Here is a 72,089-nt window from a genome sequence, read left to right on the forward strand (position 1 = left end):
TGGAGAGAAAAATTTCCAGTCCCAACAACTTGGGGACATATGTTTTAAGTCAACTTTGGGAAAACCGACTAATACTTAAGCTCTCTCATGGTGAAACTGAGAACATGCTCATAAAGCCTGACTCTGTATAAAAGACTGTCTTAAGAAAAATTCACCTATAGTATAAACAGTGAAGTTTGTACATCTTGTTTTGAGTTACAGATAGTGAAAACTTTTTCTTTAAGAACTCAAAATCATGGAATTAGACTAGAGATTTTATTGTATACTATTCCATAGTATGAAACTCTAAACAAAAAATAAAATTGACCCTGAGACACCAGGCAGAAAGAAGTAAGCAGAAAACCTGTGGAGGTATACACCTTCAACCCAGGCTTCGCAGGATGTCCACAGAGAAATGTAATGATGAAATCAAAATTCAGAATTGCAAAAACATACAAGGAAACAAATTAACATGGGTGAGAGTCAGTAGGCACTAAACAAAAACATTAAACACCCAATAACTTCAGGTGATATTGATACAGGAGCTAGAAAGAAATTATTTAGGAAGATAGCGAGGGTAAAAGGAGTCCTCCGCAAGGCTTCCCTTTTAATAAAAAGCAGCCCCCAAATCATTTCTAACAAAGAGCAGCCTGAAAAATCAAGCCGCAAAAGTAGAAAAGCAAGCTGGAAGCTTGCATGGGTGAATGCCAGCAGCTGTGCCAATAAAAAAGGGCTACCTGGAAGCCAGGTATGTTGAATATGGAGGCTCCATCTTCCCTTTTGTCACCACCTGTACAATAAGGAACAAGCAACATAGCTCCATCCAGGTAGAGAACCCATCTGCATAATAAAAGTGGGAGTGGCCAGATTTTCACACGCTATGCAAATGGCACACCTGGTCCAACCAATCTTGTGCGTATGTCAGACACCACCTCCTCAAGCTCGTCTATAAAATCTCCTGCATTCTGCCGCAGAACCAGCAACCCATTTTCTCCGGGACCCTTCTCTGTAGCAAGAGAGCTCTTCTCTTTCTTTCACCTATTAAACTTCCACTCTTAACCTCACTCTGGTGTGTCTGCGTCCTTGTTTTCTGAGGCCGTGGGGTAACGAGCCTCGGGTATTACCCCAGACAATGGCACCACTTCAATATAAAAGTTGAACATATATATAGAGAGAGAGAGAGAAAGAGAGATAAGAGGGAGGTTTAAATTAATAAAATCATAAATGGGAATTGGAAATTTTTAAGCAATGAATAAGAAAGCATGGAAAAGGAAAAGAAAAATATCTTTGAAATTACCAAATGGAATTTCTACCAGTGTAAACTATAGTCATTAAAATAAACTCCATGACTGGATTAAATAGTAATTCAGATATAGTTGGAAATATAACTAGTGAACTGGAATACAGAAATAGCTGGAGTTCACAAAGAGAAATAAGGAAGTAAAGAATATTTAAAAAGACTTTAAAAGTAGATAGGGAGAATAGAACCAAATGTTCTAATTTATTTTAATGGTATTTTTCAGGAAGAGAGAATAGAAAAAATTGGAATAAAAAATATTCAAAGAATTAATAACAAAACTTTTCCAGATTTGATAAAACTGCATGATTCCTTAGGAGGAACTGGAACAAGATGGACAAATAGAGCCCTCGTGTGATTGTTTCCTGCAGGAACACCAGATTGAACAACTATTTATGCAAGAAAACACCTTCATAGGAACCAAAACAATTAGAGTGATCACAGTGCCTGATCTGAACATACTATTAAGGAGAGAGGCATTGAAGAGGATAGGAAAGACAGTCTTGCACTGCATGCACCATCCCTTCCTCAAACCTGAGCAGCAGAGCATGGAGAGAAAATCTGTGCTTAAGGGAGAGAGAGCAAAGCAAGAGTGGTACTCGGTACTGTCGTATCACAGTGGAACATAGCAAAGGGCAGAATTCTGCTGGCACCCAGGACAGGAGCCTTCAGACCAGCCCTGGCCCATGGGGAAATTCTGTGCCCCATTGGGAGGAACCCAAGTCACAGCCAGCCTCACCACTGGCTAACAAAAGTGACCTGGGACCCAGAATAAATTTGAGTAGCAGTCATGCCACAGGGACCACAGTCCTAGGGCAAGCCCTGCTGCTTTGCTGATCTCAGAGGCAGTGGACTTTGTGTGCAACTCAGTGCAACACCAGAGCCCAAGAGACTGCCTGCATCACCTCCTCCAATTCAGGCAGTACAGCTCCAGGAGAGACTCCTTCCACTTGAGGCAAAGTGAAGGAAGAGTACAGAGAACGACGTCTTACAACTTGAGTACTAGCTCAGCCACAGTAAAATAAAGCACCAGGTAAATTCTTGAAGCCCAGATTCCAGGTCTTTGCTCTGAGTCAGCATTTCTAAAGCCACCTTGAGCTGGAAGGGAATCTGCTGGCCTGATGGAATAGACCCAGTCCGGGCAGAATTCACCACCTGTTGACTGAAGTGGTCTTGGGCCTTGCAAAAACATGAGCAGCAGTCAGGGAGTGGTGGCTGCAGGCCTTGGGTGAGCCCCAGTACTATGCTGGTCTATAGGCTTCTGGTGTGACCTTGTGCAGTGGCAGCTATAGTGGCCATGGGAGTGCCCATATGACCCCTTCCCTAACTCAGGGCAGCCCACATGGAGAGAGACTCCTTTCAATATGGGGAAAGAGTGGAAAGAGAGTGACTTTGCCTGGTAAACCAGGGAATTCTTCCCTTTCCTACCCAAGTCCACCAAGGCAGTGTATGTAGGGCATCTGCAAGAGTCACATAGTTCCTGGGCTCAGAGAGCCCCCTAATGCTAAAACAGCTGACATGACTTCAGGCTTAGGTCACAACCCTCAATCCCCTTTGAATTCATAGAAAGCCCTCTTAAGAAGGATGAGTACAAACAAGTCCTGTCTGTACAGACTGGAATAAATACATGAATTCTTAGAAAAAGAAAACATCAATATATAAAACATATAAATCTATACTTAGATATATGGACACAAGAACGTAAAATGGTACAGCCAGTCTGGAATATAATTGGGCAATTTCTTAGAAGATTAAACACATACCATACAACCCAGCAACCACACTCCTGGGCATTCATCCCCAGAGAAATGAAAACCTCGATTCACAAAAACATGTACATAAATATATTCATAACAGCCTTACTTTAATAGCCCAAAATTAAAAATAACCAAAATGCCCCTCAATAGTTGAATAGTTTAAGAAATTGCAGCACATCCATACTATGAAATACTACACAGCAAAAAAAAAAAAAAAGTTTCTTATTTTCTTATTCACACAATAATGTGAACGGATCTCAAGAGCATTATGATGGATTAAAAAAATATAATACCTAAAGGTCACATACTGTGTGATGTGTGATTCCATTTATACATTCTCAAAATGACAAAATTATAGAGATGAGAACAGATTAGTAGTTGCCAGCAATTAGATAAGGTGGAGTAGAGTTGGGGGTAGGAGGGCATGAGGATGGTCTTTGTAGTGATAGAATATATCTGTTTTTTGGGGGGTTTTTTTGTTTGTTTGTTTTTGAGATGGAGTTTCACTCTTGTTGCCCAGGCTAGAGGACAGTGGCATGATCTCGGCTCACTGCAACCTCCACTTCCCAGGTTCAAGCGATTCTCCAGCCTCAGCCTCCTGAATAGCTGCAATTACAGGCGCCTGCCACCACGCCTGGCTAATTTTTTGTATTTTTAGTAGAGACGGGGTTTCGCCGTGTTGGGCAGGCTGGTCTCGAACTCCTGACCTCAGGTGATCCGCCCAGCTCAGCCTCCCAAAGTGCTGGGATTACAGGTGTGAGCCACTGTGCCCGGCCTAGAATGTATCTTAATTGGGGTGGTTAATACATGAATTCACACGTGATAAAACAGCATATAAATATATACACCTAGTGCACAAATTTCCTGGTTGGGGTAGGATATAACCATTGGGGGAAATTGGGTAAAGGTCAAAGAAAAATGGAGAGAAAAGATATTGACAAACATGTGAGTAGTCTGGGCACAGTAGCTCACATCTGTAATTGCAGCACTTTGGAAGACTGAGGTGGGCAGATCACTTGCAGGAATTCGAGACCAGCCTAAGAAACATGGCAAAAACCCATCTCTACAAAAATTAGCTGAGTGTGGTAGTGTGCACCTGTAACCCCAGCTACTCAAGAGGCTGAGGTGGGAGGATTGAGGATTGATCACCTGAACCTGGGGAGGTTGAGGGTGCAGTGAGCCCTGATGGTACCACAGGACTCCAGCCTGGACAACAGAGTGACACCCTGGAAAGAAAGGAAAAGAAAGAGAAAAGGAAGGAAGGGAGGGAGGGAGGAAAAGAGAAAGAGAAAGAGAGAAGGAGGGAAGAAGGAAGGAAGAGTAAATATTAACAAACATGATTTTTTTAAAAATAGATTTATTTATTCAGTCCAAAAATATGTATTAAGTACTATGTGTGGTAAAAAAGGATTCAGCAGTGTCACATAAGCACATGTGACCCTTCTGTACTATTTTTGTGACTTTTTGTGAACCTGTAACTATTTCAAAATAAAAAGTTTAAAGTATAAACACTATAAAATTTAAGCTATATACCTTAAATATTTGAAAAAAGTAAGCCATGAAAAAGTAAGATGCAAAAAGAAAAATGAGGAAAAAAGATATTACAAAGCATGTGACTAAATGTCACCAAGCATTAGCAGTAAAAAAAAGAAAAAAATCCCCTAGTATTGTATTGATTCATTAGTCCAAAGATACGTATTAAGTACTATGTGTTAAACATTATAGTAAATGGGATGCAGCAGTGTCATATTTCTGATAGGAGAGAGACGTAATAAGCAAATAATCACTACTCTGTGGATTTAAAAATAAGATTGATCTACAATATTAGGCAAAAATTAAAGGTAAGATATGCAGCAAAGAGATCAGAATTAAAATGGGTTTAAGCTATTTATTCATTTATTTGCTTAGGGGTAGGGAGAGCTTTTTATTAACTTTATATTTTAAGTCAAATATTCTTATTAAAAGAATAGGAAAGAATGAATATCTTCTAAGCTGGTAGAGAGAAAAATGGAAAAAGAAAACCTAATCCAACAGAAAAGGGAAATGAAGTAGAAATGTATTTTTAATGCAATGTAAATAGGAAGTACAAACTGTTAAAGCAAATTCATAGTTATTAGTAGCCATATGTAAATAGACTAAACTCCGTTAAAATACACAGATCACAATGGATTTTTAAAAATCCAGATATATGCTACTTACAGGAACTTACCTAAACTATGATGATGCTGAAGGATTAACAGTTTAAAAAATGGAAAAATATATACCCGGTGAACACTGTGTAAAACAAATCTTCTGTACCTAAAAGAATCTGAGACATCACCAGAAGGCAAGATATTTGACTGCTTGGGAAGACTAGTTCCTCTGGCTCTTAGAGTATGCATTTATTCAGTAGATTCATTAACCACAACTATGAATAGAATACTATGTAAAGGACTATGGGTAATATAAAGGTGATGGGCTGCTGTTTATGATCACCCTGCTCTTATAATTTAGTACTATTTTTATTATGCCACACTAAAAGCTCAGATTTTTTCCCAGACTTTTAATCCTGTCTATAGAAATTCTAGCTGATGTTTACACAAAGAAAAAGAAAGAAAGAAAGAAAGGAAGGAAAGATGAAAAGGAAGGAAGGAAGGAAAGATGAAAAGGAAGGAAGGAAGGAAAAGAAATTTCCCAAAGAGCAAGGGCATTTTAGAGTCACAACAACTGGTCAAATAGTAAGTTCAATAGACTAGTAGATCTATTGAAACTATTTGCATAATGCAATCAGAAACAATTAGAATTGTCTTCTCAGATTCAGCTTCTTTTGTCAGATACATACGAAATTACATATTGGTCAACACAGGAATAGAGTTTACATTACTTTCTGGAGTTGGCTCTTCTACCAAATGCTTCCTTATAAATTTGTGTTTCAACTGACTTTCCTAAAAGGCCAAATAGTTAATAATGTCTTGAATTCTGCTGGTTTAGAAAGAAGCTAAAAACGGAAGCTATCCAGGTTCCTTTGCTGGTCGAGATTACTTTGTGTTTGAAAATGGTACTCAGAATCATAGCATCTCAACGTTGGAATAAACCATTATTAAAACTGAATTCAACTCTCATCTGTAATTGATGCTATAATTTGTATCACAAAATGAAAAATGCTCAGAGGCCAGGAGTTACCTTAAATTAGTTACATCAGCTGGGAGTAATATGAGAGGCATTGGTGGGGAGTGCAGCAAACTGGAGAGTGCCTAGCCCTTAGAAAACAGCTTCTGTTTATTGCTACAACAGAGGAATTTAAGTCTGTCTAGTTTTGACAAAATCTTCCAATTTTTTAGAAGCCAGGAATCTGGATTTCTTTTTAACTTTTATTTTAGGTTCAGGAGTACATGTACAGGTTTTTTACATAGGTACACTTGTGTCATGGGGGTTTGTTTCACAGATTATTTTATCTCCCAGGTATTAAGCCTAGTACCCATTAGTTATTTTTCCTGATCCTCTCCTTCCTCTCACCCTCCATCCTCCAATGGGCCACCGTGTGTGTTGTTCCCCTGTACGTGTCCATGTGTTCTCATCATTTAGCCCCCACTTATAAGTGAGAACATGCAGTACTTGGTTTTCTGTTCCTGTGTTAGTTTGCTAAGGATAAGGGCCTCCAGTTCCATCCATCTCCCTGCAAAGGACATGATCTCATTCTTTTCTTATGGCTGCATAGTATTCCATGGTATATCTGTACCACATTTTCTTTATCCTGTCTATTATTGATGGGCATTTAGGTTGATTCTATGTCTTTGATATTGTGAATAGTGCTGCAACGAATATACATGCGCATGTGTCTTTATAATAGAATAATTTATATTCCTTTGGGTATATACCAGTAATAGGATTGCTGGGTCTAATTGTATTTTTGTCCTTAGGTCTTTGAGGAATCACCACACTATTGGCCACAATAAATGAACTAATTTACACTCCCACCAACAGTGTATAAGTGTTCCTTTTTCTCCACAACTTTGCCGCATCTGTTTTATTTTTTATTTTTTAATAATAGCCATTCTGACTGGTGCGAGATAGTATCTCATTGTGGTTTTGATTTGTATTTCTCTAATGATCTGTGATTCTGAGCTTCTTTTCATATGATTGTTGGCTGCATGTATGTCTTCTTTTGAAAAGTGTCCATTCATGTCCTTTGACCACTTTTTAATAAGATCGTTTTTTTTCCTGTAAATTTGTTTAATTTTCTTATAAATGCTGGACATTAGACCTTTGTTGAATGCATAATTTGCAAAAATTTTCTCCCGTTTTGTAGGTTGTCTGTTTACTCTGTTGATAGTTTATTTTGCTATGTAGAACTCTTTAGCTTAATTAGATCCCTTTTATCAATTTTCACTTTTGTTGCAACTGCTTTTGGTGGCTTCATCACAAAATCTTTTTCCTTGTCTATATCCTGAATGGTATGGCTTAAGTTATCTTTCAGAGTTTTTATACTTTTGGGTTTTAAATTTAAGTCCTTAATCCACCTTGAGTTAATTTTTGTATGTGGTGTAAGGAAGAGGTCCAGTTTCAATCTTCTGCATATAGCTAGCCAGTTATCCCAGCACCATTTATTAAATAAGGAATCCTTCCCCCATTGCTTATTTCTGTCAGGTTTTTGAAGACCAGATAGTTGTAGGTGTGCTGTCTCGTTTCTGGGTTCTCTATTCTGTTCTATTGGTCTATGTGTCTGTTTTTGTACCAGTACCATGCTGTTTTGGTTACTATAGCCCTGTGGTATAGTTTGAAGTCAGGTAGCTTGATGCCTTCAGCTTTATTAGGAATCTAGACTTACTAAGAATTTGCCTGACTTCTAAAAATTAATTCAAAAATTTACTAAATATCTTCCAAATGGCAAGTACTGCTCTAGATTCTGATGATACCGAAATGACTAAAACATGGCATATATCCTAAAGGAGTTCAGACTATTGAAAAATAAGTTGTATAATGGAGAAAGTAAAGCCATTCTATAACGTCATAGCACATCTTTATGCCAACATAGAGGTAGATGCCTTAGAGGGAAAGTATTAGAGGAAATTATGAGAATTTGAGTACATTTTACAAGTTGGAGCAAGAGTAGAAATGGCATCCTGGAGGAGCAACACCCTTTGAATTATGCCTTAAAATATAAAATGATACTTCTTTTTGCATGAGCAAAGTAAGGGAGTTATAAATATCCATAGCTTCAAAAGGATGGTGTAGAAACAATCCGGCTTTACTCTTTTAGCCCCCACCAAAATAAAAAAGAAATACCCAGCACCAAAGCAATCACCAGCATTATCCCAGAACTCAAATCTGAGACTGAGACAATCCCCTGGTGCCACAGACAAGTGAAAAAACTCCAAGCAGACAGTGAATTGCAAAAAGCCTCTAAGCAAACATATTCAAGAAAAAATATAACAAGCCAGACAGCAAAGACTGGAATAAATAACTAATCCATCAGTGCTAAGACATAAACATATGTCCTCAAGAAACAGCAGCAAACAGGGAACCATGGCCTCCTCAAATGGACAGAGCAAGGAGCCATTGACCAACTCTAACAAGATGGCAATATGTGAGCTCTCAGATCAAGAATTCAAAATAGCAGTTTTAAGGAAATAGCAAATTCCAAGATAGTGCAGAAATAAACAATTCAGAAATTTATCAGAGAAATTTAACAAAGAGGTGAAATAATAATAATAAAACCCCCAGAAATCCTGGAACTGGGAAATGTATTTGCTGAACTGAAAAAATATATTAGAGGCTCTTCACAGCAGAATTGATCAAGCAGAGGAAAGAATCAGTGAACTCGAAGGCTGTCTATTTGTTTTTTTTGTTATTTTTTTCTTTTTTTAATTTTATTATTATTATACTTTAAGTTTTAGGGTACATGTGCACAATGTGCAGTTTTGTTACATATGTATACATGTGCTATGTTGGTGTGCTGCACCCATTAACTCATCATTTAGAATTAGGTATATCTCCTAAAGCTATCCCTCCCCCTTCCCCCCACCCCACAACAGTTCCTGGTGTGTGATGATCCCCTTCCTGTGTCCATGTGTTCTCATTGTTGAATTCCCACCTATGAGTGAGAACATGCGGTGTTTGGTTTTTTGTCCTTGCAATAGTTTGCTGAGAATGATGGTTTTCAGCTTCATCCATGTCCCTACAAAGGACATGAACTCATCATTTTTTATGGCTGCATAGTATTCCATGGTATATATGTGCCACATTTTCTTAATCCAGTCTATCATTGTTGGACATTTGGGTTGGTTCCAAGTCTTTGCTATTGTGAATAATGCTGCAATAAACATACGTGTGCATATGTCTTTATAGCAGCATGATTTATAATCCTTTGGGTATATACCCAGTAATGGGATGGCTGGGTCAAATGGTATTTCTAGTTCTAGATCCCTGAGGAGTCGCCACACTGACTTCCACAATGGTTGAACTAGTTTACAGTCCCACCAACAGTGTCAAAGTGTTCCTATTTCTCCACATCCTCTCCAGCACCTGTTGTTTCCTGACTTTTTAATGATCGCCATTCTAACTGAGATGGTATTTCATTGTGGTTTTGATTTGCATTTCTCTGATGGCCAGTGATGATGAGCAATTTTTCATGTGTTTTTTGGCTGCATAAATGGAAGACTGTCTATTTGAAAATACATAGTCAGAGGAAAAAAAGAAAGCAGAATGAAAACCACCTGCAAGATATAGAAGATTACATCATAAGAGTAAATCTAAGAATCATTGGTGTTCAAGAGGTAATTGAGAAAGATCAAGGGGTAGAAAGCGTATTCAAAGAAATAAAAACAAAATTTCCCAAACATATTGAAAGGTATGAATATCTTTCAGGCATAGAAAAGTCAGAGGTCACCAAACAGATTTAACCCAAATAAGAATACTCAAGGCATATAATAATAAAAGTCTCAAAGATCAAGGACAAAGAGAAGATACTAAAAGCAGAAAGAGAAAAGAAACAAATAACATATAAAGGGGCTTCGATTCATCTGATAACAGACTTCTCAGAGGAAACCATATAGGCCAGGAGGGAGTGGGGTGACATTTTGAAAGTGCTTAGACAAATATCCACAGCAGGTACAGCAAAAGATGAAAGGAACAGAGTAGCTGGAAATAAGGTGAAGGTGAAGTAGATAGTAGCCAGTTTGGAGCTGGGTATTTAACTCCAAGTGAAGGAGTTTGTTCTCTATCCTGGAAGGATGAGACGCATACAATGATTGTTACCAAGCTTTTTGTTTTGTATTAAACTTAGTTTTAGTAAAAGTATTACTGTGCTTAAAACAAGTATGATAATGGTAGCTAGGAATACAGTTGAGGGAAATTAAACTGGAGTCAGGGAAACCAATAGAGAAACAAAGAAAATCTGAACTCAAGTAATGGCTGTGGGGACAGAGTGAAGGAGTCGAATTCAAATGATCAGTCGCACATGAGGATGACCAATTGCACCTGAGGAGAGAGCAGTCAAATAAAGTGGGAAACTGGTTGACTGTTGATGCTGTCAACAAGTTAGAAAAAAGACAGAAGAAATTCAAAAGGGAGGAGAGTAGGAAGACAGTGGAGAAGAGATAATCATACTATTTAAAATACCATCTTTAAATTTTACACTAGAATGTTTCCTTATTAATTTTTTTTTTCTTTGAGGTGGACTCTCACTGTCACCAGGCTGGAGTGTAGTGGTGTGATCTCAGCTCACTGCAACCTCTGCCTCCTGGGATCAAGTGATTCTCCTGCCTCAGCCTCCCGAATAGCTGGGACTACAGGCACGCACCACCATGCCGAGCTAATTTTTGTATTTTTAGTAGAAACAGGGTTTCACCATATTGGTCAGGATGGCCTCAATCTTTTGACCTCGTGATCTGCCTGCCTCAGCCTCCCAAAGTGCTGAGATTACAGGCATGAGCCACCACACCTGGCCCCTTATTACTTCTAATCACAATTTTTCCTCTGTAAGTTAGAGTCACTTCTTCTATAAAACAACATCTCTCCATTTTGTCTTGCTTCCTCATCATCCCAACACTCTGCCTTAAGATTCTTGAATATATATGGGCAGAATAGTTAGAAAGCATCAAGGATATTTACAAAATGTATGTTCACTAGCTGTATGTGATGTTTTCTTTTTATTCAGCCTGTGAAAGTAAGCCTGGAGACAGAGCCACTTTCTAGTCAGGTGACTTAGGGCAAGTTTCTAAACTTCTCTTTATCTCTCAATTACTTAATTATAAAGTAAGGATAAGAAGAATAACCCTTATTTCAAAAAATGTGAAATATTAGTAAGTTGCATGTTTAAAAGTTACTATTATATATAGAGGCTGGGCACCATGACTCACACCTGTAATCCCAGACTTAGGGAGGCCAAAGTGGGAGAATCACTTGAGTCCAGGAATTCAAGACCAGCCTGGACAATATAGTGATACTCCGTGTCTACTAAGAAAAATTAAAAACTTAGCAGAGCATGGTGGCATGCACCTGTAGTCCCAGCTACTTGGGAGGCTGAGACAGGAAGATGGCTTGAGCCCAGGAATTCAAGGCCGCAGTGAGCAATGATCATGCCACTGCACTCTAGCCTGAGCAACAGAGAAGGACCCTGTCTCTGAAAAAATTAATTAAGTAAATAATTTTTTTAAAAGAACATGGAAAGCATGCCAGTAGTTCTTGTTGATGTTATTACATTTAATGAATCTAATGTAGATCATAAATTAATATTGACAGCAAGTTAGAATTTTGAAGATACCACATTTTCTTCATTTCTTTCTGAATTCAGGAAGGCTAAAGAGAAGCTCCCAGTGCCAAATAAATAGGCTTATGATCAGACTATTGATATATACTATGCTGAGGGAGCCATGTGCTGATGAACATGTTTATTCACTCATTTATTACCTTGTTCATTTATTCAATCATTTCTCTCTCCATCCACCCATTGATTTGCCCACTCAACAGACAATTATTGCTGGTCAATTATTTGCTGGTCAGTGATCTAGACATTAGAAACCTCCAGAAGACATACTCTTGTTGGAAACATAGGTAAATAAATAAGTAGTTATAATATAATGCGGTGACACATGAAGCCCCTCCCTAAAAAAAATTCACAAGGAGCAGAAAGGATTAGTTGTTTTTCTCGAGTTATTCAAATTGGTCCTCAAAGTAGAAAAAGACAGGCACTGTGGCTCATGCCTGTAATCCTAGCGCTTTGGGAGGCCAACGCAGGAGGATTTCTTGAGGCCAGAATTTCAAGGCCAGACTGGGTAACATAGTGAGACCCCCATCTCTACAAAAAAAAAAAAAAAAAAAATGTTTAAAAGTTAGAGGCCATGCTTGGTGCATGCTTGTAGTCCCAGCTACTTGAGAGGGTGAAGAAGGAGGGTTCCTTGAGCCCAGGAATTTGAGGCTACAGTGAGCCATGATTGTGCCACTGTCACTTCAGGCTGGGTGACAGAACAAGACCCTGTCTCAAAAAAAAGAAAAAAAAAGTGGACAAGTTTGTCAGGCAGAAAAAGGAGTAACAGATGTAAGGCAAGGAGACCTGTCTATGCAGTCAAAATACACCAAACAGGAAAGTGGTTTTGAGGAACAGCTTGTATGAAAATTAGTTGAGAGGAAAGCACAAGGAGGATGGAGGAGCATGTAAGAGATGGAGCTAGAAATCTACCAGCTTTGAGTCCAGTGCTAGGGAGATTGGGGTTTTTCCTGTGGGCAGTGAGAAAACCCTGGAGGTATTTGAGTGACACACTGAAATTTGTATTTTTGGAAGAATCTCCCTAGTAGCGCCGTGGATTGCAGAGAAAACAGAAAGAACACAGCCTAGTGGCAGTTCCTAGGTAATCTCCCTTCAGCTCCCAAAGAAAACTGGAAAGTAATCATTCACAGGGTGTGTTTGTTGAGCCTGTGAAAACTGAAGGCATTTCATAACAATTTCTCCTTACTTTTCCTCCAAATCTTTAAATTCAGTAAGTCTGTATTATCTTAGGTCTTGAGATGTTAATGACTTTGACTAATTGTCAACACTGGCAATTACAATGACTGATACCTTATCATTTCTTACAATGAGCAATGCTAATTAAAATTGATTGTGCTAAAGCTTTAGCAGCAATTGTACCTCTCCCCTCCTTTTTTTTTTTTTTTTTTTTTTTTTAGAAACGTGAGCTTATTGTACTGACTTGGTGAACTATCACAAGGCAGGCTTATTATCCCAGTTTTTATTTTCAATTCTGCTAGCGAAGCACATTAGCAACAATTATAAAGTATCAGGAGAACAGTAAGAGTAACTGAATTTGTGCCATAAGAAAGATTCTAAATTTTGATTGATTGATCAATTCATTTATTCATTCATTCATTCATTCATCTGACAGATCTTCATTAGATGTCTATTATGTGCCAGGAACTGTGCAAGGCATAGGAGAAGCAAATGAACAACTATGACTTGAAAAATGTCTAGCCTAGTGAGAAAGACAGCCTCATTACAAGATAATTGCATATAGTATGTAAGTGCTACAGTTGATTGACATTAGCTCTGCCTATGAGAGTGCAGTTAGATTTCACGGAGAAGGCGACTTTTGGATGGGAGCTTCAAAATGTAAGCAGAAACTTCTTGCATTGCCTATTATTGCTACTTGGCTATACCTGGTAAATTTGTAAGAATTATAAAGTGTCTCAAAAGAAGAGCACATGTAGTATCATAATGATAAATTAGCCGGATAATTAGGAAATCAAGACCAGGAATGGTGCTTTGAAAATTCCAGGATGATATGAAAGGAAAGGCATGTCAGATAGGTGGCATGAAGTATGTAAACACTCAAAGAAGGTAAAAGGAGTCAATCACCTGTTTTAGAAAGGGTAAGATCACGCTTGTGTGGAGTGCGTAGGGGACAGTAGCAGGCAGTTGCTCTGGCTATGCCGTTCAATTAGACAAATACCAACTGAGCTCTGCCCAGAGCCCATGTTTGAAGTATTCATGCTTTCCCAGGTGCTGAGAGTGTTGGCCAGCTATAGGTGGTAGCTGAGTCCCTCTCTAGGCACTGCCACTGGCACAAGGGAGTTGTTTTCCACACTGTCTGAAGAAGCAGCTTGCATTCAATGACTGTCCCAAACCTCTTTCCTGGAAGGATGCAATTTTCAAGGGTTTTCCCAACCCCACAGTTTCTCATACTGTCCACTGAAGATCCTCTCCCAACTGCACCACAGTTCAACTTCCCCCTCTGCCCAGTCCTGCCTCCCACATCTCCCACAGACATAGTTTCAGAGGGCAGTCCTTGACAAAACTCCTGCTTGCAGATTTCCATCTCAGGCCTGTTTCCCAGGGAACAGAGACTAAAACAAGCATTCATTATGGGCTAGATATGGGGGATTCAACAGTGCAAAAGATAAGGTCTCTGACCTCAAGAAATTTACAATTTCCTGGAAGGTTAGGGCTTTTAAAAAGGAATGCAGAGACTGCTAAGCCTATGAAATACGTGAACAGAAGAAGGAGGAAGAGGAGGAAAAAAAGACTTCTGAGTACACAGTCTAAAATTGTGCTCAGCAAACAAATAGTTCTTGGGTGTTAAGGTTCTCTATGAATTCATAATAGCTTCAGAGTTAAATAATTTGGGATTATTGGGACTACAGAAAATAAATTTTCCCTCTAACTGGTCTCCATTTGCCTTTTTTTGTTTTGTTTGAGATGGAATCTCACTCTTGTTGCCCAGGCTGGAGTGCAGTGGCACCATCTCAGCTCACTGCAACCTCCGCCTCCCAGGTTCAACTGATTCCCCTGCCTTAGCCTCCCAAGTAGCTGGGATTACAGGTGCCCGCCATCACATCTGACTAATTTTTGTATTTTCAGTAGAGACAGGGGTTTCACTATGTTGGTCAGGCTGGTCTCAAACTCCTGACCTCAGGTGATCCACCCACCTCTGCATCCCCAAGTGCTGGGATTACAGGTGTGAGCCACCGCTCCTGGCTCTCCATTTACCTATTTAAGGAGACATGGATTCACAACCTCCCAAGGCAACACATTCCAACAGGCAATTTTCCTGATTGGAAAGTCCTTCCTTATATTTTGCTGAAACCTTTCCTCTAGTTCTATACTCTACAGTCATACCAGTCATACAGACATAGACTTAATTGGCTCCTCTTTCTTTTCTTTTCTTTTCTTTCTCTCAAGAGAAACAGGGTCTTGCTCTGTCACCCAGGCTGGAATACAGTGGTGAGATCTTAGTTCAATGCAGCCTCTACCTCCCCGGCTCAAGCCATCCTCCCGTCTCAGCATACTGAGTAGCTGGGATTACAGGCAAGTGACACCTTGCCCCGCTAATTTATGCAACTCTTTTATTTATTTGAAAACAATAATAATTTACATATTAAAATTATTTTTTTAAAATTTAGGAGATAATGGAAATTTTAGCATTAACTGGGTATTTGTTGGCATTAAGGGATTTTTTTTAAGATATGATAATAGTTTATGCCCAAGTTAAAAAATATCTTTATATTTTAGACATACATACTGAACTATTTAAGGACAAAATAATGTGATGTGTAGCATTTGCTTCCAAATAATGTGGAGGAGAGGAATGGGTGGGACAGAGATAAAACAAGAGTGGCCATGAGTTGTTCACTGTTGAAGATGGATAATGGGGATTTATTACGCCTTTCTGATACTTATGGAATTCTTGGAATGTCCCAAGATAAAAACATTTTAATATATTTTTATCTTATTAAAATGATACACATACATCATTAAAAAATATCCTTAGTTCAAAAAAGCCTAATAATGGAAAGCAGTGGTCCCCTGCCTACTTCCTTTCCCCAGTCCCACTCTCCAGAGATAATTAGTTTTAACCTCTTTTTTAGGGGAAGGGGGGCCTTTCTGCAGGTTACTTCTATATCTCTAAATTAACTGCTTATCAAGTTGTTCAATTGTTTCTCTATATTATCTGCAGTGACCAGTGAGGATTTTTTCCACTTCATAAACCCACTCTCCCCAATATATATTCTCGGTTCCTCCTCTGAGAGCACACTACACATCCATTTTCTGTCCCATCACCCAGAGCCAGTCTCTCTTGACTCCCAGTTTTCTAAGATATTGCCATTACTAAGCTCAGCCTTCAACCCACATTTCTTCCCTACATCCAGCATTGATAGCATTTGTTTTCTGTACTGCAACCATGACTAAGTCTTCAGCAAATTATTGGTAATTTTATTTCAAAACTTAAAAATTAATCACAGCTATCTATATCCAGAGGAATGAAACTTGATCCCTATCTCTCTCACCTTATACAAAAATCAAATCAAAATGGATTAAAGACTTTGAAACTACTGCAAGAAAACACTGGAGAAACTCTCCAGGACATTGATCTGGGCAAAATTTTTGAGTAATATCTCACAAGCACAGGCAACTAAAGCAAAAATGGACAAATGGGATCACATCAAATTAAAAAGCTTCTGCGCAGCAAAAGAAATAATCAAAAAACTAAAAAGACCACTCATAGTGTGTCTGAAATTTATTCCTTCTGGTGGGTTCTTGGTCTCGCTGACTTCAAGAATGAAGCTGTGGACCTTTGGGGTGAGTGTTACAGCTCTTAAAGGTGGTGTTTCTGGAGTTTGTTCCTTCAGACACATCCAGAGTTTCTTCCTTCTGGTGAGTTTGTGGTCTCGCTGACTTCGAGAATGAAGCTGCAGACCTTTGTGGCATGTGTTACAGTTCTTAAAGGTGGTGCAGACCCAAAGAGTGAGCAGCAGCAAGATTTATTATGAAGAGTGAAAGAACAAAGCTTCCACAGCGTGGAAGGAGAACTGAGCAGGTAGCCGCTACTGTCTTGGGTGGCCAGCTTTTATTCCCTTATTTGGCCCCACCCACATCCTGCTGATCGGTCCATTTTACAGAGTGCTGATTGGTCCATTTTACAGAGTGCTTAGTGCGTTTACAATCCTTTAGCTAGACACAGAGTGCTGATTGGTGCGTTTTTACAGAGTGCTGATTGGTGCATTTACAATACTTTAGCTAGACACAGAGCACTTATTGGTGCATTTACAATCCTCTAGCTAGAGAGAAAAGTTCTCTAAATCCCCACTCGACCCAGTAAGGCCAGCTGGCTTCATCTCTCAATCCCCCCTCTAAACAGGACACCCCAACTGCTGTTGGGAATTGGGCAATGACTGCTCTAGCTACTTCCTGCTGGTTAGGGGCTAAGAAGGGGCCCTGCAGTTGTAGTATCCTCCAGAGGGGAACTCTTTAGGCCAGTGAAAGGTCCAGTAGATCAGTCCAGGGGCCCTTGGTAGAAGTTGTTAGTTGAGCTCATTTGGGGTTCCATTTGTAAGACCGTCTGTAGCTTGATGGCCTTGATCCTAGAGGAAACAAATTTGACAAGGAGGTTAAAAATATAGGGCCCAAAGATGAGTAATAGCAAGATGGCTGTTACAGGACCTAGAAAGGGGAGAAGTCATGGTGCCTAACTCCAGAGGTTGGTATAAGAGTTTGAAAGGCATTGTCTGATTTCAGAAGCCTTTTCCTGTAAATGCCGGGTAGCATCTTGTACTATCCCTGACTGGTTAGTGTAAAAACAACACTCTTCCCCTAAGAAGGTGCAGAGTCCTCCTTTCTCAGCAGTAAGGAGGTCTAGGCCTCCACGGTTTTGGAGAGTCACTGCTGCCAAAGAGTCTATTTGGGATTGTAGAGTAAGGATAGATTTCATTATTTCTTGCAAACTGTCTGAGAGGCTGATATAGGTTGAAGTTCCACATAAGAAGAATATGCCTTGGCTGGGTAGACAGAAATTTACCCTGGCTTTTAAAGGAATAGGGTACACTGTTTTTTCTTTACTACTTCCATCTCTCTTTCTCTTTGACTTCTGCTTTGTCTCTCTCTGACTCCCATTTTGTCTATTCCTCTCTTTGACTTTGCCTCTCTCTTTGACTCCTTCTTTGTCCATCTCTTCCTCATTCTGTCTCCTTCTCTTTGACTTCCTGTCTTTCTCTTTCTCTTTCTCTCTCTCTCTCTCTTTCCTCTCTGCTGGTCTTTCCCTGCCTCTGCCAGCCGCTTATGCTGCTGTTCTCCCCTCTTCTTAGTTTATACTTCTAGTTTATACTAGAAATCATTCTTCTAGGAGTGGCTAGAAAAGCACCAGAGACAGGAAGTAGTTTTTAGAAGCGGGACTAGCCTCAGAGAAGAGAGGTGAGAGGAAGTTTGTCTGACAAGCATTAGGACCCAGGAGGCAAGGGTCAGGATAGAAAGGATAGATGGACGAGTCTCACTTGGGCAACGTGACTTTGAGACTTCTGCTTGTGGCCGCGGGGTCAATCAACTTGTCAGGACCCTGCAGCTGAATGGCTTTCCTCTCTGTCGATCCTTGGCTCAGCCCAGAAGTACAGGAAAAGCAGAAGCTGGTTCCAGGCAAACCAATGCTCCCAACTCCGAAGAGTTGGGGGTTGTTAGAGAGCCCTTTCCCAGAAAGCCTGACACCCATGTCTTTAGTCCAGCGGCCATGCTAGTCGCTTTTAACTGCCCAACAGGTGCCCAATATTTAACCCCCAAATTCTAAGGAAAAATAGGACAGAATAGCAAGCAAAAGGGGTCTGATAGTGCTCACTGCTTGGCGATAGTCCCTTCGTGGTTGCCAAAATGTGTCTGGAATTTATTCCTTCCGGTGGGTTCTTGGTCTCGCTGACCTCAAGAATGAAGCTGCGGACCTTCGCTCTTAAAGATGGTGTGTCCAGAGTTTGTCCCTTTAGATGTGTCCAGAGTTTCTTCCTTCTGGTGAGTTCATGGTCTCACTGACTTGAAGAATGAAGCCACGGACCTTCACAGTGAATGTTACAGCTCTTAAAGGTGGTGCAGTCCCAAAGAGTGAGCAGTAGCAAGATTTATTGTGAAGAGCGAAAGCATAAAGCTTCCACAGCATGGAAGGGGACCTGAGCAGGTTGCCGCTGCTGTCTCGGGTGGCCAGCTTTTATTCCCTTATTTGGCCCTGCCCACATCCTGCTGATTGTTCCATTTTACAGAGTGCTGATAGGTGCAGTTTACAGAGTGCTGATTGGTGTGTTTACAGTCCTTTAGCTAGACACAGAATACTGATTGGTGAGTTTTTACAGAGTGCTGATTGGTGTGTTTACAATCCTTTAGCTAGACACAGAGCACTGATTGGTGTGTTTACAATCCCCTAGCTAGACAGAAAAGTTCTCCAAGTCCCCACTCGACCCAGGAAATCCAGCTGGCTTCACCTCTCAATAGAATGGGAGAAAATATTTGCAAACTACCCATCTGACAAAGGATTAATTACCTGAATATATAAGGAACTCAAACAACTCTATAGGAAAAAAATTTAATGATCCAATTTTAAAATGGGCAAAAGACTTAAATAGACACTTCTCAAAAGAAGACGCACAAATGGTAAACAGGCATATAAAAAAGTGCTCAACATCATATATCATCAGAGAAACACAAATCAAAACTACAATAAGAATTTCTTATCCCTGTTAAAAATGTTTTTTATCCAAAATGCAGGCAATAACAAATGCTGGTGAGGATATGCTGAAAAGGAAGCTGTTACACACTGTTGGTGGGAATGTAAATTAGTACAACCACTATGGAGAACTGTTTGGAGGTTCTTAAAAAAACTAAAAATAGAGCTACCATATGATCCAGTGATCTCACTGCTGGGTATATACCTATATTAGTCCATTATTGCACTGCTATAAAGAAATACCTGAGACTGAGTAATTTATAAAGGAAAGAGGCTTAATTGGCTCATAGTTCTGCAGGCTGTACAAGTAGCATGGCTTGGGAGACCTAGGGAAACTTTCAATCATGGCAAAAGGTGAAGAGAAAGCAGGCATGTCTTAGATGGCTGGAACAGGAGGAATAGAGAGGAGGGGGAGGTGCTATACACTTTTAAATAACCAGACCTCATGAGAACTCATTCACTATCATGAGAACAGCAAGAGGGAAATCTGCGCCCATGATCCAATTACCCCTGACCATGCCACTCCTCTGACATAGGAGATTACAATTTGACATGAGATTTGTGTGGGGACACAAATTCAAACCATATCAATACCCAAAGAAAGGAAATCAGCATATTGAAGAGTTATTTGCCCTCCCATGCTTGTTGCAGCCCTGTTCACAATAGCCAAGATTTGGAAGCAACCTAAGTGTCCATCAACAGATAAATGAATAAAGAAAATATGGGTACTTATACACAATGGAGTACTATTCAGCCGTGAAAAAGAGTGAGATCCTGTCGTTTGCAACAATATGGATGGCACTGGAGGTCATTATGTTAAGTGAAATAAGCCAGACACAGAAAGACAAACATGATGTGTTCTCACTTACTTGTGGGATCTAAAAATCAAAACAATTGAACTCACAGAGATAGAGAATAGAGTTATGATTACCAGAGGCTTGGAAGGGTAGTGGGGGAAAGGGGAGAGGTGGGGATAGTTAATGGAAAAAAGAAGAAGGAATGAATATGACCTAGTATTTGATAGTACAACAGGGAGACTATAGTCAATAATTAATGTACATTTAAAAAACTGAAAGAGTATAATTGGATTATTTGTAATACAAAGGATAAATGCTTGTTGGGATGGGTACCCAATTTTCCCTGATGTGGTTATTATGCATTGCAGGTCTGTACCAAAACACCTCATGCACCCCATAAATTTATGTACCGTAAAACTTTTAAAAAAATTAATCACAGCATTTGACTTGTTCTTACTAGGTAATGATGAGCACAGCAGAGCCAAGTATTGTGCTCGGATTAGGCCTCCATCTCTTTAGGTACTATGTCCAATCCTTGTATCACTCGGAGAGGGAAGACTTCAGCATCAAATTTTAATAGAATCTTCCTTTTCACACTCAACCAATTGCCTTTTCTATAGCATCAGCATTTCCCAAGTTCTAAATGATACTAATTAATCTTTTAAACCCCATTATCACCTTCACTACCACCTCCACCTGTTTTTACTTGGCGACCTTCTTCCACAGGCCTGGGCACCTGAGCCAATCTGCACTTTTTAAATATTCCAGCTGTTGTCCTAGGACATTATGGGGTAAAATGTCCTCCTCTTTGGTCTGCTACCCCCTTTCACAAGACAGCTTCCTAAGAAAGCTAGGTAAACTTTCTGAGTCCCTGCCTATTCTAAATCTATCCTTTTAATTAGCTGGGAAGGAATTTCAAGGACTCATTTTCCCTCAAAATGTTTTGCTTTCTTCTTTTTTAAAAAATAATTTCAACTTTTATTTTAGATACAAGGGGTACATGTGCAAGTGTATTACATGGGTATATTGTGTGACACTGAGATTTGGGTATGGATCCCATCACCTAGGTAGTGAGCATAGTACCCAACAGGTAGTTTTCCAACCCACACCTTCCTCCTTTCCTCCCCACTCTGGTGGTCCACAGTGTCTATTGTTCCCATCTTTATGTCCACTAGTACCCAATGTTTAGCTCCCACTTATAAGTGAGAATATATGGTATTTGGTTTTCTGTTTTTGTGTTAATTCACTTAGGAATAGGGTCTCTAGCTGCATCTATGTTGCTGCAAAGGACATAATTTTGTTCATTTTTATGGCTGCATAGTATTTCATGGTATATATGTACCATATTTTCTTTATGTAATCCACCATTGATGGGCACCTAGGTTGATTCCATGCCTTTGCTAATTTGAATAGCACTGTGATGAATATATAAGTGTATGTGTCTTTTTGGTATAATGATCTATTTTCCTCTGGGTATGTAACCAGTAATGGGATTGCTGGGTCAAATGCTAGTTCTGTTTTTAGTTCTTTGAAAAATATTCAAACAGCTTTTCACAGTGGCTGAACTAATTTACATTCCCGCTAACAGTGTATAAGCATTCCCTTTTCTCCACAGCCTCACCAGCATCTGTTATTATTTGACTTTTTAATAATAGCCATTCTGACTGGTGTCAGATGGTATCTCATTGTGGTTTTGATTTGCATTTCTCTGATGATTAGTGATGATGAGCATTTTTTTAAAATGTTTATTGACTGCTTGCATGTCTTCTTTTGAGAAGTGTCTGTTTATGTCCTTTGCCCATTTTTTGGGGGGGGGAGGGGAGATTGTCTTTTGCTAATTGATTTCCTTAAATTCCATATAATCTGGATATTAGATCTTTGTCAGATGTGTAGTTTACAAGTATTTTCTCCCATTCTGTTGATTGTCTGTTTATTCTGTTGATAGTTTCTTTTGCTGTGCAGAAGCTCTTCAGTTTAATTAGGTACTGCTTGTCAATTTTTTGGTTGCATTGCAATTGCTTTTGGGCACTTAGCCAAAAATTATTTGTCAAGGCCAATGTTGAGAAGGATATTTCCTAGGTTTTCTTCTAGGATTTTTATAATTTGAGGTCTTACATTTAGATCTTTATCTTGAGTTAATTTTTGTCTATGCTGAAAAGTAGTGGGTCTAGTTTCATTCTTCTGCATATAGCTAGCCAGTTATCCCAGCACATTTATTGAATAGAGATTCCTTTCCCCATTGCTTACTTTTGTTGACTTTGTCAAAGATCAGATGGTTGTAGATGTGCAGCTTTTTTTCTGGGTGCTCTATTCTGTTCCATTGGTCTTTGTGTCTGTTTTTGTACCAGTACCATGCTATTTTGGTTACTGTAGCCTTTTAGTATAGTTTGAAGTTAGGTCTCGTGATGCCTACAGCTTTGTTCTTTTTTTCTCTTTTTTTTTTTTCTTAAGATTACTTTCGATATTCAGGCTTTTTTGTTGTTGTTCCATATGAGTTTTAGAATAGATTTTTCTAATTCTGTGAAAAATGGTATTGGTAGTTTGATAGGAACAGTGCTGAACCTGTAGATTACTTTGGGCAGTATGGTCATTTTAATGATATTAATTCTTCCAATTCATGAGCATGAAGTGTTTTTCCATTTATTTGTGTTGTCTCTGATTTCTTTCAGAAGTATTTTGCTGTTCCCCTTGTAGAGATCTTTCACCTCCTTGGTTAGTTGTATTCCTAGGTATTTCCACTTTTTATGGCTATTGTAAATGGGATTATGTTCCTTGATTCTCAACTTGAATGTTACTGGTGTATAGAAATGGTACTGATTTTGTACTCTGATTTTGTATCCCAAAACTTTACTACAGTCAATTATCAGTTCTAGTAGCCTTTTGAAGAAGTTTTTAGGATTTTCCAGGTATAGAAATATATCATGAGTGAAGAGAGGTAGTTTCACTTTTTCTTATTCTATTCAGATGCTTTTTTATTTCTTTCTCTTGCCTGATTGCTTTGGCAATCTTCCAGGACTATGTTGAATGGGAGCGGTGAGACTGGGCATCACTGTCTCATCCCAATTCTCAAGGGGAATGGTTTCAGCTTTTGCCTGTTCAATGTGATGTTGGCTGTGGGTTTGTCATAGATAGTTATTATTATTTTGAGGTATGTTCCTTTGATGCCTCATCTGTTGAAAGCTTTTATAAAAAAGATGTTGGATTCTATCAAGAGCTTTTTCTGCATCTATTGAGATGATCATTTTTACTTTTAATTGTGTTTATGTGGTAAATCACATTTATTGATTTGCATATGTTGAACTAGCCTTGCATCCCAGAAATAAAGCCTACTTGATCATGGTGTATTAACTTTTGTATGTGCTGCTGGATGCAGTTTGCTAGTATACTGTTGAGAATTTTTGAATCTATGTTCCTCAGAGATATATGGCCTGAAGTTTTCTTTTTTCATTGCATCTCTGACAGATTTTGGTATCAGACTGATTCTGGCTTCATAGAATGAGTTAGGGAGGAGCCCCTCCTCCTTGAGTTTTTAGAATAGTTTCAGTAGGATTGGCACTGGTTGTTCTTTGCACATCTTGTATAATTTGGCTGTCCATCCATCTGGTCCATGGTTTTTCTCTTCTGGTTGGTAGGTTTTTTGTTACTGATTGAATTTTGGAATTTGTCAATCATCTGTTCAGGTTTTCACATTCTTCCTGGTTCAATCTTAGGAGATTGTGTGTTTCTAGGAATTTATCCATTTCCTCTAGAATTTCTAATTTGTGTGCATAGAGTTGTTCATAATAATCTCTGAGCGTATTTTGTATATCTGTGGGATTGGTTGTAATGTCATCTTTGTCATTTCTGATTATACTTATTTGGATCTTCCTTCTTTTGTTAATCTAGCTAGTGGTCTAGCAATCTTGTTTATTCTTTCAAAAACCAATATTTGGTTTTATTGATCCTTTGTAAGGATTTTTGTATCTCAATTTCAATTATTCTCTAATTTAGGTATTTATTCTCTTTTGCTAGCTTTGGGGTTGATTGGTTCTTTTTTTTCTAATTCCTCTAGGTGAAAAGTTAGATTGTTATTTTGAGACCTTTCTAACTTCTTGATGAAGGCATATAGTGTTATAAACTTTCCTCTTAACACTGCTTTAGCTGTATCTCAGAGATTTTGGTAAGTTGTATCACTATCTTCATAAATTTCAAACAATTTTTTTATTTCTGCCTTAATTTTGAGGTTCATCCAGGAGTTATTCAAGAGCAAGTTGTTTAATTTCCATGTATTTATATAGTTTTGAGAGATCTTCTTGATACTGATTTCTGTTTTTATTGCACTGTGATCTGAGTGTGTGCTTGGTATTATTTCAATTTGTTTAGATTCATTGAGACTTGCTTTATGACCAAGTTTGTGGTCAATCTTAGAACATGTTTTGTGTGCAGATGATAAGAATGTATATTCTTTGGTTGTTAGGTGAGGTATTCTATAGATGTCTATTAGGTCCAATTGGTCAAGTGTCAACTTTAAGTCCAGAATTTCTTCGTTAGTTTCCTACCTTGATGATCTAACACTGTCAATGGGTTGTTGAAGTCTCCTACTATTATTGTTTGGCTATGTAAGTCTTCTTGTAGGTAAAGAGTGACTTGTTTTATAAATCTGGGTGCTCCAAACGTTGAGTGCATGTATATTTAGGAGAGTTAAGTCTTTTTGTTAAATTGTACCCTTTATCATTATGTAATACCATTTGTTTTGTTCTTAATAGTTGTTAATTTAAAGTCTGTTTTATCTAGTATAAGAATAGCAACTCCAGGCCGGGAGTGGTGGCTCATGCCTATAATCCCAGCACTTTGGGGGGCCGATGTGGGCAGATCATGAGGTCAGGAGATGGAGACCATCCTGGCTAACATGGTGAAACCCTGTCTCTACTAAAAATACAAAAAATTAGCCAGGCATGATGGCATGCGCCTGTAGACCCAGCTACTCGAGAGGCTGAGGCAGGAGAATCACTTGAACCCAGGAGGCCTAGGTTGCAGTGAGCCGAGATCATGCCACTCACTCCAGCCTGGGTGACAGAGCAAGACTCCATCTCAAAAAAAAAGAAAAAAACAAGAATAGCGACTCCTGCCATTTTTTTGTTTTCCATTTGCATAGTAGATCTTTCTCCACCTTTTTACTTTGAGCCTGTGGGTATAATTACATGTGAAACAGCAGACAGTCAGGTCTTGTCTCTTAGACTGGCCACTCAGTCTTTTAAGTTGGGAATTTAGCCCGTTTACATTCAGTTTTAGTATTGATATATGAAATTTTGATCCTGTCATTGTGATAGTAGCTGGTTGTCATGTAGACTTGATTTTGTAGTTGCTTTACAGTTTCTGTGGGCTATGTGTTTAAGTGCGTTTTTGTGGTAGAAGGTGTCATTCTTTTGATTCTGTTTAGTGCTACCTTAAGGACTTTTTGCTCTTGTGTGACTGATCTAGTTGTAATGAATTCCCTTGGCGTTTGCTTTTCTGAGAAGAATTTTAGCTTATGAAGCTTAGTTTGGTGGGATATGAAATTATTGGTTAGAATTTCTTTTTTTAAGGATACTGAAAATAGACCCCCAATCTCTTCTGGTTTTTAAAGTTTCTGCTGATAGTTGTGCTGCCAGCCTGATGGCGTTCCCTTTGTATATGACCTGACCCTTCTCTCTAGCTGCCTTTAAGGGTTTTTTTTCTTTTGCGTTGACCTTAGTGAATCTGATGGGTATGTGCCTTGGAGATAGTCATCTTGCATAGTATCTAGCCAGGGTCAACTGTATTTCTTGAATTTGAATGTCAACCTCTCTAGCTATATTAGGGAAATTTTCATAGACTATATCCTCAAACTTGTATTTTCCAAGTTGCTTACTCTCTTTTCTTCTCTCTCAGGAATATCAATGAGTCATAAGTTTGGTCTCTTTACATAATGCCACATTTCTTGAAGGTTTTTTTCATTTGTTTAATTCCCTTTTCTTTATTTTTGTCTGACTGAGTTGATTCAAATAACCAATCTTCAAGCTCTGAGATTATTTCCTCAGCTTGGTCGTCTATTCTGCTGTTAATACTTCCAATTGTATTATAAAATTCTTGAAGTTAATTTTCCAGTTCCAGAAGTTCTGTTTTGTTGTTTACTAAACTGGCGATTTTGTCTTTCAGCTCTTGGATTGTTTTACTGGATTCTTTGGATTGGTTTCAACTTTCTCCTGAATCTCATTGAGCTTCCTTGTCATCCAGATTCTGAACTCTATGTCTGTCATTTCAGTCTGATTGAGAACCATTGCTGGGTAGCTAGTGGCCTCATTTGGAGGTAAGGAGATACTCTTGCTTTTTAACTGCCAGAGTTCTTGCACTGACTGTTTTTCATCTTGGTAGGGGCTGGTGTTCCTTTCACTGTGGCGTAAGTTGAGGATAGTCAATTGTATTCATTTTTGGATGCTCTTAGAGGGCAAAGGCTCTGTACAGGATCTTTATTTGTGGATGAATTCTTATGCTTGGTTTCACAGGGATATATATTTTTGGTGTTGTAGTTTGGGCCGCAATCCAGTAGGTGAAGCTTAAGAACAGTGGCCAGTAGATAAGGTCTTATTCAGCCACATGGCTCTTTTGTATTTCCTTGCATTCACAGGTGTGCTGTGTGGTGGAGGGTGGGGAGAGATGACCCACTCAGCAGGTTCACTCCTGGCCTTTCAGGGAGCCCCCTCCCATCACTGACACTGCACTCATGCTTCTTTTGTTAGTGTGCCAGGTTGTGGGACTCCCTTGGGCAGAGGCCACAGCAGGGAGATAGATCACATTTTTTCAAGACAGGCCCAGCAGAGGGAGGCATGCCCTGCTCCCACGCCAGCCCATGAACCCACATGTCTCACACCTCTTAGTGTTCTAAGAGTAGGGTCCCCTTCTCTGCTCAAATGCGGGCCACAGATCTTGGCTTGGCACTCTTGAGCTGGATGCTACAGTGCTGGGATGCCAGGATGGCCTGTGGCTCAGGATCAGGCTCTCTCTGTGCTTGGGGATCCAAACTACTGCCAGATCACCAAGAAATTATTCAGGCGGAGCAGAGTACTCAGGCTGGGCTGCAGAGGCTGTCCTGTGTACTCATTCCTGCAGGGAAGCTAGACAGGGCCCCAGGAGGGGCTAGTAGGCAGGAGGGTCTGCAAAATAGACATCCCCAGTCCTGCAGGAAAGCTATCCCTGTTCTCTCCTGTCTGGCAGTCAACTGAGGCTAAAGTGTCTCAGACGGATATGGGAAGTCCTGGGAGATGGACATCTATGGCTGCACTCCACTGGAGCTTCCCCCCACACAAAAGCTCCTGGGCTACATACACCCTGGCTGAAGCCTTGTCTCTGCCTACCCCTGGGCAAAGCCCCCTGCCAGTTCACATGCCCATGGGGGACACGGGGTCCCCTGTTTCTGGAATCCCAGTGGTCTGTGGTGAGAATGGGCTATCCCTCGGTCTCCTTATTCACTCCTTTCCCAGGAGCCATTCAGGTACCCTGTGCAGGGTTCCCAGCTTCTTCCCACTTCAGCCTCAGCATTAGTGTCACCTTTCCGTTCACTCTCCATGTTATGTCTCCATAGACCTGCCCAAATTATGTTGGTTTATTCCATAATTTGTTCTCTGTCAGTGGGAGCAGCACTCCTGGCTGCATCTAGTTGGCCATCTTGTCTTTTATCTGCTTTTTTCTTCAATTTATTTCTTTAACTTTATTTTCTTATGCTACTAGAGATTTTTCTTGTACTGTTTTCTTTGCAATCATATTTTAATAGCCAAGAGTTTGTTCTATTTTTACCCATTTTTTTAAAGTGCTTCTTATATTTAATGGTTGCAATATGTTCTTGAATGTTTTAAAGGAAACTAATTGGATGTTTTAAAAATTCTCTTTTGATTCCTGAGTATTTCTATCCCTTCCATGTTTACACCTTTGTGGCAATATATTATGATCTTTCACTTTATTGTTGCTGGTGTTCCTCAGCTATCTAATCACCCCTGGCTGCCTACTTCTGTTTCAGAATGAGATGTTCGGAAGCCTATTAAGGGCTGTGAGGAGGTAGGTGGGGCCCACAGGCTGGCAGGTGTTGCCGAGACAACCAAGCAGGGACTTTACTGGGGCAGGTGCCTGGCAGCTGGCTTCTTGGTGCTGGCTTTGAGGCATGGGGCTGACTGACTCTTCTATCTACAGGTTTCTAATTAATCTTCCAGTTTTCATCCTCACAACTCATCCCACATCTTCTATCACACTTACTTTCCCAAGCATGGAAACTCTCAGGAACTCAGCAGTGCAGGCAGACTTTCTTCATTCATCAGTAATCAGTCCTCCCTCCTCTCTATTTTTCAGAGAATTTTAAAATGTCTCATCTACTGACAGTTCCTTTTTCATTTTTGACATAGTTTTGGGTTTATATTCTTTTTATTTCTTCGCCATATGTAGTACCAAATGGGTACTTCTCCCATTTGGTACCAAGTGAGAGAAGTACCAAATGGAAAAAGATATTTTATTTATTTCCTTATTTAAAGACCCATGGTTACTCCATTCACTTTTTCTAATATCCTGATTGGCCACTGCAGAAATATATAGAGAAATGGCTTAAAGTTTTTTCCCCACCCCCAACAAAAAGATATCTTGAAGTCCAAATACCCAGTACCTTGGGAAATGACCTTATTTGGAAATAGTTTTTGCAGCTGTAGTTAATTAAATTAAGAGGTGGTAATACTGGCATAAGATAGTCCCCTAATCCAATACAACTGGTTTCCTTATAAGAAGACAGTCATCTGAAGACACAGAGATGCAAAGGGGAGAATACCATGTGACAATCAAGGCAGAGATTGGACTTATGTAGCTCAAGTCAAGGAATGGCATGAGTTGCCTGCAAGCCACCAGAAGCTAGAAAAATGTAAAGGAGGATTCTCTCCTACAAAGTTCAGAGGCAGTATGATACTGCTGACATCTTGGTCTCAAACTTCTAGCCTCCAGAATATTGGACAATAAATTTCTATTATTTTAAGTCATCCAGTTTGTGGAACTTTCTTATCTCAGCCCTAGGAAACTAATGCAATAGAGGGAGACAATGATCAAGAACTTGATAAGCATTCCATTCAGAGATACTGATGTGACCTACAGAAATACCCACTTTGAAACCACAACAATAGGTTAAAATTACTTACTTCTGAAAATTAGAATGAGGGAAGGAAGTAGGCAGGGAACTGTTGCTTTTCAGTATAAGACTTGCTGTACTATAGCATGGTTTTCACCCATATTCTCACATCCTTAGACACCATTCTCATTGGACTAAGACACATGGCAAAGGAGAATGTAGTTTCAAAATAGAATGAAGAATGCCAACAGCTGACCTTAAGATGAAATAAACTTCAGCTCGATGTAGTCACAAGAGTCCTTAAAAGTGGAAGAGGGTAGCATAATATGGGTCAGAGAGAGATACTGTTGAAAACAAATCATTGGAGTGATGAAGTGATGTGATATGAGAAGCCTCACTCATCATCACTAGCTTTGAAGATAAGGGAAGGAGAATACAAGCCTAGAAATTTGGATGGCCTACAAACAATGGAAAAGGAAGGAAACATTCTCTCCTGGAGTCTTCAGAAAGGAATGCACCTCTCCTGACATCTTGATTTTAGCCCAGTGAGACCTGTGTCAGACTTCTGAACCAGAGAACTGTAAGATGTAAAATTTGTGTTGTTTTAAGGCATAAAACTTGCAATAATTTGTTATAACAGCAATAGAAAACTAATACACCATTCCTCTAAAGTGTAGGCTCAAAGCTGAAGCTGGTTCCCAGCTAAGAACCAGCCATTGCTGAGTACCTTGGAATTTTCTTTTCTATCTTCGATCCTAATTTCACTGTATAGCCCACATTTGCTTTTGTAGCTGCCACCTAGTGCTGTTTTCTCATATTGAATTTGCAGAAAGTGAAAAACTGTAAGACCGTAATTGCATGTGGAAAGATTACATTTACCACATTGCTATTTCCATCATAACATAGTATGGACCTTGGAGTCAGGAAGAACTGGATTCTAATTCCCATTCAACTATTTACAAGCTATGTGACCTTGAATGAGCCATTTTACCTCTTAAGTTTCCATTATATGAACAAATTAAAGCTAGTAACAATATCAACCTCATGGGGTTACCATGTTAGCTAAATGAGATAATATCTTCAAGGAACTTAGTACAGTGCCTGACTCATCTTAAACTTGAAAAGTGAAGGAGTAGGCTGATGTTCAGTTTAATCCAGAAACTCTGCTTCCTGTTGCTATTCCCAGAGGCTTAGAATGAAAATTATATGTCTCTCTCACTTTGTTTTGTATATATAATTATATATGATGGCCTGGAACATACTAAACAGGCATGTGTGTGTGTGCTTGTGCTTGTGTTGAACCTAATTCATGGCTTACAAGCACTACTAAAACAATATTAGATGAAGTTTAAATATTCAGAACATAAACTTTAGCATTAATTCGTGGTTCTTATTTGGTAACAACACTTTTCTCCCATATCTCACCTGCATGGCCCTGGCCTGAGGACTGTGAACGGTGCTCTTAGAGTGGCTAAAGATGATGAAGAGTGTGTACTTCTACCTACAATCTTGTCCACATTCCCTGTTCTGGAGTCTCCAGCCTATTCCACAGTTAATAGGTGCCTTTAGCTATCAGCTGCCTACTTATTATTGGAATAATCCATGTACAGAACCTTTTCTGATTTCAAGACATGGAGAGGAATCTTAGTTTCTTTATCTCACCCTCACCAACAACTTTGTCTCCCTACCTCATCCTCCCTTAAGAGAACACCTATAGAAGATTAAGAGAATGGGCTATGGGGTCTCATTCAGATCAGATCTAGATTCAAAACCTTGGCCACTTAGGAGCTATTTGAGCAAGTTGTTAAACTTCTCTGTATACCATATTCATTCTCTAGAAAATGAGGATAACAGTTGCCTCACAGGTGGCCAGGTGCGGTGGTTCATGCCTGTAATCCTAGCACTTTGGGAGGCTGAGGCAAGCGGATCACGAGGTCAGGAGATCGAGACCATCCTGGCTAACACAGTGAAACCCCATCTCTACTAAAAATACAAAAAAAAAATTAGCCGGGCATGGTGGCAAGCGCTTGTAGTCGCAGCTACTCAGGAGGCTGAGGCAAGAGAATGGTGTGAACCCGGGAGGCAAAGCTTGCAGTGAGCCAAGATCTTGCCACTGTACTCCAGCCTGGGTGACAGAGCAAGACTGCAAAAAAAAAAAAAAAAAAAAACAGTTGCCTCACAGGACGAATGCCAGAGAAGATACATGGAAAATACTGAGCGAGATGCTTGGCATTGTAAGGCTAATAATAGTATTAGTAATCATCACATCAATACTACTTTATTGCTTCTGTTTTCTCTCCAACAATACCCTCCAGCCTTCCTCAGGCCTCTTTTCCTAGTCTACCCCCTGAGGTCCCATCTCTAGAGGTATTTCTCTGCTATGCTGAATTACAACCTTTATGATGTTAAGTGAGTAACTGGTCCCCATAGTCTATATTACATTAGTTATTGAGGCAAGCAAAGAATGTTCTTCGATATGGCATCATTTAATAAAAGCCTAACCTGCCCCCTACCTGGCAGGGATGATGGGAGCTTATTAAGATAATGTCTTTCTAGTACTCACAGCCCCTTGAAAGACATTCACTAAATAAACAACAGCGTTTGATTTTACTGTTGTTTGTTTTAGTTCTTAATGCATGCTCTCTGAATGGTATTAATGGGTCCTCTGCAATGCCTCTCACAATATGGGCACTTGTTAAATGCTGTTAAATGCAGCATGGTAGTAAATGTTGCCCATATGTGCCTCTGCTTTGCTCTTTCCCTTCCTCTTTCTCTACTTCTTTCTATGAATCCTGGAGTCTCCTCCCCCTTCTAGGTTTCATGTCCATGGATTTTCAACCTTGTCTGCGCATCGGAATTGCTTAGGAAGATTTTGAACTCCAAACCATACCCTAGACCAATTAAACCAAGCCTGTAGAAGCAGTACCCAGACATCAATGTTTTCTAAAGTTTTCCAGATGATTCCAACATGTAGCTGAGAATTGCCATACTTGTGATTCTAATATAACCTACCAGATCCCAAACAAATGATACCTGTGGACAAATATTTAGTATTTTACTTCTACTCAACCATGAGCACCTCGAGGGCTGGTACTATCTTATTCTTCTTTGCTCCCAATGAATAACAGTACCTTGCAAAGAATGAGCATTCAATCCATATTTCTTTTGACTGAAGATATACCCTTCCCAGCCCAAAGGATTTCCCCATGCCTCTGATTTCTATAATTGCAGTCAATATCTCTAATTAATTCTAATTATCAGTTGGTTGTTCAGAGTATCTCAGCTAAGCAATTATATTATTTAAGAGTAATTTTTTGCATGGTTTTGTGGGGAAAACAGATCATTGCCACGTAGTATGAATGCTATTGTCACCCAAGGGGTGGCAGTCCAGAGTTAGGCCTGGAATGCAGAAATATAGGGAGGAAAGAGCACAGGCCTTCCAGTCACACAGACCCAGCTTCAGATCTCAACCACCGTGTGCCTATAGGATGTTGTCATGTCTCTTGAGCCTTGGTCTCCTTTCTGTGAAAGAGGGGATGATGCCTACTACTCAGGTGTTAGGGTCACTGAAGGACTTAAAGTAAAGAAAGAGAGACAGTGACTGTATTAGTTAGTCCACTTGGGCTGCCATGACAAAATACCATAGACTGGTGGCTTAAAACAGTCATTTTATTTTTTTCAAAGTTCTAGAAGCTAAAGTCCAAGATCAAGGTATCATCAGGATTGGTTTCTGGTAAGGCCTCTCTTTCTGTTTCACAGGTGGCCACCTTCTTGCTGTGTTCTTACATGGTAGAGAGAGGGCAAGAGAGAGCTTTCTGTTGTCTCTTCTTATAAGGACACTATTCCTATCTCCTATCACATCAGTGCCCCACCATTACGACCTCACTTAACCTTAATTACCTTCTTGTCAGCCCTATCTCCATATACAGTCACAATGGAGCTTAGGGCTTCAATACATGAATTTGGGAGGAGAACGCTAATCCATAGCCCCCTTCTGTCTTTCTCTTTCTGTATGTTCCAGTTCCCCTTGAGAGAATCAGAAAAGCTTTAGAGAAAGGAGAAATCAGAACTAGTTCTTGCAGGTTGAATAGGAATTTCTTGGGCAAACAAAGAAAAGTCATTCCAAGCAGAAGAGACAGCACTTAAAGCCCATTGAAAGGCATGGTGTATCTGGAGATCAGCAAAAATTTCACCAGAATTGGGATGTGAGTCATGGTAGAAAATGCAAGAGATGTAATTTTGAGGCATATCATTAACAGTCAAGTATGCCAAGCTGAGGACTTGAGATTTTTCCCTTGGGCTAATAGTTATCATTTTCTGGTGCTGCCCTCTTCTTTTCCCAGCTAGATGGTTGAGTTCTCAGGGGCAAGGGCCTTACCAAATGTCTCTTTGTAATCCATTTCTCATCTAAGACACTGACTTAAAAATGTAACAGGAATTGCTGCATGCCTTGGTATATAAGAGCTATCCTATCTGTTTCATATGTTTAATTTGAACTAAAGCCAGCTGGAGCCTCGTTTGATCAGATTGGTATGAAATTCAGTATTTCTCTACTGAGACTCCATCATTCTTATCTGCTTCTTGATTGTCAAAGAGCTTTGGGTCTTAAATATTTTGGACAGAAGGTCTTCTCTTCCTGAATGGAAAGGGCCCTGGTGTCTGCTTGCTGCAGCAGGTTCTCCACAATGCCTTGTAGGCACTTGCATCAGAACTGCTCTGCTCATCCTTCATCACCTGGCCACACAACTTCTGCATGCTGTAGCGAAGCCTCCCTGCCCTATGTTGCTATGTCTTGCTGGCTTGTCTCCCCATATAATGAGCTCCACTTCATTCCTTAAATGCTGTGTTTATCCCAGGATAGCCTCAGTTGTGACTCTGGCTCCAGTCCTTAACTCTTGGTCCTTGCACACACACAGAATTATTGTCTAAAGCATTGGTCTCTACCTCTGGGTGCTGTTTTGCTACTGGCTTAACTGTCTGTCCTTTCCAGCCCCAAATTTGTTTCTGTTTCTTCTTGAAGTTTTGCATGTTTCTGTTAATAATCTTCAAAGCACAAAGCTTTATTCCTGTCCCTCACTTGGGCAATCTGAATTAATTGTGCTGATAGGCTTGACCACTGAAACACAAATGCCTGTTTAAAATAAAAGGCTGATTATTATATAATGAACTATATTCAATTTATTAAATAGTTAACTTAAACATAAATATATGTATACATTTATGCTGAATAGATGTATAATTTATGCTAATGATAATTACAAATAATACAAAAGCATAATAACTCCACTGCAGCGCTGGTATTCATTATCAATGCTTCATTTCACTTCTGCTCAACAGTCATATAGTGACAATTTGACATGCTTCAGGAACTGTGCTGGGCATTGAGGACATAGAGATGGTTGTGATATCATCCTTGTCCTCAAAGCAATTGGAGTTGAGTGGGAGACTGAGACAGGTATATGGTAATAGCTAATGTACTAGGGAAGCCCTTATTAAGGAGTGATTAAGCTGACACTTATTTTATCGTGACTCTGTAGAGCTTCCTTATTTACTTTGCTGTTTCTATGTTAGCCTTGTGTTACCTTGTCCACCTCTAGAACCTACCTTCGCCCTTATTTTCTTAGACACTTCCTTCTGAGGTATATTAGGTAAATTAGTTAGGCTTTACTATGCTCTGCTGTTGAAATAAGATATCCCCAAATCTCTGGATGTAGGTATTGACATGCCAAAGTTTGGTTTTTCTTACTTGCATGAAGCCCAGTGTTAGGGAACAGAGACTGTTCCTTGTGGTCACTTGAGAATCCAGGATCTCTGGGCTTCCTACTTCATAGAAATTGTAATGCCACTATCTCAATATATGGTGCAATAGATGTTGCATGGTGCACCAGCTTTTCATTGTTCCTACCCAGAAGTGACACATACATTTCTTCTCACAGACCATTGGTCGGAGCTACTAACAGGGCTTCAAACTAGCTGCAAGCAAGACTGGAAAATGTAGTGAAGCCAATGGATTATTTGCTGATTGTTACTGTGGCCACCATTGGAATAGTGATTTTCAAGTATGAACTTTGAATAATCTGAATGCTGATTATCTGTTAGTTATTCTTGGGGTCTCCAAGGGGAGAACACAATAAATAATACCCCATTTTCATGCTGAGTTCTGAAGATATTAAGAAATAAAATAAAATAATAAAGACAGAGGCCGAAATAGTATTTATATTGGTGACTGAGGAGCAGTTGCAGGAAGTGGCCTTATTAGCCAAGTGGACCCTTTGATGAAATCCCAGAATTAGGCTGACTCCTGGACCAGGCAAGACTGGTAGCCTGATGAAACAGAGAACTCATGGCTTCTACAAGACTGCTGACCCCTGAGAAAGGAGGATGAAAAGCAGAGATGAGCAGAGCTTACTCTTTGCCTCCTTACCAATTAGATCAGCCATTCCACTGCTCTAGGAGTTGGACAAGTAAATAAGGTGCAAGAAACACTGATGTGCTTGCCAAAGAAGCTCATGGTGGGGAAAAAGAGTCTTCCAGTAATTCTGGAGTGTCTTATCATTTAAGTCAGTTACCAGGCCTCTCTGAGTGTCAATTTGCTCATCCATAAAATGGCAATCATAATATCTCACAATATCTCTTCTTGGGTCTTTTATAACTGCTGGAAGTTAGAAGATGTGCTGGACTTGTAATGGGAAAGAGTTTTTCAAATGCCTTCTATAAAATGCTCATGAATACTTGAGACAGAATTACTTCTAGTTTATAGAGACCAGATGGTGTAAACACATTTTCCACCCCCAACACACACATAATTTAAAAAATCTTTTAAGCTGATTCTGTCTGAAAACCTGCCCCCCTATTACTCAATAAACATTTTCTCAACAACCCTCTAGGGTGGTTCCAATTCCTAATGGTAAATGTCTGAAACCACCCTTTTCCAGCAAAAATGAAAGCTATCCTCTTAATGTCTCTCCATGCAGGTTTCTATTTTAACTCTTTCATGACTGTTTCCATGTGGATGTGACTGGTGCTCAAGAATAGAAAATACCCAAATCAAAATAGTGACTTTTAGAAAAGTTGGCCTTCCGTTTTTCTAGTGAAAGACTAATTAGTCTGTGACTAGAGAGCCTAAGGTTGATCCTTCACAAATAAGACATTAGTCTTTTCAAATCTAAAAGAATTTTAAAAGTAAAATGCTTTAAATGAAAGTATTAAATTATACAACTACATGTGTAGACTCTGCCATTGAGGGAGTTATTTTCATGGTACAGGCTGAATCCAGCATAAAAATATTTACTGCTCCGAAATGTCAATATGAAATAATCAGAATCTAAAATTAAATATTTACTGTATAATCAGCCTGCATTCATCCATCCACAATGTTCCCTGAGAAACACTGATTACACTGAATGTGACCACCTGGATTCCTCCTAATATTTTCAGGATTAGAAAAAAACCTGCCAAAGTCTCATTCACAGACATTTTCTAACAACTTGCCAAGGAGAGGACTTTGTGGAGCGGAGAAGTATGCAATGGTGATGGTGATTACTTAAGAAAGTTTCAAATAACACATACACTACATTAGAGCTAATGTTTATGCTCCTTCCTGTTCCTATTTGAAACCTAATTCCCAATGTGATGGTAGTTGGAGGTGGAGCCTTAGGAAGAGTAGAACCCTCATGATTATGATTAGTACCTTTATGAAAGAGACTTCATTGAGGTACCATGCCCCTTCTGTCATGTGAGGACACAGCGAGAAGAAGATGGCTATCTATGAACCAGGAAGTGGACCCTCACCAGACACCTAATTTGCCGGCACCTTGATCTTGGACTTCCCATCCTCCAGAAATGTGAGAAATAAATTTCTATTGTTTATAAGCCACCCACTCTATGGTATTTTGTTAAAGCAGCCCGAATTAACTATGACACACACACATATCCTCACCAAAAGATGAGTCACTATGATGATCTCTCTTGATCCCATCTCTTAGGTTCAACCCCAAAGCAATAATTAATTAAGTCTTCACATCTTTACCAACTCTGTGACAAAAGCTATGTCAGCCAATAGAGATATAGATGTGGTCCATGTTCTTTTGGAGCTCAGAATCTAGTGAGAGAGAGAGATGAATAAACAAAGACATTGCCATGTGATAAGTGCTATATTAAGGGTAGGCTTAGTGTCAGAGGGTTGGGAGGTCCTGAAGAAGGCCATCAAACCCACTCTAAGATATTATTCCAAAATAAAATCAAAGGCAACTTTATCTTATTAATTCCATGTAATTGGAAGGATAAAACCCGATTTTAACTTACTGTGAATACCTCATTTTCACATTTATTCAAGCGATTGACATTCAGTCTGCCTATTCATTGATGCGGAATGAGCTTGACTATAGGTGACAGCCTTGTAAAAGTGCTGGGCAAGAGCTGACCCAGTAAGACCTCACTAGAAAGCAGAAGGTCTGGGTTTAAATTGTGTAGTCTTGGGTTAAAAAATAAGTGCTCTCTCATAGCAACTGTTTTATTTTTTAGAAAACAAGGGAGCTGGATTAGTTGGTCTCTTAGGTTCACTTCACCTCTGAACACTTATGATATTAACTACATACCATTCTTACTTTTTTAATTAAAAGAGATCCTACAAATGCTTCAGCAGGGGATGATAATAACCTAATTCAACTACAGATTTCATTTGTGTATTTTACATTAATGAGGCAACATAACAGGTCAAGAGCAGAGACTTCAAAGTCCATTAGAACTGGGTTTGAGTTCTAGATTTGTCACCTGACTGGATATGACACCATGAGCAATTTACTTAACTTTTCTGGGCCTTTTATCTGTAAAATGGGGAGGTTAAAGCATATCTCAGATGGAAGTTGTGATAATTAAGATAATGAATGTAAGAGCTTAGCATAGTGCTGGATGCAAGAGACTCCTAATAAACAGTATATTATTGTTGAATACTTCTCTGTGGCACACACTGTCCAAAGTGCTGGATAAAATAACTATTTCCTGCATATAATATGAAATAAATATAGATATGTAAATCATATCTAGTCCATGAGAAAAGTGATACAGTAGGGGCATTAACAAAGCAATATCAGAGCATGAGAGGACTGATACTGACTTAGAGTATGAGGTGGAGGTAGATTCTAAGGAAGGCTGTACAGAGAAGGTAAAATGTCAACAGAAGCTAGTGTACAAGTGAGTTACTGTTTTTCAAACTTTGACTAGTCTAGCAAGACAGGAGAAGGCAAAGGCGGGAGCATGAGCAAAGGTGCATAGGCCTTATAGGGTATGTGATTCGAAAATAATGGGCAGTCTGATGGTCTACAGTTAAGATCAACAAGGCAGTCTGGAGTCACCTTGTGAAAGGTCACATGAAGGAGCTCAAGTTTCATTAAATGGGGACCCATCAGAGTTGATTTTATATACTATATATCCATTTTTAAAATCTTAGACTTCAGATTTCTTACTGAGTCAGACTCCTTAGAAGACTGCTGCCTCATTGGTCTAAATTGGGAATCGACAAATGGCCTGCAGATCAAATCTGGCAGGCAGATTTGACCATTTTTTAATGGTTGCATTTTAAATGGTTATACAAGTAACTACATACTCGATTTTCCCCTATGCCAAAAAGCATAAAATATTTATTATTTGACCCTTTATTAAGGACAAATGTGCTGATCACTTCTCCAAATAACAAATATGAAACTCATTTTGATTAAAAGGTCAAAATGCTGACCAAATTTTATAAACACAGTCAGCCCTCTGTATCTGTGGATTCCACATCTGTGGATTTAAGCAACTATGGATTGAGGATATTCAGGGGGAAAAAAATTCCACAAAGTTCCAAAAAGCAAAACTTGAATTTGTCATGTGCTGAGTACTATGTTGAATCCATGTGAATGAAATGACATGTAGGCATTGTGTTAGGTATTATAAATGATCTAGAGATGATTTAAAATATATGGGAGGATGCCTGTAAGTTACATGCAAATAGTATGCCATTTTATGTAAGGGTCTTGAACACTGTGGGTTTTGGTATCCATGGGAGGTCCTGGAACAAATCCCCCATGGATCCCAAAGGACAACTCTGTTTGCTTTGTGCCTGTTAGGTGTTTGGAAATGTCTTCTCCCTGAAAGTATTTCTTCATGTTCATCCTACCTTTTACATTATGCAACAGGTTCAGTATTCAACGGCTAGCACCATTCTTCCTTGTATTCATTGGCTACCTGAGTATAGTTTATAGTCTCTTAGATCTTATAATAATTAGGCAATAGGATTTTATGTTGTTCTACCTTTTCTTCATCTTTCCAACAGTTAGCCAATATTACCACTGATATCAATTTTCTTTGCCTGAAAATAAGAATTTCTCTCTTTTTGAAGTCACAAAGATTGCAATTTTGTATGGGATTTTTATTAGTTGAATTATAGATAATTGACCCACATATAAAAAGACATCAAACAACGGTAGCTTGAACAAAGTAGAGCACATTTCTCTACCTCACACAATCATCCTAGGGTAATTGATAAGGGCTGAGATGGCTCTGCTCCATAGGAGTTTGCGGTGATTGGGGCTTCTGTGCCGTATTGCTTCTCCATCCTTGCAGGTCGCTCTTTTCTGAATGATGCAAGATGATCCCCCACCACATTGTGTTCCAAGCACATGAAACAAATTTGGTGAGAGGATGATATCTACCTAACAACATTATTGCAAAATTATAGATATGTAACACCCACAATGAGTAGTGCTGCGCCTCTCTATTATTAATAAATAGATAATTGCAAAGGGTCTAATGAAGTGCCAGCTTTTTTGTGTGTGCTGAATAAAAATAATTTCAGTGGAGCTGAACTGTGAAATAAATATACAGATACACCTTTTATCTTTTCCCTGGTCCTAGGAATATGATGGCTATTATCATAATGAATGTACCAATATCTTTATATTTGAGAAGAAATTTTTTGTTTTATTTGTTATGAAGCAAAGATTGTCTTAAAGATTTCAGTTCTAGTAAATCCTGAATTCCATGCATAACTCAACAGCAGATTCTTCCAATCCCTGTACTGTTTTTCAGACTTCTTGCCTGTAGCCAAATCCTATTAAATATATTTCCATGTCATGTTGTGCTTAAATAATGTGGCAGGACAGGGCCTTGACTTAGAAAGTGACACCCTTCCTCCTAGGAGGCTTCTATCACAATCATGGCATACAGAAATCATATCTTGTATTTTGCCACTGTGGGAATGGGCGATGTTGTTAAAAATTTATTTCTGCTGCAAGAAAATCTGATTCTTGGTTTATTGCGTCAAACAGCTGCTAGTATACAGTGCCGGGCAGCTGTCCTGCTGTGAAGTTCACATAAATTAATTTAACCCTCGGATACATTGTGAGGCCAATTAGAATGGTCCCTCCAGGTGCAGCAGTAAGTTAAGAACAATTTTCATGGTGGGCGGGGGGCCATGTCCAGATAATTTGATGATGCCCAGAGTCCTGTAAGGAATATTTTCCAAATGGCAAGTTATCATGTAAAATATATTTTTGACAGCCTGAATATATACATTCTTATAGTAGTGAGGAAAAATCATAATACTTAGGTGTAATATCAGTTTACAGGATGAAGTGTGTGTTTTTTAGAGCAATTCAAAGCATTTGACTAAAATTGTATTGGATTCTGTCAATAAAAAAAACTCTCTCTTCCTGTCTCATCTTTCTTTCTCAGTACTTTTTCTAGTGAGACAAGATTGAATCGGCTAAGTCTTGTGCATCAATTACTTTAAAAGTAAAAATATAGAATAAAATTCTGTGCACCTTTCAGATACCTCCTGTGGTCCCCAGGATCTGGTGTAAGGAACATGGAATTAAAGATTCAATCACCATAGGTAATTAACAGAAGCAATGCAATCATAAACATAATCACAAAAGCTGGCATGGAAATCTCACAGCTTTGCCCATTTATAAAAAGGGAGCTATTTATAATGTGTCTGTCCATATAACTTAGAATATGCATATGTAAATGTTTAAGATCATAATAAAACACATAAAGAAAATATAAGATTATAATAGAGTTCTCACACCCCAAATAATAAGTCCAAAAACTCTTCAGGGATCGGATCTTCAGACATGGAGTTTGAGAAGTACTAGATCAAATCAAATTTTAAAGTTGCTTATCTCAAGGTTAAATGCACTCTTTTTAGGATCTAGAGAGTGTCCTTTTGTCTTAACTTTTATTTCATTTGATGCAAGTTTGTTAAGAGGCAGTGTTATATGGTGTGTCACAGAACAGGCTTTGGGGTCAGTACAACTGTTTAGGTTGTGGCGCTGTCCTTTGGTTGGGGAATGCTTTGGCCACCATATTTCCTGCTCACTCCCCCACTTAAGATTTACTTATTCATAAAATTATTTCAGAATGTAGCTCAAACACATTTCAAAATTATGCCTTCCTTCAACTCATAGATAAGGACTGGCCTCTTATACAGGTACCTATAGTGTCCTATATTTCATAATAGTAACAATGACACAATGATGACTAACATTTACTGAGCATTTGTTATGCCAGGTACTTTACCTCTAAGGTAGGTACCATTACTGTCCTTTACAGCTGAAGGAACTAGAACAGTGCTGTTCAATAGAAGTATAATGCAAGCCACATATGTAATCTTAAATTTTTTAGTATCACATTAAAAAAGTAAAAAGTACATTAATTTAAATAATATAAAATGTAGTGGTTAAAGTGAAATGTAGTTCTGTAAAAACCATAAAGCTGAGTTTAGTGACACAATATTGAACACTAATTCCACTTTTAAATTTTAATTTGAATTAAAATTAAAAGTAAAATATTCAGTTCCTCAGCCACACTAGCCATATTTTTTTTAAAATTTTTTTGAATTTTACTTTAAGTTCTGGGATACATGTGCAGAACGTGTAGGTATACATGTGACATGGTGGTTTGCTGCACCTGTCAACTCGTCATCTAGGTTTTAAGCCCCATATGCATGAGGTATTTGTCCTAATGCTCTCCCTCCCCTTGCTCTCCAACCCCTGACAGGCCCCAGTCTGTGTTGTTACCCTCCCCGTGTCCATGTGTTCTCATTGTTCAATTCTCATTTATGAGTGAGGACATGCAGCGTTTAGTTTTCTGTTCCTGTGTTAGTTTACTAAGAATGATGGTTTCCAGCTTCATCCATGTCCTTGCAAAGGACATGATCTCATTCTTTTTTATGGCTATATAGTATTCCATGCACACTAGCCATATTTCAATGCCCAAAAATCTTATGTAGCTAATGGCTACTATACAGGATAGCACTACTCTGCCGTGGTCATTCCTACATTTTCTCAGTAAATATTTACTAAGTATCTATGACAAAACAGGTGTGGTCTCTGGAGACATGGCAGTACACAAAACATAGAAAATGACTGCTCTGCTGAAGGTTTCATTATAGTAGGGATGGGATGAGAGAAACAATAAACAAATAATTAACTAAAAAATATATCAGGTAGTATTAAGCACTCTGAAAAAGAAGAACACAGGAGGAGAGATGGTGACAGACAGGGCTACTGTGTCTGTCAACTCAGTCTGCACACTGCCCAACTCCAGTGGACACAATTGACATTGACTGTGGTCTGAATACATTTGTTGAAGCTATGCAAAACTGCTGGAAATGTGGGCTGCAATCTTTCATAGGGTAATCAGGGAAGGTCCTCCAATAATGGAAGATCATTTTAGCAAAGATTTCAACACAGGGAGGGAGCAAGCCACACACCATCTGGAAGAAGTTGTTTGTGATTAGATGGAATACCCAACGCAAAAACTCTAAGGCAGGAAGAGTGTCTAGAAGAGTACCTAGTATGTTGTAGGAACAGTAAGGGAGCGAGTAGTAGGAAGAGCATATTGAGCAAGGAGAAGGATGGTGGGACATGAAGTCAGGGAGGTAGCCAGAAACTGGATCAAGGTAGGAGTTTTCTAGCCATGATGGAAAACAATGGCATAAGCTCTCTCCCTCTCCCTCTCTCTCTCCCTCTCCCCTTCCCCCTCCCCTTCCCCCTCCCCTTTGCCCTCCCCCTCCCTCTTCCTCTCCCTCTCCCTCTCCCTCCTTTTAATTAAAAATTACCCTAGCTGCATTGTTGAGAATACACTGAAAGAGGATGATAAGTTGCAGGAAACTGCTAAGCGCGCTATTGCAATAATCAAGGTGAAAGATGATGGTAGTTGAGAATAGAGTCACAGCATGAGAAATGGTGAGAAATGGTTGGACTATGAATGTGTTTTCAAGGCGGAGCCAATATTGATTGATTAGAAGTGAGATTTAAATCAAAAAAGAAACAGTCAAACATGATTCAAAATTTTTTGGCCTGAGTAACCTGTAGAATGCAGTTGCAATTTTCTGACATGAAGGATTGAATTAGTGACTACTGGTTGCACAAACATTTTCTAAGTACCACTGACCCACCTGCTTATCTCTCTCACCTTTTGTTGCTCAGGAAACAAGCATCCAAGTCAAAGTCTATTTCCTAGGAAGCTCCATGGCCAGTTCCAACTTTGTTGGCCCCATCCATTTGGCCCCAATTTGTTGTACAAATGTAAATTAGTTGAGGGAAGAACATTAATGAATTGTATTATGTGTGCCTGCTTTGATATTCTATTCTAATGTCTTTTCTGTTCATTATGGTCACCCTCGTCCTTTTTTCCCTAAGCACACATTTAAAAGATAAAGAAATATCATTTATCTTCCTATTTCCTTGCATGGTTTTCTACAGCTGAATATGCTCCTCATAAAATTGATTTAAGATACTTACCAGACTTTAAATTGATTGCAAACTACCTCTAACTTCTATTGCTTTGTTTTTCCTCTAGCAACTGTTCTAACTTAGACAGTTAAATGGGCAAATATTCCTCTAGCTATCTCTATGTTAAATGCTAGCTCCTCTAGACTTTCCTAAGGGCAGAAGAATATCAAAAAGTTGTCTATTTTTATTTCATAAAGGGAGTTTTCAACATTGAAAAACTAACCTGTACTCATTAAAGGAAATTTGAAACACACACACATGCACACGCAAACACACACACACACACATACACAGAGATAATTTAAAAAAAAAAAAAGGGAAGAAGAAAAAAACCAATCCTGTAACCCAAAAACAACACATGTATTTATTTGTGAATATGTGTATGTACATGTGTGGGTGTGTTTGAGTGCACACACATATTCATCATGCTTTTTCACTTAAAATACCACATACATATTATTCAACTGTAAAGCGTCCTTAAATACTGCTGTAATAGCTACATACCATTGTGAAATGAAAATATCACTGTCTCCCCTACAAATAGGCATTTAAGTTGTTTCCAATTATCCTGTCATAAATAATGTTACACTGAACACTTTTGTTCACAATATGGATTCTGTATTTAGAGATTGCTCTATTCACAGTTTCCCAAAAGTAAAATTATTTAGTCAGTCAACAGTTACAAATACTTATTTAGGGCTGTTGATACACATTGCTTATGTATTTCATAAAAATATTGTACCGTTTTAAACTTCTACTTATAATGTAGCAAAAGCCTATTTATCTCCCTACTAGCACTATTAAGTAGTTGTCCCTTTTAATTTAAACTATGCTAACTTAATAGATTTTAAAAAGCCACCAAATTTTGTTAATTTTCATGTATTTGGTTGCTTCCAAACTTGACTATTTCCACAGGCTTGTTTATTCATTGTATTAAGTGTTTTATTTATATCTTTTATTCATTTATATTGTGATATCAAAATATTATTCTTCTCAATTTACTTAACTTTTTATAGAAGAAGCATTGCATTTGTCAATTATTTTTATACAAATGTGCTTTTTCAGAATGTTGTTTGGGTTTTCATATTGTTTATGGCATGGGTTTTAATTTAAATTTTAGAAGGTTAGCATCCTCTAAAGTAATAATAAATATGGTAGAAATTTTAGAAATTACAAATAAGCAAAAAGAAGAAAATAAAATTGTCCCATTCTTAGTATTCAGTGGTAACTGTTCACAACATTTGATATATTTTCTTTCATCTTTTTCTTACATACTTAAGTACTTTTTACAAAAGTAGGCTTATCATTATACATTCTAGTGTCCTATTTTTTTCTACTTAAAAATGTTAAGAAAACATTCTAATGGCATTAAATGTTCTTTATTATCACTTAATGGCTTTATAATATAGATACAAATTTATTTATCCAGACCACTGTTATTGAATCTCTTTATTTCTAACATTTACTGTAATAAGGATGTATAGATCTTTATGGCTGAATCTTTGGACACATCTATAATTATTAAATTATTTCCTTAAGATGAAGTTCCCTAAAAGTAGGCTTAAGCAAATTTTAAGGTTTTTATTACATATTATCAAATTGTCCTTCAAACCTATTTCTTAAGTTTATGGCATTGGGTTTATGTTGACATAAGTCGTAACTGTTTACATAATACTTGAAATAATTTAAAAGGAGCAATTTACCTAGCTATACATGTATTGGAAAAGAAAGATAAATAAATATGCAATGTGCCAAGCATTCAAATTTCCAGAGCAGATATCTCACAATTTACAAATCTAAGAGTTATTTGAATACATTAATATATCTTTATTCCTAAATGTACTAGAGGAAATTGAGTTTGAAAAATCCCTTACTTGCTTTGTCTACATCAAGTTGGTCTTTGGTCCCACAAAGTGGTATTTTCCAGATCAAGTAAAGATGTGGAGGCAGTGGCTCAGAGAACTAATATCTACCAAATGCTTACATGTACCAAACCCTTGCCAGCATCCTTTTTTTTTTTTTTTTTTTCATTTAATTCAAGAACAGCCTCATTTAGTGGAAGAGGAAACAGCTTCAGAACAGTTGAGGGGTTTGTCCTAGGTCACACAGCAGTGAAGTTGCAGAACTGAGATCTGTTTCATTCCAAAAGAGCTCAGCTTTTACCTCCATATTGCCTGTTTATAAACCCTAAGACTTCAGCATGAGTTTTGGTCCTACACATGCTATTCTATCGACTTTTGCTTGCATTTGCATTTACATTACGATTGATTTTAGAGAACTGAACACAAGTTCTAGTTGCAGCCTTTGGTCTCTCTCAGTTCCTGTTTATTTTAATTAGGCCATTGTAAAATTGTTCATAGCATCCCAACCAGAAGAATGTAATATTAATAAGGATCCGTCACATGCATACTATAAAATAATATAAATTAACCCCAGTGGTGATTATTTATTAAGCCTGAGATATATCTTAATATGCCTATTATTCAACATTGAGCAATGGGTTGTGGTTTTTTTAAAAAAAAAATAAGAGGGGGAGGAGCCAAGATGGCCGAATAGGAACAGCTCCGGTCTACAGCTCCGGTCTACAGCTCCCAGCGCGAGCGACGCAGAAGACGGGTGATTTCTGCATTTCCATCTGAGGTACCCTGTTCATCTCACTAGGGAGTGCCAGACAGTGGGCGCAGGTCAGTGGGTAAGTGCACCATGCGCCAGCCGAAGCAGGGGCGAGGCATTGCCTCACTCGGGAAGCGCAAGGGGTCAGGGAGTTCCCTTTCCAGGGGTGACAGACGACACCTGGAAAATCGAGCCACTCCTACCCGAATACTGTGCTTTTCCGACGGGCTTAGGAAACGGTGCCCCAGGAGAGTATAGCCCGCACCTGGCTCAGAGGGTCCTACGCCCACGGAGTCTCGCTGAGTGCTAGCACAGCAGTCTGAGATCAAACAGCAAGTCGGCAGCGAGGCTGGGGGAGGGGCGCCCGCCATTGCCCAGGCTCGCTTAGGTAAACAAAGCAGCCTGGAAGCTTGAACTGGGTGGAGCCCACCACAGCTCAAGGAGGCCTGCCTGCCTCTGTAGGCTCCACCTCTGGGTGCAGGGCACAGACAAACAAAAAGACAGCAGTAACCTCTGCAGACTTAAATGTCCCTGTCTGACAGCTTTGAGGAGAGCAGTGGTTCTCCCAGCACGCAGCTGGAGATCTGAGAACGGGCTGACTGCCTCCTCAAGTGGGTCCCTGACCCCTGACCCCCGAGCAGCCTAACTGGGAGGCACCCCCCAGCAGGGGCAGACTGACACCTCGCAGGGGCAGACTGACACCTCACACGGCCGGCCAGGTACTCCAACAGACCTGCAGCTGAGGGTCCTGTCTGTTAGAAGGAAAACTAACAGAAAGGACATCCACACCAAAAACCCATCTGTACATCACCATCATCAAAGACCAAAAGTAGATAAAACCACAAAGATGGGGAAAAAACAGAGCAGAAAAACTGGAAACTCTAAAAAGCAGAGTACCTCTCCTCCTCCAAAGGAATGCAGTTCCTCACCAGCAACGGAACAAAGCTGGATGGAGAATGACTTTGACGAGCTGAGAGAAGAAGGCTTCAGACGATCAAATTACTCTGAGCTACGGGAGGATATTCAAACCAAAGGCAAAGAAGTTGAAAACTTTGAAAAAAATTTAGAAGAATGTATAACTAGAATAACCAATACAGAGAAGTGCTTAAAGGAGCTGATGGAGCTGAAAACCAAGGTTCGGGAATTACGTGAAGAATGCAGAAGCCTCAGGAGCTGATGCGATCAAATGGAAGAAAGGGTATCAGCCCTGGAAGATGAAATGAATGAAATGAAGCGAGAAGGGAAGTTTAGAGAAAAAAGAATAAAAAGAAACGAGCAAAGCCTCCAAGAAATGTGGGACTATGTGAAAAGACCAAATCTACGTCTGATTGGTGTACCTGAAAGTGACGGGGAGAATGGAAACAAGTTGGAAAACACTCTGCAGGATATTATCCAGGAGAACTTCCCCAATCTAGCAAGGCAGGCCAACATTCAGATTCAGGAAATACAGAGAACGCCACAAAGATACTCCTCGAGAAGAGCAACTCCAAGACACATAATTGTCAGATTCACCAAAGTTGAAATGAAGGAAAAAATGTTAACGGCAGCCAGAGAGAAAGGTTGGGTTACCCATAAAGGGAAGCCCATCAGACTAACAGCGGATCTCTCGGCAGAAACCCTACAAGCCAGAAGACAGTGGGGGTCAATATTCAACATTCTTAAAGAAAAGAATTTTCAACCCAGAATTTCATATCCTGCCAAACTAAGCTTCATAAGTGAAGGAGAAATAAAATACTTTACAGACAAGCAAATGCTGAGAGATTTTGTCACCACCCGGCCTGCCCTAAAAGAGCTCCTGAAGGAAGCGCTAAACATGGAAAGGCACAACCGGTACCAGCCACTGCAAAATCATACCGAAATGTAAAGACCATCGAGACTAGGAAGAGACTGCAGCAACTAACGAGCAAAATTACCAGCTAACATCATAATGACAGGATCAGATTCACACATAACAATATTAACTTTAAATGTAAATGGACTAAATGCTCCAATTAAAAGACACAGACTGGCAAATTGGATAAAGACTCAAGACCCATCAGTGTGCTGTATTCAGGAAACCCATCTCATGTGCAGAGACACACATAGGCTCAGAATAAAAGGATGGAGGAAGATCTACCAAGCAAATGGAAAACAAAAAAAGGCAGGGGTTGCAATCCTAGTCTCTGGTAAAACAGACTTTAAACCAACAAAGTTCAAAAGAGACAAAGACGGCCATTACATAATGGTAAAGGGATTAATTCAACAAGAAGAGCTAACTATCCTAAATATATATGCACCCAATACAGGAGCACCCAGATTCATAAAGCAAGTCCTGAGTGACCTACAAAGAGACTTAGACTCCCACACATTAATAATAGGAGACTTTAACACCCCACTGTCAACATTAGACAGATCAACGAGACAGAAAGTCAACAAGGATACCCAGGAATTGAACTCAGCTCTGCACCAAGCAGACCTAATAGACATCTACAGAACTCTCCACCCCAAATCAACAGAATATACATTTTTTTAGCACCACACCACACCTATTCCAAAATTGACCATACACTTGGAAGTAAAGCTCTCCTCAATAAATGTAAAAGAACAGAAATTATAACAAACTATCTCTCAGATCACAGTGCAATCAAGCTAGAACTCAGGATTAAGAATCTCACTCAAAACCGCTCAACTACATGGAAACTGAACAACCTGCTCCTGAATGACTACTGGGTACATAACGAAATGAAGGCAGAAATAAAGATGTTCTTTGAAACCAACGAGAACCAAGACACAACTTACCAGAATCTCTGGGATGCATTCAAAGCAGTGTGTAGAGGGAAATTTATAGCACTAAATGCCCACAAGAGAAAGCAGGAAAGATCCAAAATTGACACCCTAACATCACAATTAAAAGAACTAGAAAAGCAAGAGCAAACACATTCAAAAGCTAGCAGAAGGCAAGAAATAACTAAAATCAGAGCAGAACTGAAGGAAATAGAGACACAAAAAACCCTTCAAAAAATCAATGAATCCAGGAGCTGGTTTTTTGAAAGAATCAACAAAATTGATAGACTGCTAGCAAGATTAATAAAGAAAAAAAGAAAGAAGAATCAAATAGATGCAATAAAAAATGATAACGGGGATATCACCACCAATCCCACAGAAGTACAAACTACCATCAGAGAATATTACAAACACCTCTACGCAAATAAACTAGAAAATCTAGAAGAAATGGATAAATTCCTCAACACATACACTCTCCCAAGACTAAACCAGGAAGAAGTTGAATCTCTGAATAGACCAATAACAGGAGCTGAAATTGTGGCAATAATCAATAGCTTACCAACCAAAAAAAGTCCAGGACCAGATGGGTTCACAGCCGAATTCTACCAGAGGTACAAGGAGGAGCTGGTACCATTCCTTCTGAAACTATTCCAATCAATAGAAAAAGAGGAAATCCTCCCTAACTCATTTTATGAGGCCAGCATCATCCTGATACCAAAGCCTGGCAGAGACACAACAAAAAAAGAGAATTTTAGACCAATATCCTTGATGAACATTGATGCAAAAATCCTCAATAAAATACTGGCAAACTGAATCCAGCAGCACATCAAAAAGCTTATCCACCATGATCAAGTGGGCTTCATCCCTGGGATGCAAGGCTGGTTCAATATACGCAAATCAATAAATATAATCCAGCATATACACAGAACCAAAGCCAAAAACCACATGATTATCTCAATAGATGCAGAAAAGGCCTTTGACAAAATTCAACAACCCTTCATGCTAAAAACTCTCAATAAATTAGGTATTGATGGGATGTATCTCAAAATAATAAGAGCTATTTATGACAAACCCACAGCCAATATCATACTGAATGGGCAAAAACTGGAAGCATTCCCTTTGAAAACTGGCACAAGACAGGGATGCCCTCTCTCACCACTTCTATTCAACATAGTGTTGGAAGTTCTGGCCAGGGCAATTAGGCAAGAGAAGGAAATCAAGGGTATTCAATTAGGAAAAGAGGAAGTCAAATTGTCCCTGTTTGCAGATGACATGATAGTATATCTAGAAAACCCCATTGTCTCAGCCCAAAATCTCCTTAAGCTGATAAGCAACTTCAGCAAAGTCTCAGGATACAAAATCAATGTACAAAAATCACAAGCATTCTTATACATCAATAACAGACAAACAGAGAGCCAAATCATGAGTGAACTCCCATTCACAATTGCTTCAAAGAGAATAAAATACCTAGGAATCCAACTTACTAGGGATGTGAAGGACCTCTTCAAGGAGAACTACAAACCACTGCTCAAGGAAATAAAAGAGGATACAAACAAATGGAAGAACATTCCATGCTCATGGGTAGGAAGAATCAATATCATGAAAATGGCCATCCTTCCCAAGGTAATTTACAGATTCAATGCCATCCCCATCAAGTTACCAATGACTTTCTTCACAGAATTGGAAAAAACTACTTTAAAGTTCATATGGAACCGAAAAAGAGCCCGCATCACCAAGTCAATCCTAAGCCAAAAGAACAAATCTGGAGGCATCATGCTACCTGACTTCAAACTATACTACAAGGCTACAGTAACCAAAACAGCATGGTACTGGTACCAAAACAGAGATATAGATCAATGGAACAGAACAGAGCCGTCAGAAATAATGCCACATATCTACAACTATCTGATCTTTGACAAACCTGAGAAAAACAAGAAATGGGGAAAGGATTCCCTATTTAATAAATGGTGCTGGGAAAACTGGCTAGCCATATGTAGAAAGCTGAAACTGGATCCCTTCCTTACACCTTATACAAAAATCAATTCAAGATGGATTAAAAACTTAAATGTTAGACCTAAAACCATAAAAACCCTAGAAGAAAACCTAGGCATTACCATTCAGGACATAGGCATGGGCAAGGACTTCATGTCTAAAACACCAAAAGCAATGGCAACAAAAGCCAAAATTGACAAATGGGATCTAATTAAACTAAAGAGCTTCTGCACAGCAAAGGAAACTACCATCAGAATGAACAGGCAACCTACAAAATGGGAGAAAATTTTCGCAACCTACTCATCTAACAAAGGGCTAATATCCAGAATCTACAATGAACTCCAACAAATTTACAAGAAAAAAACAAACAACCCCATCAAAAAGTGGGTGAAGGACATGAACAGACACTTCTCAAAAGAAGACATTTATGCAGCCAAAAAACACATGAAAAATGCTCACCATTGCTGGCCATCAGAGAAATGCAAATCAAAACCACAATGAGATACAATCTCACACCAGTTAGAATGGCAATCATTAAAAAGTCAGGAAACAACCGGTGCTGGAGAGGATGTGGAGAAATAGGAACACTTTTACACTGTTGGTGGGACTGTAAACTAGTTCAACCCTTGTGGAAGTCAGTGTGGCGATTCCTCAGGGATCTAGAACTAGAAATTCCATTTGACCCAGCCATCCCATTACTGGGTATATACCCAAAGGACTATAAATCATGCTGCTATAAAGACACATGCCACACGTATGTTTATTGCGGCATTATTCACAATAGCAAAGACTTGGAACCAACCCAAATGTCCAACAATGATAGACTGGATTAAGAAAATGTGGCACATATACACCTTGGAATACTATGCAGCCATAAAAAATGATGAGTTCATGTCCTTTGTAGGGACATGGATGAAATTGGAAATCATCATTCTCAGTAAACTGTCGCAAGAACAAAAAACCAAACACTGCATATTCTCACTCATAGGTGGGAATTGAACAATGAGAACACATGGACACAGGAAGGGGAACATCACACTTCGGGGACTGTTGTGGGGTGGGGGGAAGGGGGAGGGATAGCATTGGGAGATATACCTAATGCTAGATGACGAGTTGGTGGGTGCAGCGCACCAGCATGGCACATGTATACATATGTAACTTACCTGCACGTTGCGCACATGTACCATAGAGCCTAAAGTATAATAATAATAATAATAATAATAATAATAAAAAAGAAAAAAACAAACAAACATAAAAAGAGGAAAAAAAAATAAGAAAATATTGGGAGGGAAAGATGTTCAACTCTCATTACCTCAGACAATTTAAAATTTGTAATTAACAAAGTAAAGTATTGTACAGTGCAGTGAGACACCGGAAACATCAAGTCATACCTGTTCAGGTTACCAATGCTTGATAGAAAAAGTGATGATCTGAGGCCAGAAATTCTTTGACTTCCATCTTGACCTTTTACTAATGTATAACTTTGAACAAATTCCTTCTTCCTTCTAAGCTTCTATGTACCCACCTGATGTGGTTTGGGTTTGTGTCCCCACCAAAATCTCATGTCAAATTGTAATCTCCAATGTTGGAGGAGGGGCCTGGTAGGAAGTGATTGGATCATGGGGCAGACTTCCCCCTCACTGTATGACTGTGAGTGAGTTCGCCTGAGATCTGGTTATTTGAAAGTGTGTAGCACTTCCCCCTTCTCTCTCTTCCTTCTTCTCCGGCCATGTAAGAATGCTTGCTTCTCCTTCGCCTTCAGTCCTGATTGCGAGTTTTCTGAAGCCTCCCTAACCATGCTTCCTGTACAGCCTGTGGAACTGTGAGTCAATTAAACCTCTTTTCTTTATAAATTACCCAGTCTCAGATAGTTCTTTATAGCAATGTGAGAATGCACTAATATACCACCTTTAAGAGAAAGTGAAATTTTCTTCAAATGCTTAGGTGGGTTGAATTCAGTATCAAACAAGGTAGTCCAAATTGCAGAATGATGCTAAAATATTAGTAGAGGAAAAACAGAAAGAATTTGGAATGTCAGTAGTCAGAATGAATATCACATGATTTTCCCCCCAGCTATTATTGCATTTCCCATAGGTGATCTGTCCACATACCATGTCCTTTGACTCCTGGAGGCAAGCACTTGATCTGGTCTCTCCATCTGACCCGCACTATTCCCTTGCCCATCTGGACTATACTAATCTCTTTCTCATCTAAGAGCCTAGATGAGATTCAGCTCAAGCATCACCTCCTTAAGAAGCTATCTCATTTTTTGCCCAGGTCTGGCCTAATGCTAAATGTTCTTTTCCCTGTGCTCCCATAATGCTTTGCACATGATTCTAAAAAGTGGTTGTCTCATTGTCCTGCCTATGCGGGCACCAAATGAACGAGTGATATAACAATCTCTAGGCCAGGCGCAGTGGCTCACGCCTGTAATCCCAGCACTTTGGGAGGCGGAGGTGGGCAGATCACCTGAGGTCAGGAGTTCGAGACCAGCCTGACCAACATGGAGAAACCCTATCTGTACTAAAAATACAAAATTAGCTGGGCGTGGTGGCGCATACCTGTAATTCCAGCTACAAAGGAAGGCTGAGGCAGGAGAATCGCTTGAACCCAGGAGGTGGAGGTTGCGGTGAGCTGAGATCGCGCCATTGCACTCCAGCCTGGGCAACAAGAGCTAAACTCTGTCTCAAAAACAAACAAACAAATAAAGAACAACATTCTCTAGACAAAGCTTTTGTAGCTAATAGAGCTATTTTTCTTTACCCAAAAAAAGTGGAGGAAGGGGAGAGAACTTATAGCAAACCCTGAGCAGCCAGGAATCTCTGATTGTCTTCTTGGCGTTTAGCTCCTGGGCTATGGCAATTGAGAAACTGGATCTCCAGACCTCAGGATATTTTATCTTTACAGTCACCCTCAAGTCCCAACATTCCTTTTATTCCTGAGGCCAAAACTCACCAGGACCATTCCTTTCATTATTACCCTCCATCAGAAGCCCACTGCATCAGCCCTCCACATCCACCAGTTCTACTAACTGCAGGTCCCACCAACCACGAATCAAAAATATGTTTTTTAAAAAAATAAAAATAACAATACAACAATAAAAATACAAATTTTAAAATACAACATAACTATTTACATAGGATTTATATTGTATTAGGTATTAATATTATAAGTAATCTACAGATTATTTAAAGTATATGGGAGGATGTGTGTAGGTTATATGTAAGTAATACTCCATTTTATATAAGGGACTTCAGCATCCATGGATTTTGGTATGGGGGGTTTCTGGAACCAGTGCCCTGCAGATACCAAGGGACAACTGTACACTATCTTCTAATGACTTCCAAGACAAGCTAAGGGCTGCACAAGAGAGATTCAAAGACCCCTTGGGTGAAATCATTGTCCTGTAAAGTTGCAGCATTTATCTCTGGGAATAATTCTAGAGAAAGATTCTGCTGTCAAGAAGGTAACCGAGTGTCACAATAGTCATGCAAGTTAGGAATCGTCCCCATTTTATAGTTAAGGACACCGAGGCTAGTGAGGTTCAGTATAATAGTCAAGGTTACACAGAAAGAGCCAACCTATGACTGCAGCTCCATCTGGAGCCACAGCTCCTATCCTTTCCACTACACTACAGTGCCTGCATTGTAACAATCTGCCTCCCTGCCTTAACTGAGCCTTTAGAACTCAATCTCCTCTAGCAGGGGGCAGTTTTAGACAGAGTGAGAAAATTGCTTCACTAGTATCTTTTTTTTTTTTCCCCCAGACTATCCAAGGCCAGAAGTCTCATCACGAGGAATAAGATTTGTTTGCAAGTTTCTTAGGCTCTACAAATGCACCATTGTTTTCTATTTCTTTACTTCAGTTGAATTATTTGTTTGTATCTTACTTTTTCAAGGTTTCACAGCATTGCAAATTCACTTTCCCAGGAAGCCCGCTTTGAGACACGTTTGCATGTGGAAAGTTTACTAGGGAGTAAGGGCGTCAGGGCCAGTCAGAGTGGGAAGCTAAACAGTGATGCAGTCACAGTAAAGGCCTCAGTCAATTCCATGGGAAGCTCTGAAGCTGAGATGACGTGTAGAGTTGTGCCAAATTGAAGCAAGAGGCCAAGATTTTATATCCTCCCCCTTTGCTATCAGTCATTGAATACTGGGTGGCCCCAGAAAAGTGGCTGTTCTCCTGGGAGAGGAGGTGATCCTCAGCGAAGGACATTAGGGGAGCAAGTTCTCAGCTGCTGCAAGCTGTCAGAGGGCAGCCCTCCCAGCCTCAGCAGAGTGAGTGTTTCAGTGTAAAGGGAGAATCTGTCACACAGCATGTCTTTAAGCACCTGGCAGCAATCACCTAAGCTGATCTCTCCGTCTTGCCTGCACTACTCTTTTTGCCATCTGTACTTGTGTGAATGGTATACAAAAGGTTTACAACACAGGGCCCACTACCCTTGGTATCTCTCAAGAGTTCCATAAGTGCTAGTGGTGGCTGAGAGCAACCTGTGCCTGGGGCCCCAAGAAGAGGCCAGATGATCAGACACAGTTTGGTGGAAGAGCCTTTGACTAAGAGTAGAAAACCTACTTTTGCTGTTCTCTGTGTGGATTTGTTCATGATTTATTTGCTCTGTGAGCTGATTTATTGGGGTTGATACGAGAAAGTCCTTAGCATAGTTCTTAGAATATAGGAGGCTCTCCATGAATGCAAACTCAGTCCCCTTTTCCCTTCATTTTATTTGGTGAGTATTGGGTTAGATATTATCTAATGTCTTTCCAAGTTCTTAAATCCATACTGGAATATTGTAATGCATTCTCAGATTTTATTTCATTTTTATTATGTATTCTTTATTAACTAAGCTTATAATTATCATTATCCATCTTTTCATCTTTTTTATTTATTTATTTATTTTTTGAGACTGCTCTGTTGACCAGGCTGAAGAGCAGTAGGGTGATCTCTGCTGACTACAACATCTGCCTCCCAGATTCAAGCGATTATTGTGCCTCAGCCTCCTGAGTAGCTGGGATTACAGGTGTGTGCCACCAAGCCTGGCTAATTTTTGTATTTTTAGTAGAGATGGGGTTTCCCCATGTTGGTCAGGCTGGTCTCGAACTCCTGACCTCAAGCCATCTGCCCACCTCAGCCTCCCAAAGTGCTGGGGATTACAGATGTGAGCCACCACACCCAGCCCCCATCTTTTTTTCATTTGATTTCTATAGCCATGAAATTCCTAGCTGGAGGAAACCTCAGAAATAGTCAAAACTCCTTATTTTACTCATGAGTAAATGAGCACACTGGTCAGGGAAGGGAAGGAAACTGACTTGTTCAAGGTCACATAGCAAGTAATGACAGAGTAGAGAACACCATTCATGTTTCCTGACCTATCCCAAACCTTGTCAACCACTCCACAAACCCCAGCTGCTCCTGGTACGTTCCAGCCTGTAAGGCAGCATGATTTGCTTTCCTTGTGTTAACATTATTCTAGCATGTAATATCTGTGTTTAAGGCAATGACCTGAGAAGTAATTTTATTTCGAGTGCTGCACTTATTTTGCAGGGTTTATTAATTTTATTTATGTATTTGATCTCTCAAATGAAATAATAAACTAATTAGTAGGACGATTTACTGGTGTGCTCTGCCAAGGGTGTTTTACAGCCTTGGCGCAAGCTTGTCTAACTGTGGTGTCAGCAGATCCGCTTTCTGCCCTGCTGCCCTTAATTTCAGCCATCAGATACATGTGGCAGGCGGCCCTGTGGTGGGGACTTGTGCCTCCAGGAGGCATGACCAAAGATGTCAGGTCATGGGGCAAAAGAATTTTTGCCCAGAAGTCTCCCTGGAATTTGATCCACAGACAGGGTGTTTCATATTGCTTAAAGGGGTGGGACTGGGGTTCCCAGGGAACAGAAGTAAGGTTCCTAGAATGAGAATTTCCAGAAAATGGGGGAAACTGTGCATAGAAGCATTGGAAGTCACAACCGAGAGGTCCATAGTCCATCAACATTAAGAGCAAAGCAAAGAGGCTGGGCGCAGGGGCACACGCCTGTAATCCCAGCACTTTGGAAGGCAGAGGTTATCTGCTTGGGGCCAGGAGTTGGAGACCAGCCTAGCCAACATGGCAAAACCTCATCTCTACTAAAAAATACAAAAAGAAAATTAGCTGGGCGTGGTGACATATGCTTGTAATCCCAGCTACTCGGGAGGCTGAGTCATGAGAATTGTTTGAACCTGGGAGGAGGAGGTTGCAGTGAGCTGAGATCATGCCATTGTACTCCAGCCTGGGTGATAGAGCAAGATTGTGACTCAAAAGGAAAAGAAACTTTGGGAGGCCGAGGCGGGTGGATCACGAGGTCAGGAGATTGAGACCATCCTGGCTAACATGGTGAAACCCCATCTGTACTATAAATACAAAAAATTAGCCGGGCATGGTGGTGGGCGCCTGTAGTCCCAGCTACTCCGGAGGCTGAGGCAGGAGAGTGGCGTGAACCCGGGAGGCAGAGCTTGCAGTGAGCAGAAATCATGCCACTGCACTCCAGCCTGGGCGACAGTGAGACTCCATCTCAAAAAAAAAGAAAAAAATTGCAAAGCAAGGAGCAGTACAGGGAAATCAATTCAAAAACAATAGACACTGGGACATTGCAAGACATAGAAGCAGGGGTAGAAGAGGTTCTGGAAAACACAGAGTCATTGGAACAAATAGGGAAATAGTACCAAAGTTGTGTTTGGTGTATGTGGGGTTTCCTCCAAGGTGGCCCCATGTGGGTTCTCATAACAGCCAGTACTTATCTCTATCCTTGTCATTGTTTACTTCTCTGTATTCATTTGACCGTGAGAACCAGTACATCACCAGGGTTTAGAATCATGTCTGGAATATAAGAGGGGCTCAGTAAACATTTGTTGAAGAAAAGGAAGGATGGATGGATGACTTGGTAAATGAATGGGTGAATCAATCTGTCAAAGCTACTAGGGGTCCAAGATTTATGAACTATATTATATTCATCTGCTGTCTTTGATGTAATCAGCAGAACCCAACCAGAGACAACTTTTTTCAGTTATTCATATTTATTATAGAGTGATTCAACATAGCAAAGGAGGATCTAACATAGAAGTTTTGAACTTCTCTTGATTAAATTTTCTTTCTTATTAATGCCACTACACACATGAATGTATTCTTTTGGGGTGGAGGTAAAGGGTCTCCATATTCTAAAGTTCTGAAGTTAGAATAATTTCATCTAGATGCCAGACTAACTTCTAGATGCCTCCACTTGTCTACTAGCTGCTTTGCAGTTATGAATGCTGTCACTGTCCTGTCTGCTGCTAAATTGTCACTGCAGATTAGATGCAACATGACAGTTCTTGTCAAGTCAAGTTCCAAATCTCTGTCTGGAAACTGGCTGGAACATTAGAAAGGAGGAGGGTCAGTGACCCCCTGCAATGGGAGCTAAGAAAGCTCAGGATCCTCATATTCTGCAATGGGGAACTCCCATACTGTGATTGGTTCCCCTAGGGGTTTTACTGCTCACACCTTTGCTGTGATTGAATGTATGCAAATTAGAATATTAGATATAATTTGTGTACATGCTGGCTCTACTACCCTCATCCAACAGCTGTAGAGTTCTTGGGGATGTGCAGATGAGGTAACCCTAATATGATGCTGTTTACGTATGGTGGCTCTCATTGGGACACAGGCAGTCCTCATGTGTTGATGATTATTAAGTGGTAGGGCCAGAATTGAGATTTGTGGTCTTAATTTATACACTCACTCTCTACGTGGCTCAGACAGGACCAGGCCTCAGAGATGCTGGGGTTCTAAGCCCGGGCAGGTGCCAGAGCATGGAGATGTCTTGGAGATCTTTTGCAAATACATATAATTGTTTGTATAATAAGCCTAATTATAAGGCCTGCCATTCATTCCATGCCTATCACACACTAGTCGCTATACTAAGGTCTTTCAAAATAGTACTTAATGTTACAACAAGCCTGCAATTATATACTCTCCCATTTTAAACGAGGAAACTAAACTTTAGAAAGGGGAAACAACTTGTCCAGAATCACACAGAGCTCACATATTATTAAGAAAATATACTAAATTTTCATAGAAAGTAGTAATCATAACCAACAAAGATGTAAAAACTAGGGTAAAACAAACAAATAAAAAGCAACTATCTATTGTCTTTTTTTACTCTGTGATTTGAAAGATAGCAAACATAGTGCTTATTAAAATGTTTACTCTGTAGTACCTATGAACAGCTTATTTCTGTGTTTTTTTTGGGAGCTGTGCTTGAGAACTTTGGGCTTATTCCAAGATCTAGAAGCAGAAACTTTTCTAGGCTTCCAGACCCTCTCAGCTAACAAACTGCAGTCACATTCTGGTCTAAGACCTATGTCATGTGTAAGATCACAATAAAAGACCAAATATTAGGTTGTTGCAAAACTAATTGCAGTTATTACCATGAAACATAATTACAAAAACCACAATTACTCTTTTCATATATGTGTTGCCAAAGAGAGCACAAAAACACACACACACACACACACACACAATTACTTTTGCACCAACCTAATAGAATGTGTGTGTACTCAGACCCCTCCTTTGAGGTGACTAAAATAGTGTCTTAGGCAGTTCAGGCAGCTGGAACAGAATATCATGGCTTAAACAACAGCACTTATCTCTCACAGTTCTGGAGGCTGGAAGTCTGAGACCAGGGTGGCACCATGGCTGGGTTCTGGTGAGGGCCCACTTCTCGGTTTCTGACAGCCAACTTCTTGTATCCTCACACAGCAGAAAAAGAGTGAGAGAACTCTCTGGAGTACCTTGTATAAGGGCACTAATTCCATTCGTGAAGCCTCCACCCTCATGACCTAATCACCTCCTAAAGGCCCCACCTCCTAAGACCATCATATTGGGGATTCCAATTTCAGTATATGAATTTAGCAGGGGCAGAGAGTCACAAACATTCAGACCATTGAAAACAGACTTTCCTATGTAGTCACAGCTTGGAAAGAACTGGTTAATTTTTTTACCTCATTAGGGGTAGAAGTTTTTCACCAAAAGTTGTTAAACAATGCTAGATCCCAAACATTAGCATTTTAAATTTTTCTCCAAACTCTAAATTTCTATTGTATATTTTTTAAAAAGTTACTTTTTGTTCCACTATATTTGTAGTTTGTGTATTATTTCAGCCACTAATGTGTGCCAGATCCCCTTTCCCTGTTCCATGTTTCTCCATGGCACTTATCGCCATCTGACACACTCTATATTCAATTATTTATTTGTTTATTGTCTTTCTCTGTCCCCTGGAATGCAAGTTCCATAAGGGTAGGAATATAAGTCTAGTTCGTTATTAAATCCCCAGTGTTCAAATCAGTGTTTGGTACAGTTAGACTGTCAACAAATATTTGTGAATGTATAATGATGTAAGGGTGGATGGAAGGATAGATGGGTGGATGTATGAATGATGAAGTTTGAATGGATGGATGATTGATGATGAAGAATGGAGAGTGGAGGATGAATGGATGGATGGATGATGGATGGTTAGATGAATGGATGATTGATGATGAAGTATATAGGATGGAGAATGAATAGATGTATGGGTTGGATGTATGATGAGTGGTTGGATAGATGGATGGATGGACAGTTGGATGGATGGATGAATGGATGGATGGATGGATATGTAGATAGTTGGTTGATGGATGGATGGATATGCCTTATTGGCTATGAAAAATTGGGATAAAATTATAGTAATTAAGATAGCATGAATACTTGCACAGAAATAGAAAACTAGTGGAACAAAATATAGAGCCCCAAAACAGACTGTGTGTAGCAGAAACTTTGTCATCACAGATGCATTATTTCAGCGTAGAAATGATGAAATGAGAAATAAATGGTACCAGGACAAAGCATAGCTATACAGAAAGATTACTTAATTCTGACTTTATATTATATAAATAATATCAACAGCATAACTTTAAAAATATTAGAAGTAATTATAGGTCTTTATGACCCAGGTGTAGGAAAGGATTTATTGAGTAAAACCAAAAGAAGCACTTACCATAAAGGAAAATTAAGTGTTTAATACTGAGCATCAATTTTCTCTTACTTAAGTGGAAATGTAAGATAAAAAATAGAGAATGCAAAAGCAACAGAGAAAATAAATGAAACAGAGTTGGTTATTTAAAAAGATCAAAATTTACAAATCTTTAGCTAGCTTAAGAAAAAATGAGAGAAGAATTAAATATATTTCATTATATTAAAATTTTAGAAGTTTAATATGTCATTTTAAACAAAATGTTCACATAGGAAAAATATTTTCAACATATATACCCACATAAAAGTTGGTATTGAAAGCAAACAAATTTAGTATAGAACATAATTATAGCAAACCCCCATATACCACCACATATCTTAGTCAAATATTATAATTTTACCATTTTGCTCTTTCCTCTACTTAGAGTCCTCTTCCTACAACTTGTGCCCACACCTATCTTAGGACCTTACTAAATGTCGCCTTCTGGTGAGGTCTTCCCTAACTACCCCCTTTAAAATGGAACTCCCATCCTCAGCGCTCTTTTTTTCCCTTCTCTGCTTCCAGTTTTTCCATGGCACATGTGACCATCTGACATACGAGGTGTTTTACTCTCTCTTTAATGTTTATTTATTTATTTTTGGTGTGTGTTTTCTCCCTTCTATAACAACCCAATAGAAAAATGGACATATGAAAAAACTAATCACTGAAGGGAAAACCTAAATGGCCAATTAAATAAACTACAAAAGAATGTTCTATCTCACTATTGTATTTTAGCATGTAGAGAAATACATGCTAAAACACAATAAGATATTTTATATCTATCAAATTGGAAAAATGTTTAAATCTGATCTGACAATACCAAATGCTGTTAACGATGTGAACTAACGCCAGATTGGTATAAATGCTGCTGTCACTTTGTAGAGCAATATCTAATAGGCCGGGCACAGTGGCTCAGGCCTGTAATCCCAGCACATTGGGAGGCCGAGGAAGGTGGATCACTTGAGGTCAGGAGTTGAGACCAGCCTGGCCAACATGGCGAACCCCGTCTCTACTAAAAATACAAAAATTAGCCGATCATGGTGGCGGGCTCCTGTATTCCCAGCTACTGGGGAGGCTGAGGCAGGAGAGTTGCTTGAACTGGGGAGGCTGAGGCAGGAGAGTTGCTTGAACTGGGGAGGCAGAGGTTGCAGTGAGCAGAGATAGTGCCACTACACTGCAGCCTGGGGGGCAGAGCGAAACTCCATCTCAAAAAAAATAATAATAATGTAATAATTCTGAAGATGCATGTACTCTATGGCACAGCAAGTCTACCGATAAATCTCGCACATAGGTACCCAAGGAGTATACATTGTCCATTGCAGCATTATTTGTGTTAGCAAAATTTGGAAACTGCCTAAATATCCATCAAATATGGATCATTAGGATAAAATATAAACACGTGATAAAATACTATCTACATGTTAAAAAAATTATGTCTAATGGACAAAATCTTGAAAATATAATATTAGAAAAAATAGGCTTTAAATGGATACCTACAGTTAGGACACCATCTAAACAAAGTTTTAAAACATGCAAACCAGTAGCATATATTGTTTATGAATACAACTATGTATTAGAAACAGAAAAATATGTATGGAAATTTAGGAGAGTCGTTATCTTTGTGGAATTGGGAAGAAATTCATGGGAGGGTTTGCTTATTTCTACAATATTTTATATTAAAAAAAGATCTGAAACAAATATGACAGAATGATAATATCTGACCAAGCTGGTATCAGTACATAGGTTTTTGTTATAATTATGTCTATATTCAGGTTCAAGCTTGAAATATTTAATAAGAAAATAAGTAGGAGGCACTTAAGTGTGACTTAAGAGGGAATAAAATTCAAGTCGTTGCATTCCAAATAATAAAATGCAACAAGGTAAAATTGTAAACTGAACTTTGTGTGAGTCAGAGCCTGTGTCCAAACCCAGATTCCATGCCTTCTTTTCATAACAGTTAATGAGATAAGGCTTTGGAACCAGACATTCTGGGTTTGAATCTTGGCTCAGACACTCATTAAGTGTTTAATACTGAGCATCAATTTTCTCTTATTTAAAGTGGAAACATAAGATAAAATGGAGAATGCAAAAGCAACAGAGAAAATAAATGAAACAGAGTTGGTTCTTTAAAAAGATCAGAATTTACAAATCTTTAGCTACATTAAGAAAAAATGAGAGAAGAATTAAATAACTAAAATAAGAAATAAAAGAGGGGACGTTTCCTCCAATTTTACAGAAATCAGAAGGATTATAAAGCAGAAAACAGGACCTCCTAATGTAACCACCCAATGATTACATTCTTGCATGCTGCCCAGATGGGCCCAGTTTATCAAGGCAGGGGAATTGCAATAGAGAGATTTTTACACGTAGAGCCAGCTAACGGAAGACTGGTATTTTATTGTGGCAAAAATCAGCCTCCTAGAGCATTTTGGGGCAGGATTTTTCAAAGGTAGTTTGGGGGAAGGGGTGGGGGTGGCTAGAGCAATGGGTGTTTACTGCTGATTGATTGGGGGTGCAATCATATGGGTGTGAGAAATGGTCCTTCTGAAGTGCTGGTCCCAGGTGAGTTCACAGGCATGGTTGTTGGGTCCAGGAGGAGCCATAGGTCATCAGACATGCAAAAAACCTGAAAAGATATTTCAAAAGGCCAATCTTAGGTTCTGCAATAGTGATGTTACCTGCAGGAGTAACTGGGGAAATTGCATATGTTGTGAACTTTGAATAATAGCTGACAATTATTTGTCTACACCTTAGCAAAATTCAGGTTTCTCTATCCTCCTAGCCTTCTGGTTTCTCATTAGCTTTACAAAGGTGGTTGGGTTTTGGGAAGGCTATTATCATTTAAACTATAAATTAAATTCCTCCCAAAGTTACCTTGGTCTAAACCCAGAAATAATGAAGGGCAGCTTGAAGACTAAAGGCAAAAAGAGAGTTGGTCAGGTCAGATCACCCTCACTGCCGTAATTTTCACACTGATATGATTTTTGCAAAGGTGGTTTCACTAACAACAAATATGAGGAGGATTAAATGAAAATATTTGTATATTGCTTAGCATACTTTATGGCATATAATATAAAAGAAGATTGATGTGTGTTTAAGAGCTCCAGGTCTTTATGTAAAAAGACATGAACTTTAAGCCTGTTTTGAATTCCATGCTTTCTGTCATTTTTTTTGTTTGTTTTCTACAATAACCCTATCAGGTTAGACTTATTATCCCATTTTATATATAAGAAAACTGAGGCTTACAGAGGTCAAATAACTTGTTCAAGGTTACCTAAAAGACAAAAATGGGATTTAAACCAGTTCTACCTCCAGAAAAATATAACTGTATATTAATATCCTGGCTATATATCACTAGTTTTATAAGTAGACTAAATTGAATTTCTAAAAAGCACTACAATAATCTATCCTGTAACTTTTTCTCCCTTGAACAGGGAGTTGACCATTCATTTCTGATTAAAACTAATAACAAACCTCTACTTAGTTTATATATATGTAACTCCAAATGTGTAAAATAACTGAGTTGTTATAATGGGATATTGTTACTAGATAAATATTCCTGCCTTAAACAGATTCTTGGTCTTGGAATACATTGGAAAAGCACTAGGCTGTAATATTTTATTATATTGACTTTGTGTGTGTGTATATTTTTAACCATAAGATCTTTTTTTGTTTGTTTTACTGACTGCTCTGAAAAATTGCTGCCTCCCTGCTTTCCATCTTCTTGTATCTTTTATGAATCCAAATGGAACATCACTTTTTATTGTCATTGATTATTTTGAATGAACAATTTTCTTAATATAATTTTCATCAGGTCCATTTCATTAATTAATTCTTTTGTTCATTCATTCACACACTCATTCCTCCCTTAGGCAGCAAACATTGATGGAATGACAATTTTGCCAGTCTCTGACTAGGTTCAGGGGAAGCAAAGTTTAATAAGGCATAAAAACGTCATCAGAGGCACTCATAACCAGGGGAGGCAGAGATGGAAATGGATAATTCCAGTGCAGTGTTATCTTCAGAATGGAGGTATTCCTGGGGAATAGGGAGTCCCCAACTAATTGAGGAAAGTGGTACAGGAATTGTGATATTGGAGCTGAAACTTCTGTTTGCTTCTTTACTGTCTGGAAAAATAATGCATGCTCTCTGTAGAAAATTTGGAAAGCATAAAGAAACAAGAGAAAAATAACCTACAATCATACTACAAAGATGACCACTGTTATTTTTGAGGACCAACCCATGGATGAGCTTAAACTTTATCATCAATTTTGTTATACAAAATATATTTTCTGTATAGTGAACATTTAAAAAATTATTTTTATATTTACATATTATTCTTCTATGCAGAAATACCAACTTTTTTTTTTTTAATTCCTCTATTGGGTGTTTCCCTCTTACAAATAACCCTATGATGAATATCCCTGTACGTAAATACCGGTCTGCATCCATAATTGTTTTCTTAAGAAGGAATCCAGCCAGCCTGGGCAACATGGTGAAATCCTGTCTCTATAAAAAAACGCAAAAATTAGCCAGGCGTGGTGGCACATCTGTAGCCTCAGCTACTCAAGAGACTGAGGCAGGAGGATCATGTAAGCCCAGGAGGTTGAGGCTGCAGTGAGCCATGATTCTGCCACTGCACTCTACACTTCAGCATGGGCAACAGAGGGACACCTTGTCTCTAAAAAAAAGAAGATGAAGAAGAAGGAATCCAGAAGCTGAATTACAGATTAAAGGGTCTGATCGCTTTTAAGACTCAACATTTTCTCCAGTGCCTGCCTGTTTACTGATCTCAAGGCAAGAGCCCAAGCCCTTTAGAAAGTCAGATGAATTACAAATGTGGGGAAGTTCTTTAAAAATTCTTACACTCGAGGGGGAGGAGCCAAGATGGCCGAATAGGAACAGCTCCGGTCTACAGCTCCCAGCGCGAGCGACGCAGAAGACGGGTGATTTCTGCATTTCCTTCTGAGGTACCGTGTTCATCTCACTAGGGAGTGCCAGACAGTGGGCGCAGGTCAGTGGGTGAGTGCACCGTGCGCCAGCCGAAGCAGGGGCGAGGCATTGCCTCACTCGGGAAGCGCAAGGGGTCAGGGAGTTCCCCTTCCAGGGGTGACAGACGGCACCTGGAAAATCGGGCCACTCCCACCCGAATACTGTGCTTTTCCGACGGGCTTAGGAAACGGTGCCCCAGGAGAGTATAGCCCGCACCTGGCTCAGAGGGTCCTACGCCCACGGAGTCTCGCTGATTGCTAGCACAGCAGTCTGAGATCAAACAGCAAGTCGGCAGCGAGGCTGGGGGAGGGGCGCCCGCCATTGCCCAGGCTCGCTTAGGTAAACAAAGCAGCCTGGAAGCTTGAACTGGGTGGAGCCCACCACAGCTCAAGGAGGCCTGCCTGCCTCTGTAGGCTCCACCTCTGGGGGCAGGACACAGACAAACAAAAAGACAGCAGTAACCTCTGCAGACTTAAATGTCCCTGTCTGACAGCTGTGAGGAGAGCAGTGGTTCTCCCAGCACGCAGCTGGAGATCTGAGAACGGGCTGACTGCCTCCTCAAGTGGGTCCCTGACCCCGACCCCCGAGCAGCCTAACTGGGAGGCACCCCCCAGCAGGGGCAGACTGACACCTCACACGGCCGGCCAGGTACTCCAACAGACCTGCAGCTGAGGGTTCTGTCTGTTAGAAGGAAAGCTAACAGAAAGGACATCAACACCAAAAACCCATCTGTACATCACCATCATCAAAGACCAAAAGTAGATAAAACCACAAAGATGGGGAAAAAACAGAGCAGAAAAACTGGAAACTCTAAAAACCAGAGTACCTCTCCTCCTCCAAAGGAACGCAGTTCCTCACCAGCAACGGAACAAAGCTGGACGGAGAATGACTTTGACGAGCTGAGAGAAGAAGGCTTCAGACGATCAAATTACTCCGAGCTACGGGAGGATATTCAAACCAAAGGCAAAGAAGTTGAAAACTTTGAAAAAAATTTAGAAGAATGTATAACTAGAATAACCAATACAGAGAAGTGCTTAAAGGAGCTGATGGAGCTGAAAACCAAGGCTCGAGAACTACGTGAAGAATGCAGAAGCCTCAGGAGCCGATGCGATCAAATGGAAGAAAGGGTATCAGCCCTGGAAGATGAAATGAATGAAATGAAGCGAGAAGGGAAGTTTAGAGAAAAAAGAATAAAAAGAAACGAGCAAAGCCTCCAAGAAATGTGGGACTATGTGAAAAGACCAAATCTACGTCTGATTGGTGTACCTGAAAGTGACGGGGAGAATGGAAACAAGTTGGAAAACACTCTGCAGGATATTATCCAGGAGAACTTCCCCAATCTAGCAAGGCAGGCCAACATTCAGATTCAGGAAATACAGAGAACGCCACAAAGATACTCCTCGAGAAGAGCAACTCCAAGACACATAATTGTCAGATTCACCAAAGTTGAAATGAAGGAAAAAATGTTAAGGGCAGCCAGAGAGAAAGGTCGGGTTACCATCAAAGGGAAGCCCATCAGACTAACAGCGGATCTCTCGGCAGAAACCCTACAAGCCAGAAGAGAGTGGGGGCCAATATTCAACATTCTTAAAGAAAAGAATTTTCAACCCAGAATTTCATATCCTGCCAAACTAAGCTTCATAAGTGAAGGAGAAATAAAATACTTTACAGACAAGCAAATGCTGAGAGATTTTGTCACCACCAGGCCTGCCCTAAAAGAGCTCCTGAAGGAAGCGCTAAACATGGAAAGGCACAACCGGTACCAGCCACTGCAAAATCATACCGAAATGTAAAGAACATCGAGACTAGGAAGAGACTGCATCAACTAACGAGCAAAATATCCAGCTAACATCATAATGACAGGATCAAATTCACACATAACAATATTAACTTTAAATGTAAATGGACTAAATGCTCCAATTAAAAGACACAGACTGGCAAACTGGATAAAGACTCAAGACCCATCAGTGTGCTGTATTCAGGAAACCCATCTCACGTGCAGAGACACACATAGGCTCAAAATAAAAGGATGGAGGAAGATCTACCAAGCAAATGGAAAACAAAAAAAGGCAGGGGTTGCAATCCTAGTCTCTGATAAAACAGACTTTAAACCAACAAAGATCAAAAGAGACAAAGAAGGCCATTACATAATGGTAAAGGGATTAATTCAACAAGAAGAGCTAACTATCCTAAATATATATGCACCCAATACAGGAGCACCCAGATTCATAAAGCAAGTCCTGAGTGACCTACAAAGAGACTTAGACTCCCACACATTAATAATGGGAGACTTTAACACCCCACTATCAACATTAGACAGATCAACGAGACAGAAAGTCAACAAGGATACCCAGGAATTGAACTCAGCTCTGCACCAAGCGGACCTAATAGACATCTACAGAACTCTCCACCCCAAATCAACAGAATATACATTTTTTTCAGCACCACACCACACCTATTCCAAAATTGACCATATACTTGGAAGTAAAGCTCTCCTCAATAAATGTAAAAGAACAGAAATTGTAACAAACTGTCTCTCAGATCACAGTGCAATCAAGCTAGAACTCAGGATTAAGAATCTCACTCAAAACCGCTCAACTACGTGGAAACTGAACAACCTGCTCCTGAATGACTACTGGGTACATAACGAAATGAAGGCAGAAATAAAGATGTTCTTTGAAACCAACGAGAACCAAGACACAACATACCAGAATCTCTGGGATGCATTCAAAGCAGTGTGTAGAGGGAAATTTATAGCACTAAATGCCCACAAGAGAAAGCAGGAAAGATCCAAAATTGACACCCTAACATCACAATTAAAAGAACTAGAAAAGCAAGAGCAAACACATTCAAAAGCTAGCAGAAGGCAAGAAATAACTAAAATCAGAGCAGAACTGAAGGAAATAGAGACACAAAAAACCCTTCAAAAAATAAATGAATCCAGGAGCTGGTTTTTTGAAAGGATCAACAAAATTGATAGACCGCTAGCAAGATTAATAAAGAAAAAAAGAGAGAAGAATCAAATAGATGCAATAAAAAATGATAAAGGGGATATCACCACCGATCCCACAGAAATACAAACTACCATCAGAGAATATTACAAACACCTCTATGCAAATAAACTAGAAAATCTAGAAGAAATGGATAAATTCCTCAACACATACACCCTCCCAAGATTAAACCAGGAAGAAGTTGAATCTCTGAATAGACCAATAACAGGAGCTGAAATTGTGGCAATAATCAATAGCTTACCAACCAAAAAAAGTCCAGGTCCAGATGGATTCACAGCCGAATTCTACCAGAGGTACAAGGAGGAGCTGGTACCATTCCTTCTGAAACTATTCCATTCAATAGAAAAAGAGGGAATCCTCCCTAACTCATTTTATGAGGCCAGCATCATCCTGATACCAAAGCCTGGCAGAGACACAACAAAAAAAGAGAATTTTAGACCAATATCCTTGATGAACATTGATGCAAAAATCCTCAATAAAATACTGGCAAACAGAATCCAGCAGCACATCAAAAAGCTTATCCACCATGATCAAGTGGGCTTCATCCCTGGGATGCAAGGCTGGTTCAATATACGCAAATCAATAAAGGTAATCCAGCATATAAACAGAATGAAAGACAAAAACCACATGATTATCTCAATAGATGCAGAAAAGGCCTTTGACAAAATTCAACAACCCTTCATGCTAAAAACTCTCAATAAATTAGGAATTGATGGGACGTATCTCAAAATAATAAGAGCTATTTATGACAAACCCACAGCCAATATCATACTGAATGGGCAAAAACTGGAAGCATTCCCTTTGAAAACTGGCACAAGACAGGGATGCCCTCTCTCACCACTTCTATTCAACATAGTGTTGGAAGTTCTGGCCAGGGCAATTAGGCAGGAGAAGGAAATAAAGGGTATTCAATTAGGAAAAGAGGAAGTCAAATTGTCCCTGTTTGCAGATGACATGATAGTATATCTAGAAAACCCCATTGTCTCAGCCCAAAATCTCCTTAAGCTGATAAGCAACTTCAGCAAAGTCTCAGGATACAAAATCAATGTGCAAAAATCACAAGCATTCTTATACATCAATAACAGACAAACAGAGAGCCAAATCATGAGTGAACTCCCATTCACAATTGCTTCAAAGAGAATAAAATACCTAGGAATCCAACTTACAAGGGATGTGAAAGACCTCTTCAAGGAGAACTACAAACCACTGCTCAAGGAAATAAAAGAGGATACAAACAAATGGAAGAAGATTCCATGCTCATGGGTAGGAAGAATCAATATCATGAAAATGGCCATCCTTCCCAAGGTAATTTACAGATTCAATGCCATCCCCATCAAGCTACCAATGACTTTCTTCACAGAACTGGAAAAAACTACTTTAAAGTTCATATGGAACCAAAAAAGAGCCCGCATCGCCAAGTCAATCCTAAGCCAAAAGAACAAAGCTGGAGGCATCACACTACCTGACTTCAAACTATACTACAAGGCTACAGTAACCAAAACAGCATGGTACTGGTACCAAAACAGAGATATAGATCAATGGAACAGAACAGAGCCATCAGAAATAATGCCACATATCTACAACTATCTAATCTTTGACAAACCTGACAAAAACAAGAAATGGGGAAAGGATTCCCTATTTAATAAATGGTGCTGGGAAAACTGGCTAGCCATATGTAGAAAGCTGAAACTGGATCCCTTCCTTACACCGTATACAAAAATCAATTCAAGATGGATTAAAGACTTAAATGTTAGACCTAAAACCATAAAAACCCTAGAAGAAAACCTAGGCATTACCATTCAGGACATAGGCATGGGCAAGGACTTCATGTCTAAAACACCAAAAGCAATGGCAACAAAAGCCAAAATTGACAAATGGGATCTAATTAAACTAAAGAGCTTCTGCACAGCAAAAGAAACTACCATCAGAGTGAACAGGCAACCTACAAAATGGGAGAAAATTTTCGCAACCTACTCATCTGACAAAGGGCTAATATCCAGAATCTACAATGAACTCCAACAAATTTACAAGAAAAAAACAAACAACCCCATCAAAAAGTGGGCGAAGGACATGAACAGACACTTCTCAAAAGAAGACATTTATGCAGCCAAAAAACACATGAAAAAATGCTCACCATCACTGGCCATCAGAGAAATGCAAATCAAAACCACAATGAGATACCATCTCACACCAGTTAGAATGGCAATCATTAAAAAGTCCGGAAACAACAGGTGCTGGAGAGGATGTGGAGAAATAGGAACACTTTTACACTGTTGGTGGGACTGTAAACTAGTTCAACCCTTGTGGAAGTCAGTGTGGCGATTCCTCAGGGATCTAGAACTAGAAATTCCATTCGACCCAGCCATCCCATTACTGGGTATATACCCAAAGGACTATAAATCATGCTGCTATAAAGACACATGCACACGTATGTTTATTGCGGCATTATTCACAATAGCAAAGACTTGGAACCAACCCAAATGTCCAACAATGATAGACTGGATTAAGAAAATGTGGCACATATAC

Source organism: Pongo pygmaeus, chromosome 1, assembly GCF_028885625.2.
Source record: "Pongo pygmaeus isolate AG05252 chromosome 1, NHGRI_mPonPyg2-v2.0_pri, whole genome shotgun sequence".
Lineage (NCBI taxonomy): Eukaryota > Metazoa > Chordata > Mammalia > Primates > Hominidae > Pongo > Pongo pygmaeus.